The 72,089-nt window shown below is 37.7% G+C and overlaps 3 protein-coding genes across 3 annotated transcripts; 1 reads left to right on the top strand and 2 right to left on the bottom strand.

Moving 5' to 3' along the window:
- Positions 1-4,390: 4,390 nt before the first annotated feature.
- LOC103957977 (loricrin-like) lies at positions 4,391-4,807 on the bottom strand. Its single transcript, XM_009370198.2, has one exon. The coding sequence runs from the start codon at positions 4,805-4,807 to the stop codon at positions 4,391-4,393; it is 417 nt and encodes a 138-aa protein (XP_009368473.2).
- An 8,223-nt stretch (positions 4,808-13,030) lies between these two features.
- LOC125474084 lies at positions 13,031-13,615 on the top strand. Its single transcript, XM_048577514.1, has one exon. The coding sequence runs from the start codon at positions 13,031-13,033 to the stop codon at positions 13,613-13,615; it is 585 nt and encodes a 194-aa protein (XP_048433471.1).
- A 32,094-nt stretch (positions 13,616-45,709) lies between these two features.
- LOC125474080 (preprotein translocase subunit SCY1, chloroplastic) lies at positions 45,710-53,139 on the bottom strand. Its single transcript, XM_048577510.1, has 8 exons — positions 52,819-53,139; positions 52,215-52,372; positions 51,719-52,104; positions 50,754-51,053; positions 50,582-50,674; positions 49,036-49,159; positions 48,315-48,478; positions 45,710-46,177 (listed from the first exon to the last, which is right to left on the bottom strand). Exons 1-8 carry the CDS (start codon positions 53,028-53,030, stop codon positions 45,947-45,949), a joined length of 1,668 nt encoding a protein of 555 aa, XP_048433467.1. The 5' UTR covers positions 53,031-53,139; the 3' UTR covers positions 45,710-45,946.
- Between the last annotated feature and the right edge of the window lie 18,950 nt (positions 53,140-72,089).

Below are 72,089 nucleotides of genomic sequence, written 5' to 3'. Positions count from 1 at the left end.
CTTATCATTAAATAAAATTATTAGATGACTTTTGGTTAAAATTCAAAGTTTTGAAGCCATTTTCATTAGTTTTCCATTTTATGTTTTCTCTTTTTGCAAATTTTATTTTTAAAATTTAATAAGCACATGTATAGCATGTGTACAATTGCTAGTATAATGAAAATTACACAATATATTGTGTAGTACCTATTTTATATTGATATTTAGCACAAGCGTAGCCACTGGCGGAGCCAGGTTAAGGGCTGTCATGGGCTATAGCCTAGGTAGCTTCCGGAGAAAAATAAAATTTTACATGTAATTTTGATTGATTTTCGAATGTAGCACACCATATATTTAGTCACTAATTCGAATTCTCTAGGTTTAACTATATAAAATTATATAATACAGTTTACAAACCATTTTTTTTCTTAAATCATTTTTCTCATTGCTTCTTGTACATGTACAAGTTTGGATTTGTTTAATTACAAAATTTTTTGGCTCATCTTGTGAATTTTTTTTAAGTTAGCTGATACTATGAAAAATACGGTATCAAATTTCTTTATTTATAAAGATTTAAATTTTTAAGTTAGCCTACCCAGTACAAAATTTCTAGCTCCGTCATTGAGTGTAGCCTATAAAGACAAGCCTAAACACTTAAATAAGCTCACTCCTTTATATTTTAATTTGTTTACCCAAACTTCATCCCAACTGTTTCATGGGTTTCATTTTTTTTCCCTTCCAGTTACTGTAAAGGTAAAGAATCAGCATATACCTTTAGACCATATCACATGTAAATGTCTTGAGAATCCTTGACCAAAGAAAACAAAAGGTCTTATAAATTGTTTACTAAATCAACCGTCGAAGAGCCTTTTTACCAAGTCTTTTCTTTAGCTTTTCGGAGTTTGGAATTTGGGAACGCATTAATACATTTCATTCTCTAGGTAGGCTACTTGATTGTGCACAACGCGTTTTCTCGTTGGACCTTCGGCTGAGAGCGATTGTGTGTGCATTTGAGATATTTTTTTTCCGCTGACCCTACACAATGTCAAATATTGCAACTTGTCCTAATACTCCATCTCAAATGCATGCATGCATGCACGCATGTTAGAAATGGGTAGCTATTAAGTAAAGTAGGTCAAAAATGAATGAATCAGAAACGGTCAGCAGCGACTCAGCAGGTACTTTTCTAGGGCAAAGAGATCATCTCCTCACTTTTCCCTTCAAAAGTCAGGAATTAAGCAATCTGGATCTTTAAAATTTGATCAAACGATTAAAAAGAGAAATTAGTAAAAACTTTTAAAAACTATAATAATTTTTTATCGTTAGATCAAATTTTAAAAATTCGGATCACTTGCTTCATGAATTTTGAAGAGAAAGATCAGAAGATCATCTCTTTCCCTTTTCTAGAAGGGGCGAGGCCAATACCCTGTCGGCGGGTCATTGCCAGACTGTAGAGGCATCCAGGAATGGATATGGAACTTGTCCACATCACTCCGACTCTTTGAGATTAGTTTTGAATCTTTGGATTAGTGATTCGACTAGTACCCTTTTTTCTAGGTCAAGATACATAACGATTTTAAGATCTTAAATTCTCTTTGTAAATTATACAGGATAATAGCTTCTTTCTATTTTTGTTGTTTTTGTGTTGAAGATAAAAGAAAGTCTGAGGAATTAAGAGAAATAGAGACAAACTGATCATTATTATGATTCATCTCTCGTTTCTTCCATATATTTTGATTATATTTTTAAGCTCAAAAATTAAAAATCTAATACTAAAATGAACTGATGATTATCACGTGAGTCCGCAATTTTTCTCTTGTTTTTCATTTTCTTAAAAGATCAAATGAATCGATTGGACCCTCAACAACCCAAATTTCCATAACACCCAACCTTTCAATAGGCCGGTGCTTAACTTTATTCTTTCCCACGAAATTCCCATGCTTTTGCTTTACACCTTAAAAGTTCTTTTTTTCAAAAGCCAAACAAAGAGGTATCATTAAAGTCTTGTTTGTTTGTTTGATTTTTTTTTTTTTTTTGTAATCACAAAATATTGCGTAACTTTAAATTTTAGTAATATAAAATATTTAGTAGAAGTAAAATATCCTACATATTTTAAAAGCAATAGCTGACACACCCCGACTGAAATCAAGGTGTGCTGGCCATCACGTGAGGATGACGTAACCATGCGCACAGTGCGGAAGCTAAGAATAATAATAAAAGTACGAACAAATAAAAATCAAACTACACACAGAGTAGTTAACATACATGTGCAAACGTAAGTGTGAAAAATAATATTCAGAGCATAGAAAACCTAGTGCAATCCAAAGGAACAAATACTAACTAAACACACCCAGAGGGGGTCTTGCACTGGTGATAATCTGTCAAATATGCCGTGGATTCCTCATGAGCCACCAAAAGAGCAATCCAAACTAGAACCTGGAAGGGCGCAAAATAGAAAGTGTGAGTGGGCAAAAACAAAGCTTTTCAAAATCATTTCATTATCAAAAGTTCTAACCCTTCGCCGTAAAACCTGTATAGTTTCCCAAAAAATAGAATATACACATATATAGAAAACATGCTTAGAAATATGCCATGTCAAATGCCTCCACATAAAATGTAAGTAACCTAGGTAATGTCAAACAATGCAAATAACATGTCAGCCAGAGTCACCTAACATGACCTGTACGGCTGAATCTAAAGCTCAAATCTCCAACTCACTAACTATACCTGCACACGAGTCGGAACCACCTATAATGGTCTGGTCTGTACGACAGGATTGGGTGTAAATAAATACGCTTAAGTGCTACGATCACGTAAAGACTGGGCGAATAATTGCAAGTCACCTACGAGTCGGAACCACCTATAATGGTCTGTACGACAGGACTGTGCACCTAACTTGGATCCAAGATGAGTGTGTGGTGTAGGAGGTGAACATCATGTGAAGGACTATACCCTACTCTGAGCGAGAGCACTAACACCGAGGATGCAGGTTATGAGCTCTCTACGTATCTCACATAACTACAAATCATCATCATAAACCATAACTTACTTGACACTTACCTATGCGTCCGCAGCACCAAACATACATATATATAACTACGAATGCATAAATCAATAGGCAAACGTAATGCATGGCATTTAAAACATATAAACATTCCATTTCATTTTCTGGGAAAAACCACAGTATATAGGTATATACGAAAACCAAAAGCCCACTCACTGGTATGTGGAAGGGTCGTAACCCGCTTGTCTCGAGTGACTGCGCTCGTCCTTGGGATAGGTCTCACCTATATGCGAAACAACTATAAAAACGTCAATTTAAAGCACATAACCAAAACTAGGTAATAACTTCTCATACAATTCTCAAATGGGGTGTGTGAATACACCAACGTGATCTACTCAACCTCACTAACATCACCATATTTTTAAAATAATTTTCTGACCTTCCACGCGCCGCCACGCGCCGGCCACGTGCCTAGCACACTGACTGCGTCAGTTAACGTCGTCAGGAATATTCCGTCCAAACTGACGAAATATTCCGTCTTCTTCTCCAGTACACCTTCGGTGCCGTTGCCGTCGTTGGAAAACCGGAAAATTTTCAAACCTTCGTTTCTCACTCATTTGTCAACCAAATTCCATGAAATTGGTACCAAAATGAAGCTTACAACAAGTAGAACAAAGTCTTACCATTTTCAAGCCCTGAAATTCACGAAATCAAGCTGGAGAAACTTCACAAAATCCGGCCAAACCTGCAACTCATGATGCCGACGTCCAAATCCTTCCAACGAACCACCCTAAGCTTCCTAAAGACCTCACTAAGCTTCCTACAAGCTTCAAATTCCCTGAAAAACAACATCTCACGTGTGCATAAATAGTAGCCATAATTGGGGTTCCATGGGTCAACGTGAAAACGAAGGATTTCCTACCTGAAATGGGTATTGTTGAGCTTGTATGATCGTCACGAACACAAAGATATAGTTTTCCACCTCGATCTACAACGTTTTCACGGGTCTTGGTACTTGTCCGTACGAAGAAGAAGAAAAAGGAGAGAGAGACACGAGACAAGGAAAGTATACGGGAAAGGGATAGGGATGAGAGTGTGTGTGTGGTCCAGATGCAGCCAACAAGCCCACAAAACAAACACCCCAAAATGAAACATAACCACTAGGGGCGAAAATCGTCATTTCACACCTACGATACGAATAATTTGGGACGGGCTGTCACAATAGTCATTTGATAGCATTTTTTAAAAGCAACATGTAGGTTGCTTTTAAAAACTACTAAAAAAAAAATAGAGTTAAACCTTTAATGAATATTTTGAATTGTTATAATACGTTCATTAATTTTTTTTCAATGGCATTATTTAGCCTTCCACACACATTTTATCCCATAGAGATTGAAGTGACTACTATCACCTATCACCAACACTGTTACCACCACCACCACCACCATCACCATAACCACAACTTTCACCACTGTCACCACATTCACATACACAACCGCTACTACCACTATTGTCACCACCATCACTGCCATCACCACCACCATAACTGCAATCGCCACCGCTGCCACCACAACCATAATCACCACTACCACGATTGTTGCCACCATCATTACCACCACCGTCACCACCACCACCAAACTGAAATTGCCACCACTGCAACCACATCCACCACCACCACTGCAACCATATCCACCACCACTGCCAACGCAACCGCTGCCCTACCACCATTGTTAACTCTGCACCCCAACCACCACATCCCTCTATTAGCACCACCATTATAAGTCCACCATTGCTGCCACCATCACCACCATCACCATTCACCATTGTCCTCGCCACTGCTCTCGTTGCCACCACTCCTATTACTATGTGCATTTGTCATTGTATATAATTATATCAGTTTACATTAAAATTTATCAAACGCTTTTACACTGCTTTTTATACTCACAACACTTTTAAAATACATTTAAATAAGTACTCGTTTACTTTACTTTACAACTGATTATTCTTAAAGTACATCATAATTTATTTAAAAAAAAAAAAACATAGCAATTCCAGTAGCCGAAAGTTCCTTTTTTCATAAGCCACGGTTCATGGTAAGCATGTAAACACGCATGATATTTGGTAATTTAATGAATGAAAAGTACTACAAAGAGCGTGGCCTAGTCTTCTATATACATTAAGTATTAATTCTTGGGATAATTTTCTTGAGATTAACATAAGACAAAAGTACAATACAAATAGGGATGGAATATACTTTAAATGGGGTTAGTTAAGCTTTGCTTTTAACCTAATTTAGTTATCCTTCTGCTTTTGTCATCTCCGAGAAAGTAGGAGATAAAAATCTACAACAAAAGCTCTACCCATGCATTTTGTTTCTAGGTAAGATACGCAAACTAAATTTGTAGATCAAATTTATAAAATATTTATTAACATGTTTATTTTTTATTATTAACACATCATATGACATATAAATATAATCTCAAATTTTATTCTACCTAGCATTATATGTGTCACGCTCTCTAAAACTTCAAGAAAAACAAAAGTGTAATATATATTTTTTATTGTAGTGCGTATAGGTCCATGGTTTACCTAAACCCCTAAAAAAGAAAAAGATTGTCTTGGAAGAAACATTGAATGAATCAACTTTCTGATCGCGCACATACCTTTACAAAGAAGATGCTGACATCTCGTGTTTTCTTTTGTCCTCCTAATTATTCTACAAAAGAGAATTAAAAAGATAAGGAGCTCTGTAAAGGACAAGCAAGTGAATATATCTACTTATTCTTAGATCCCTTAAAATATTAATTATTTTAGGATAAACTAGTACAACATATGTGAATATATTAATTAAACTTGGTTAGTTTATAATATAGATGGAATGTTACTATTGTAGCCTTAGGTAAAGGACAAGCATATGATAAAGTGGAACATGCCCTTTTTCCCTGTTCGTCTTTTTGTAGATATATCATATATGCAGGCTTTTTGAGCAACCATGCATATGCTAACTTGTTGCGTCTCAACAACTTTAAATTAATTATTCAATAAACAAATTTTATGTCACTTTTACTTCACGATTGTTTGACGGGACAAAGTAATATGCCCACCTTTTTACTAATTAAATGCCTATCATGACAAAAATTGCATCGTACATATATTCTTTTTTATTTTTTATAAAAAATTATAGCAATAATCTTTGAACTTTAATTCAATTAGAGCAATGTTTTCTCAATTAAAAATTTATGATCATTGACTACTTAACTCATCAAAATGTATAACTATGGTCATTTTCGTCAACTTTGTTAAAACTTCCGTCAAAATAAGTCACGTGGTCAGAATCAAGGGGAAAATATTGGAAACCAAATGAAAAAATTGTAGAAGTGGTCCCTCAACTTTAACTCAATTGAAGAAATGATCCCTCAACTTTAAACCATTGGATCAATGATTCTTCCAACATGACTCGTTTTGACGGAAGTTCTGAAGGAGTTAACGAAAAAGTTCATAGTTACACCTTTTGAGGAGTTAAAGGATCATTGGTTATGAATTTTTAGTTAAGAGACTTGCTTTAATTGGGTTAAAGTTGAGGAATCAATACTACAATTTTCTTTTATTTTTTTTTCCTAAAGGAATATAAATGCAATAAAAGGTTTGACCTTTCACAAAAGAATTTTTTTTTTTTTTTTGTTAAACTAAATTACTTTCATTAAGTAAAAAAAAGTAGTACAAGGAAAAGAGAGCCCAAAAGGTAAACCATAACCAAAATACAGCCCAATAGCAAATAAGAAAATACAATAGAAAGGCCCAAAAGTGGCTAGTCAAACAACAAAAAAAAAAAAAATAAATAAACCCTAAGATTGGAATTGAAACCAGCAGCCACTAGATGTGCCTCCATCGCAAGGCCACCATCACCACCAAGAGAACAAACCAATGAAACACCTAGATCAATAGAAAATGGGGGTGAGCAAGTCACCCGCGTAGTGAGCGCTCCTATCATTCTACCAAACAATGCTAAAAGCACTTTAACAACTACTCAACACCTAAGGAGAAGCACACGAGACGAGTAGCAGAGACCGATGCATTAAGAATAAGCGTGCTCAAGTTTAGCAAGTTAGGTCTTCATTCGAAGGTTCCTTGTACGAGTTGCTGTTGGAAGTATGCCCACAAAGCCACTCATTTGATGTAATAGCTTTTTGGAATACTTATTGTGTTAAACTTTTATATGTTTAATAGAGGGCAAAGCTTATTGTTAATCACTATTTATAGTATCTTGTGTTTAAGCAATAAGGGAATCCAAGGAATGTATTTGATCTAAGAGACAAGTGATTTAAGTTAGTTAAATTAACGAGACCTTTCTCTTATGTTCATTCCTAAAACGTTCCTAGCCATAGGATTGCCAATTGGGCATTGACAATCCGCTAAGGTTAGTATGTGTTATGTCGACTCAAGCGTGAGTATGAACTAGTCTCAAGTCATTTGGTGTTGGACACTAAGGCAAACACATAGGTGCTCGAAAGAGTAATCGAGTACACTGAACAACGATCAAACAAGAGTTCGAACATACATGTCATGTGAGAACTCAATAGTTGCAATATGCAAAGTAGTCCTTTGACCTGAGGCATCATTGATGTCTAATGGTTAGGTCCTTGATCTTTGATTATGTCAACGGCATTCCATTGGAGTGTCCACGGCATTGTTGGGGTCAAGCTATCTAGTCATGTAGGCATATGAATGCACAACAAGGGATCTCTAACCTTCCATGATGGAAGGAGAATACTCTAAGATATGATTCGAGAGTCTTTGGCCAAAGCATATGAATATGACTAAGGAAGATGTTCCAAATCTTATTCAATTGAATCATATAGAGAAGTATCACATTGGATAGTAGACATGAAACAAACTATCACTTAAACAATGTGATTAAGAGTATTGTATTAGAGAAGGACCGTATTGCATTGTAGTTGTAACTGGATAGGTTCTCCAACCACTTCTACTTAGCTTGGGTAACCATGACATGCTGCTAGGCGTCACCCATGGTTTGTGGAAGCCCTAAAGATTAGCAAACACTAATTTAAGGGAGAATTGAAATGTGGTTTCAATTCACAATCGATCGTTAAGAGTAACATCGCCCACTACCTCGCTAATTGGAACCTAACGGATCGTACACCGAGTAAAGATATAAGTGAAGAAATTATATGAAATGGATAAGCAATTAAATGGTTTAATTGAAGAATGGTCAAGATTAATTAAATAGTTAATTAATTATACGAAACGTTCGTATTGGGCGTTTAAGTTAGTTTTGGGCTTCGGGGCACAAAAACGTTTTGGTCCACAAGGCCCATTATGTTTAAGTTGTATGACAACTAAAACAAAATGGGCAATTAAGCCCAATAACAACATATGGCCGGCCATAAGCTTCAAGGGTAGTGAACTTGGCTTAATTGCAAGTTTGCCACTCCATTGTGAGGTGGTATAAAGACATCTTTATAGCCATTTCACCCTAAGGGTTTCTAATTGAATTTGGGTGAAACAAACTCTCTCATTTTCTTTGAGAACAAATTACCTTAGGTGAGGAACATCTAGCAATCTTTCTTCCCTAAGTCATCCATTTCATCTTCACACAAAATCTTTGGTGTGGAGACTTAGAGACACCAAACTTTTGGTGTTTTGGAGAACAAATCCTCAAATCCTCAAAGAAGAAAAGGAGCACTAAAAGGGAGGAAATCACAAGGAAGATTCAAGGAGCAAGGAGGTGACTTGAAGGCCCTCCACTTGGGTGAATCCCTTGTGCAATCAAGGATGAGCTTCAAGGGTAAAGAATCTCTAAATTCTTATTCTCTTTAATTTTGTTAAAGAGTCTTATGGTTCACCATATACTAGGCTTTGAAAGTCATGGGTTTTATGAATTATTTTTGAATGCATGCCTACTTTAAAGTGTTATTAGTTTGCATATGTATTCAAATGTTCTTACATGTTCTTAGCTAGGACAAAATTTTTCCTTCAGTTGCGACTCCAGAGGGAGGAGGTTGAGGAGGCTACGAGCAAAGTGCAGGCGGACTTGGATTCAGCTAGAGCAGCTGTGGCAAGCCACAATGAGACTTATGGTGGCCCGAATTGCGCAGTTAGAGGAGGAACTCATCATCAAGACTGCCAAATTTAGTCGAATGGAAGAGTTTCTGAGACAATCGGTGGTGGAGAGCAGAAGAGTCTGCGAGGAGGAGGCTTGCGATGTCATTCATGACTTGAAGGAAAGACTAGGCCAATAAAAGGAAGTTTCTGGTTTCTCTTCCGCGAGTCCCCAGGGATCTCCTTCTCATGATTCTATTGTGTTTGCTCGCTCTGCTGCTTCTCTGTCATGAATGTTGAAGTATCATGCTGTGAATCTATGCTGGTTTATTATTTGTCTTTATGTTCACTTTTTTGTTTTCAGTAACTACAAACATCCTATTTTTTTGTAAGTCAGGGTTCAGCTTTTGCCTACGGTTTCCCTGTGACTCTTAGTAATATTTTGATTTTTTGTTGAAGTAATATAGCTTTGCTTAACTTTGTGCTGTCCATTTTGCATTTTTCTTCTTGTAGAATTTCGATTATATCTCTTTGCGCCCATATATTCGGAGTGAATAATTTTAGTTGACTCCGGATAGATAGTTCGGATTGCCATAATTCGGACTCGTGTTTCATGCGAAATGCGTTGACTCTAAGTAGATTGGTTAGATCGCTATAATTCGGACTTGTGTTTTTGCTCACTAAGGGGAGTGGTTTTAATTACACCCGATAGGTTGCACAACGACTCTCACCCTTAAATGGTTCGACTTGCAACTTTTTGCCCTCTTTTGTAATATTTGTTTTGTTTGCACGACGGCTAGGAGTGGATATTTTGTTTTTGAGGTGGATTTCGAATTCGAGAGGCCCCGTCACTAGTTGGACTCTGAGCAATATCGTAATGGACCTAAACTTCAGTGAGGTCATTAGGTATGTCCACCCTAAAGTTTTCTAACTTTTAAGGTTATGGGGATTCTTCATTGCCTGCACCCCCTTTGAACTTGCCGCTCAAGTAGGCAAGTGCCATTGAGAGTTTCGCATGGTGGTTTGGGATAGAATTCTACATGGAGGACTAGGTTGGTCCAACCACATTCGCCTAACGTCGGAGAAGTTCCCTCTATATATAGGTGTGTCCACCAAATGCCCCATAAGGAGTGCATTCACCAAGGTTGGGAACGAATCCTCCCTGTTGGTGATTGCCCGCCTCAGGAAGTTTTGAACCTTGGCAAGGATCCAACCCGCTTTCCGTAGGGGAGTATTTGAATTAAAACACATTTTCTTAATAAAACTTGACATATATGTTAAACAAAGTTTTTCAGGATAACTTGCCGTAGCTAAGTCACAATTACACAAGCTCTTGGGCTGGCACGGAGTGCACGCTATTATTACAGACTGGCCCGAAATGCACCTCGTAGCTATGCGAGTTCATACAAAAGAGGGGGTCTTCTTAGTAGTAGCATTTCAGCTTGGAGATATTCCAGCGTTTCTGTATAGGTGAATCGTCTAGAGTAGCAAGGTTATAGGTTCCTTTGCCTCTCACTCCGACAATTTGGTAAGGATCTTCACAATTCGCACCTAACTTTCCTTCGCCTGGGATTTGTGTGTTTTGAAACACTTCTCGTAGGACTAGGTCTCCGACTTGGAACCTTCAGGGTTCGACTCCCTTGTTATAGTACGATCGTACTTAATGTTGATAGGCGGATCTGAGCCATTTCTCTTCGCTCATCAAGAAAATGTTAGAAATGTGCCCTAAAACTAATCTAGTTTAATATAAAGGGCAAAGATTATTGTTTTAAGCCGTCTCATATAAATGTTATATGCTTAAACGATAAGTCCAAGGAATATGTAATTGGGAGAATGTGATCTAAAGAAGTTAGATTCATAAGACCATTATCTTTTGTATACATATCCTAAACGTTCCTGATCATAGGATTGCCAATTGGGCATTGACAGCCTGTTAAGATCAGTACGTGCTATGTCTTCTCTTAGGGAGAGTGACTGGTCTCGAGTCCTTGGTGTGACTAACACCAATACAAGCATGTAGGTGCTCAATAGAGAATGAGTCCACTGAACACGATCAACAAGGAGTTCTCATATTCATGTCACATGAGAACTCATGGTTAGGATAATGCAAAGTAGTCATTTAACCTGAGGCATCATAGTTGTCTTATGGTTAGGTCCTTGATCTATGACTATGTCAAAGTCACTCCATCAAAGGGTGTCCACGACATAGTTGGGGTTAAGCCACTTAGCCATGGAGGCAAGTGAATGCACAACAAGGGATCTCTACCCTTCAAACCGTTTAAGGGAGAATACTCTATGATATGATTAAGAATCTTTGGCCAGAGTATGAATGAGATTTAGGAAGTCGGTCCAAATCACATACAAGGTAATCATATAAGTAAGAGAATCACATTGGATAATACACATGAATAAACTATCAAACCAAACAATGTGGTCAATAGTATTGTATTAGAGAAAGACCATATTGCATTGTAATCCTAAACTGAATAGGTCCTCCACCTCTTCTGATTAGCTTGTGTAGCCATGACATACTGCTAGGTATCACTCATGGTTTGTGGAAGCCCTAAAAGTGTATAATCACTAAAGGGAGAATTGAACGTAAGTTTCAATTCACAATCGATTTGAAGAGTTCTAATCGCTAACTGCCTCACTAAAAAGAACCTAATGGATCGTACACCAAGTAAGGTAGAGATTGAAGAAACAACGGAGACGAGTAAGGATAGTTAAATGGTTTAATTATTTATGGCTAGGATTAATTAATATGTTAATTAATCAAACGAATATGTTCGTTATAGACCTCGGGTTAGTTTTGGGCCACAAGGCCCAATGAGATTTAAATGTTAAGCCTATTAACTCAAGTAGTATGACAACTTGAAACACAAAGGGCCTCAAAGCCCAAAGAACCCAATATGGCCGGCCATAAGAGTGAGGGGTAGTAAACTTGGCTTAATTGCAAGTTTGCCACTCTATTATGAGGTGGTATAAAGGCAACTTTATAGCCATTTCATCCTTAGGGTTTCTTTTGGAGAAAAAGATGAGAACACAAGCTCTCATTTTCTCTCTAGGAGGCCGGCCACCTTGGAAAAATTACTAGCATCTATTTCATCCAAGGTCACTCATTTCTTCATCAATGCTCTCCTTGGTGTGGAAACTTAGAGGTTCTCTATTTTGGGAACTTGGAGAATCCATTCTACCATCCTCCTCCAAGAAATCCATGGAGCTAAGAAGAAAGGAATGAAGGCCCTCTCTCTTGGGTGATTAGCCTTTACTTATGCAAAGAGAAATCAACAAAAGTATAAGATTTCTCAACTCACTTTGTTTTGAGTTGAGTCTTGGTTCACTATAACTACTTGGCTTTGAATTTCATAGGTTAAGTTTTGTTTTTGAGTGCATACAAGCATGATTCCACCTTTTAATTGTTAATAGCATGCATAGATATTGCTCAAATGAACTTGTTTTCACAAATATTTCCTCCATAAAACCCAATTCCCTTTTAATGATATAAGCATTTTCCATCTTAGTTCTCTCAATGGTTGGCATTTTTCGTTGGATGAGGATTATAGCCTTGGTTTTGAAAGGTAGTGAGAAAGGCGTTTCACATGTGACATTTCGATTGTAAGAGACCCTAAACCTACAAATGATGCTTTTCCATACAAAGGCTTTTATGGCCACTTTGGTGATAAGGGAAAGTGGCTCCGCCTCAATCCACTTAGTGAAGTAATCCATTGCGATCACTAGATATTATTTGTTGCCTTTGGCTCATTTGAATGAGATCGAATCCCCATTGCATGAAATGCCATGTGCTAGCCATCAGATTCATCTCTTCCGCTAATTGTTGAAGTTTTGATCAGTGTATAACATCATATTGATTAGGCCATATACTTGTCCAAAGACTTGATATAATTGCATGAAAAGATCCTGTAATGGTGGGTGTACAATAAAGAATGAATGGATGCTTATAGTTTTACCTAAAGGTATGATATACGCATGCGTTTGAACGATTTTAATGTTTACATGTCTTCTTCAGTGAATACCTTGGCTATGAACCTGTCCTCCATTGAACATTTGAATGGAGGGAATTTCAAGAAATGGAAGCAAGACATTGAGATCGTGCTGGGACTGATGGATCTCGATTTGGATTTGAGAGATGATGAACCAACACCATTGGATGAAAACTCAACTGCTGATCAAAGGTTTGAGAAATGGGAGAAAGCCAACAGAATGTCCTTGATGGTGATGAAGACAATGGGTGAGACAGTCAGGGTTGAAATCACAGCCAGTGACAAAGCAAAAGACTTTCTGGATGCAGTGAGAGCCAAGTTCAGAGAGTTCAAGAAGGCAGAAATGGGTGATTTGATGACTACACTCACCACTATCAAACTTGATGAGAATAAGAGTGTGAGGGAGCATATTCTCAAGCTGGAGGACACTGTTACAAAGCTGAAAGATCTGGAAGTTCCAGTTAATGATGCCTTCACTGTTCGGATGGCGCTCAATTTTCTGCCCCCAAAATTTGATCAGTTGAAGACATCTACAACACACATAAGGAAAAGTGGACACTCGATGAGTTGATCTCCATTTGTGCTCAAGAGGAAGCAAGAATCAGGAGGAATAAGATTTATGGCTTCGTAAACTTGGTGCATGCTGACAAGGGAAAAAGTGCTGCATATTATCCTAGTAAGGTCTTTAAGCCTGACCCTAATTATACTACTGTTGCCATGTATGCCACCTCCTCAAAGGGACCTGTGACACATAAGGACATGGACAATATTAAGTGCTATCTTTGCAAGAAACTTGGTCACATGAAGAGGGACTGTGAGAAAAGAAAGATTTGGAAAAATAAGAGAGGTAAAACTTTGGTAAAAATTTTAGTTTTGTTTTGAAACTAATTTTATTGAAATCCCTCTAAATTCTTGGTGGTTTGACACTGGTTGTTCGGTTCATATTACCAATTCATTGCAGGGGTTTACAAGAAGAAATACTACAAGAAGTGAAGATTTTCAAGTTTATGTGGGCAATGGGAATAAAGTTGAAATGGAAGCAGTAGGCGACCTCAAACTTAGGCTTTCTAGTGGTTTTATTTTGGAATTATGTAATGTTCTTTATGTACCTTCTATAAGAAGGAGTTTAATTTCTTCTTCTCAACTTGTGAAATTTGGCTTTGCTTTTGTTGGTGACAAAGAAAATCTTAAAATTTTCTTGAAGCTCCCAACCTTTACATGGATTTGAAGCTCCCAACAAGGAGAACACAATCTTACCTATCACAATCCCAAAATCCAATTTGAAATGGTTGAAAAAATCCTTGGAAACAGGCTAACCCTGCAATCCCACTATCAAGTTTACTCCAACGTCCAAAGTTCTCTAAAACTAGTCTGGCATGCTAAGGAAGTTGACTAATTACCTTACTAAGCCTCAAAACCAAGTGAATCACCCTTGATTAAGTCGAAGCTACTTTAGCTCCTCGCCGAAGTTCCTGAATCTCAGGTTTTCGAAACCAACACACTTAACAAATGGCACCACAAGGTTCTAGAGCTCGAGAGAAGTATGATTGTAGAAATCTTAAGTTTGATCCATGAGGTTTTGATAGTGTTTAAAAGTTGCAGTACTCGGGCTGTAAAGACAAGAGAGAGTTCAAGAAAGAAGGAAAGGGTAAGGGAGGTTTGGTATGTGTGCATATGTGTGATTGGTCATGGGTTGGCTAGAAATAAAAGGATACCAAGCCCTAATTGGGCTAGAACGTTTAGGGCTTAAGAAAATGAGTCCAACTAAGAATAAAACCAACCCAAACTCATCTATTCCTTCGTAACATTTTCATTACGAACCCGATTCGGCCCTAATTCACATCAACACTCTCGTAACGCCGCATATGATTTAATTACGTCAACAAGAAAAAAATAATTTAAAACTATATACGTACATCCACGTCACTAAGCCTCAAGGGCAGTATCGTCACTTACATACTCGGGGATAAAATATATACAATAAATTGGGACGGGTCGTTGCAGGTACTGCAACGGTTCAACATGCAAGATTGCTCAAGTGGTGAAGTGCCTATGGGAAAGGGAGATAGACTGAACAAGTCTCAATGTTGTAAAAATGACTTGGAAAAACTTAGTATGACATCAAAGCCTTGTGCATCATTGATTGGAAGTATAATGTATGCTCAGGTTTGCATGAGGCGTGACCTAGCCTTTGCAATAAGTGTATTGAGTAGATACAAAACAAATCCAAGAGAACAACAATGGATTGCAGCAAGGAAGATGTTCATGTATTTACAGGGGACCAAGTCATTCATGTTGACATACAGAAGAGTACAGGACTTGGAACTTAAGGGATATGTTGATTCAGACTTTGTGGGTTGCTTGGATGATAAACAATCAACTAGTGGGCACATATTCTTTCTTGCTGGTGTAGCTGTTTCGTGGAGAAGTGCCAAACAAAAGGCATTAGCTACTTTAACTATGGAAGCTAAGTTCATAGCCCTATTTGAAGCAACTAAGAAGAGAATATGGCGGACAAATCTCATATCATTTATGAGAATAGTGGACACTATTTCAAGACCACTAACTGTGTATTGTGACAACAAAACATACTTATCAATAAAGTAACATGTAAAGAAAGGATAAATCTCTGTAGAACACATTGATACAAAGCTGACGTTGGCAGATCCTTTGACTAAGCCGTTGGCTGTGAGAGTGTTTAAAGAACATGTTTCAAGCATAGGAGTGCATGACAACTTGGCAGTAACAACCTCATATATGTTTTACTTTTATTCAGTTTACTTGCACTAAGTTTGTCATTGACTGAATGTATGTGGTTTTAATTTATGACTTGCAATAAAATGTTTGACCTTTGTCCCAAAGAACATTTGATTGAGTTTTGTTATGCATGAAAATGGAAAAGAAATCCAGTGATTGAAGATGGCAAACCACTTTTAATCAATAAAGGTAAATTGAATAAATAGGGGAATGAAATGGGGTATGCATCAAGAACCATGTTTAGAATGTGTATAAATGTATGTCTTCATTAGCAATATACGGTATGAATTTATGGATTGTGGTTTTCAGGGTGAATCCTACATTATTGTATGTATTATTTCTTGAGATTCAAACTCTAAATGATTACTGGTCAATGTGTATAAGATGCTAGTTGCGTAAAACTCAAGTGATCACTAAGGAATGAAGTTATGTAGTAAATGAAATTTCGAAACCACAACTAGTTAGCGTCTATGTGGGAGAATGTAGCAATCCTATGTTGACTTAACTTGTAATAAAGGTTGAATTACATATGGATAATACAACTTCAATAAGAGTTTGATACGTGGAAAAATAACATCTTATAATTATGGAAACACATTCAAAGTGTTTGGCATGCAACCGCCCTCCCCTAACCTTTTTCCACTGAACTTGATACAACGAGATAATAACCAACTCACCCACGATAGATGGGAGTTGGTAACCATTGTTTCTTTATGTATAAGAGTTCCCTGCTCACCAAGAGCAGATTCTGCGAACATAGGGTTCTATCACCATAAGAATATAAAGGTCTTGAGTGAGTAGAAAGATTCCTTGTGCAACTAACCATGTCTTTTTCAGGTATCACTCTAATGCTTTCATGATAGTGATTAGGTCTTTCATTTAAGTATATAGAGTTAAATCTTACAAGTTGGCAACTCCAAATATAGACCTACAACTGTTGTGCATCACTTATCCAAATGCACAAGGAGTATTTGAATTCAAGTCCGGCATGATTCACTACATGCCTAAGTTCCATGGCTTCTCAACAGAGGATGCCAACAAGCATCTCACAGAGTTTCACGTGGTATACTCAGGAATGAGACCAATAAATGTTGATGAGGAGCAAGTTAAGTTGTGGGCATTCCCATTTACATTGGAAGCTAAGGCTAAAGAGTGGCTTTACAATTTACCTCCCGAATTAATGAACACATAGAACCAGGTGAAGCAAACATTCTTGGAGCAATATTTTACGGCCACAAAAGCTGCAAGCATAAGGAAAGATATATGTGCAATCCGGCAACAACATAGAGAGCCTTTTGGAGATTACTATGAATGCTTCACTTACTTGGTTGCATCTTATCCTACTCATCAGATTTCAGAGCATCTTCTCATACAATACTTTTATGAGAGATTGTGTGGCGCAGATCGTGTAATGCTTGATGCAACAATTGGAAGAGCATTCATGGATAAGACACCAACTAATGCTAAAGAACATAGCTGGCAACACACGACAATTTGGAGGGAGAGATAAACTCTCTCTTAAAAAAGTCAGCGAGGCAAGTTCTAATTCTATTCTAGTATTGAATTACAATTAGCTAACCTAATTAATCTTGTGTAACAAGTTGTGGTGCCTCCAAAACAAGTGTGTGGTGTATGTTCAATGATAAGACATGCGCCCTTCGTTGATGGATCAAGGTGGTTTTGAGCAAGCTAATGCATTAGGAAGATTTCAAGGGCAACAAGGGCAAAAGTATGATCTATACTCCAACACCTATAATGCGGAGTGGCGCGATCATCCACACTTGGAAGTGGAACAATCAAGACAACAGGCAACAATCTACTCCCAACAAATATAATCATCTACCTGGCTTATTTCAAGCAAGACCGCAAGCACTATATCAGCCTTAACAATAACAACCTCCAAGTAAGTGTCTTGACGATTTAATTGCTTATTTAGCTAACTCTACTTAATCTCATCAACAAAAAATGGACAAAGCAATTGAAAACATTGAGCAACAAATGAGTCAACTAGCAAGTTTGATGGGGCATCAACACCAACCAGGAAGGTTGCCTAGCCAAACCGTGGTGTATCCAAATACGAAGCATATGAATGTTATGAATTTAAGGAGTGGAAAAGAATTTTTTGAGCAGCCTAGGATGCAAAAAAGAACTAGGAAAGATACAGATGAGTAGGAGGAATAGCCCAATTTTTGTTAAAATCATATGTTATAATTGAAAAATCATATGTGCAAGGGGAACAACCCAATTTCTGCAAGAAAAACTCTTATTTTCATATGCTATAATTGAAAAATCCTAGTGGGAATAAGGAAAATAAATAAGACATTTGTGTGCTACTTTGTGGTGTGCTTTTAATCCTATCACAATCCCCAACATATATTATGCCGAGTAGATTATCTCGTTAAAATCTTGTAAGAAGCTCTTTCTCCTACGCCGAGAGCTTTGCTTCGATTTTGGCCATGAGCTTTGGCATTTCCAGATCGAGAATTATATACTCGGTGTCCTAATCCTCCTTAGACTCCGGCTTACACTCATCCTAGGGGTCGAGATCAATGTTAAATTACTTGATGTTCCTTAAAGGACCCCCAGATTTTAATTTCTATGCGAAATTGATGGTCAAAGGCACCTCTATCCGATTGGGCTTGCAGATGAGTTAAAACTTAAAAGTTGATCATGGGACTATAAGGATCAACGACGACCGGCAATTTAAGAGTCCTAGGGTTTGGGCAAGTGTTCTTTCAGAAGCCATGAGGATTGATTGAGTCTTTGTGAATCATTGAGTACTCCTATGTGCAAGTGTTCTTTCGAAAGCCATCAACCAACATGCGACTCACCTTCGCATGCGCAATCTACAAAGTGATGAAAAAGGCATCGTCATGCAAAGTGCACACTTGCTCCAAGTCTGGATCCGAGAACATTATTATGTTGCCATCAATGAGGAGTGGCTTGTTGATGGAGGCCACCATCTTTGGCTTCTTGTAGGCGATCATTTGTTCTTTATGCGAAGTCCCTACATATTCATGTGCCCTATAAATGTAATTAATATGAAGTGTAGGCCTCTTTACAAGTCTTTCTTCTCCATCATTTTTGTCCATCAGGGCTATTTCTTAAGTGTTGCCTTGTTTACCCTCCTTTGCCTCCTCAACCACAAATTCCCATCAATGATCGCGATTGAACAAATCCTCAATGAACTCTTTGAGGTTTATTTAGTTCCTCGTTGTGTGACTACAGGCCTTGTGATGGTTGCAATACTCCTTGGAGTTTGGATTCGAATTCACCATTAGGTGCGGCTTCTTAAAGAATGGTTTGTCCCTAATCCCGTCCAAAGACATTGTTGAGAGAAGTATTCAGTAGAGTGGAGGAAGAAAAAGCCGTATAAGGCTAGTTCTTGATTTTTGGCTCCACTATGCTCTTACCAAGGCTTATTCGTCTTCTTGTCTGGCAACCACAGTACTGGAAAGGGGACCAAACTTGGATGGTTTTCCATTATGCCAATACTCCTCGTCCCAAGCAACTATTTCTTCTACCTTGTTGAAGAACTCTGTGAGGGTGATGTACTCATACTTGGGTTTGTGGAGCTTGAGATTAAGCTCGAACTCAATGGGGAATCCCTTCTTGAACACAATTGTTGAAGTTCCTTTCGAGTGCAAATATAAGGATAGTATAGTGGCACAAGTAAAGGTGTCGAACCATAGGGACTAAGAAACAACTTAGTAAATCTTTTGACTCTTTCAAATTAGCATTAGTTAAAGACTCCTATGACTTAATATAGGGGTTTTGAGTAATTTTGGAAAAGAAATAAAAACAGCAAGAAAAGGGAAAAATTAGAACTATCTAAAAACAAACCTAAGCCATGGAATAGGTTAAAAACGTTTTAGGACATAAATCTGACTTCAAATAAACAAAGGCCTTCCCCTAAACATTCCTGAATCACTAATATGATCTTTTAACTAATCCCTTTCAAATGCACAACTACGATGTTCACATATCTAGCATGGCATATAACTAGATTGTATGAATCCTCTCTTACTTTGCATGTTAGATGCATGGCATATACATAAAACTTATATTTGCAGGTGCAACCTAGCATGGCATATACTCAGATTTAGCACCTAGAAACTTTTTAAGAATGAAGAGGATTATGAACATCACATGAACCCTAGAACATGACATTTATCCTAGAACTTCATGGAATCAATTAACATGATTAGTTCTGAACCTAACCACATGTTGCTAATGAATGAAAGAAGATATGGCAGTCATCCTTATCATTCTCAATAGAAAGCAAACAAAAACAAGGTAGCTAAGCTAGAAAATATGTGCTTGAAATGATTGAAATAGAAAACTGATTCTAGCTTGCAAATGAAATTGATAAACTAAAACTGCATCATAACATTAATTCAATCATGCCTAGGGCTTCAAAGCAGTCCTAAGTATCCACAAAAACAAAATACATAAAAAGTCAGGAAAGCTAGAACTTAGAAACTACTCAAGGCCGAAGACTCATACTCTCTCTCTCCAGATTCTCCTCCTTCTGTTGAGTATTTATCTCCTATTAAAAGGCTTAGGACTTATCTAACATCTAACACATTTACATCCTTGAATTGACTCGCATTTATGGCCCATTTTGTAATTCGTTCTGAGCACTTCGGGGCAAAGTTCGCAAGTTAGCTGTTCTGCAAGGGCCTTTTCTGGCGGATCTTAGGCCACTTATTACAATATTCAAAATAAGATGATTTCTTCAAGACCTTACTTTGATCTTGAAATACAATACAAGCAACAAAATACTTTCTGATGCATAGAGATTTTAAGTCAAAAACCTAAGTAAAAGAGGGCATATAAATATAACTTTATGCACTCAACAACGATGGTGGCCATGTGATCATTGAGTTTGTCTACCTCCATGAACTCAATATGCATTGTTTAATGGTCTGTGAGGCTCTCATCATCCCTTTGATGAATAAAAAATAACGTGTTCATCCCACACTTCACCTTCTTGTATGCGGAGAAGGCTTTCATGAACTCGTTACTCAGAGTTTTGAAGTTTGTGATGGATCCAAATAGGAGTCCTGCATACCACTTCATGGAATTTCCTTCAAGTGTGGCAGGGAACATTTTGCACATTAAGGAGTCAAGATGGTTGTATGAAACCATAGTGTTTCAGTATGACATTATGTGGCTTGAAGGTTTGGAGTCCCTTTTGAAGTACCTCACTCTCGGTTGCATGAATTGTTCTGGTGGTGCATCCCAGGCCAAAACGTTGAAGAGAGGATCATCTTCGTAACATGATTGCATGCTACCCTCTGATTGTGCTTGCCTTGGGCCATTGAGGTCGAACTTCAGCCGCCTTAGGTTAATAAAGGGGACCTAGGTTTTTAGACTCCATACGCCTTGGGATTACATGACTAGGAGTGTCTCCATAGGGGCTTTCCTCGCCCTTAGAGGGGTTTCAACAGTTGTTGAGGCATAGACAATAGTTGGGAATGATGCCAGGGTCGAACCTTCCAAGGTGTTTAATACCTCATCCAAGTGACTAGGATACCAATAGTGTCGTGATTTAGGGTAAATTCCAGTTGCAATAATCACCTTTCAATATCACAAACGGAGGACACATGGTTAGGTTGAAGGTTCTTCACCTCTGAGCTAATCTTTTTGAGCATGCTTCACTATAGTGGTGATGTGAAAATTAACTTGACACACAAATTAAACCCTATTTGTGACAATTGTAGTATATATGTAAGTAGGGATCGTTCTAGACCGGGGATTAACTAGGGATGCTAATCAACACAAATAAGACTCAAAAACACTAAACTAGACTCCATAAACTCAAAACTAACTTTAAACACTCAAAACAGCAACAAACAATCAAAAAGACTCAATTTTAGACGTAACAAGTGATTTTGACGAAAATAAAACTTAACTTGACTCAAAAGAGTAAATGAAAACAAATTTTGACTCAAATAACAAGACTAAATGAAAGGGGGATTGTTTTTGATGAAATTAAAACTTAAAACAGAAACTTTGTATAAAACACTTTATAAAAACGAATTTGGGTGAATTAAATGGGTGAAAGGATAGTTAGAGGGTCCTTCTCCACACATGATATATGCATATAAACCAATTTCTAGTTATTATTCTTTTAGACTACGAATGACAATGCCCCAAGTTAATTGTATCACACAATCAACCATTAGATTTTCCTTATTTCATTGAATTGGATGGAATACGCATCGCAACCACATTATCTTTCTCAAGTTCTCTATATGAAATGCATAATAAAGATACATATCAAAAGTCATTAAGTTCTTTGAAAATCATAAACATTGACAAGGCATTCATCACTATGAAACGCATGAGACTCATACCAAGGATTTACTTAACACGATTGTGACTAGCAACCTCCATTACTTGTGAATATAAGTGAATAACTATTACGTGAAACTCCCTTATACTCTAGCATCAAATTCATGCGTGCAAATTAAGTGTCAACCCTCAACCAACATACATAAACAAGTTTTGATAACTTAGATAAACAAATCACATTCAAGACTTAAGAAACAATAACTGGATATAATCAATTCATATAAAACATATAATCATGGCTTCGAATTCACCTCCAACTAAAAAGAAATTAGTTCCACATGTTCATCATAATTGAAAACCAAATTAATATAAACATTGAACTAAAACTAAGGATAGAATACACCTAGAAACACTCCACACTCCAATGGCAGATTTCGAACCTTCCTTGGATGGCAGATTGCACAAGTCTTCTTCTCCTTCCTTCCTTGCTTACGACACTAGGGTGATGTGGTGTGAATTGTGGTGTTGTATGGCTGAATGTATGAATGAATGAATGAGTGAATGGATGGTTTAAATGGTCCGGCATAAGCTTGAATTTATAGGCTAGGTTTTGCACAATTTCTGAAGGAAAAGGATTGCACAATCCTAAGGGAAAAAGGTTAAGGTTTGGCAGAAACCAAAGGGGAAAGGGATAGGGAATTTCGCCAGAAATTAGGGCTTCTAGAAACTAGGTATTTTGTGGCAGAAATTAGACTTCTAGAAGGGATAAAAGGCAGATTTCTAGAAGAACTTAGGCTAAGGGGTGCGGCACCTTTGTAGGAGAGGGATTACAACTCCTAAATCTTCAAGGAATGGCATATATGCGGCACATAAAGGATTAGGCTTCTAGAATCTGAGTTATGTGTTTAAATGTATATCTAATCTCTTCTAAATAGCTAGAATTAATGCACAAACTGATTTAGATAAGATAAGATAGGATAGGATAAGGTTGGTTAAGATAGGATAAGATAAGGTTGGATAATGTTCCTTATTTCTTTCTCTTTCCTTATCTTCTTTGTATTTAAAATTCTTTCTCCATATTTGTAGCATGTCCTAGCCTCTCTTGACTTCAATTTTGTCCATCCACTTTGCTCCGTAGTTAAGCTATCCAATCCATGCCCAAAACTGCTCCAAATGGCTCCAAAATGCACTTTCTTGCTCCTTTTGCCATTAGGACCTACAAACATACGAAAATAGCTTAAAAGACTATAATAAGTAGTAATTAACTAACTAAATGCAAGGAAACAATATAACTAAGTAGCATAAATATGCTCCTATCAAGTGGCTGAGGGAATGTGGACACAAGGCATATTCTGCCGTCGACGCTGAAGGCACGTGGTCAGTAGGCAAGGGCTCAATCACGAGGGTGATGATCTGCACTTCAAAGAGGCGAGGAAGGAATCGGCCATAAGGGGATAGCACTAATTGCGAGGGAATATGAATGTAAACTCTTAATGGAAGCACCTAACTGTTGGAGCCAATTTCCAACAATCGAGGAATGAAACTTACGTAAGCCAAAAATAAGTAAACACTGTGAGTACAAGTGTTGGGGAAGATGGTTCCCGGCATGAAGGCTCCAATGCTTAAGTTACCAGTGGTAGAGAGAAATAGATGGAATGTATTTTTGGGCTATAAATGTCTTACCTTTGCTGAGGAGTCATCATATGTATTTATAGGCTCTGCGGAGTCGGTCCACGTTACTCGACATTCTTAAGTGGCAGGGAATAAAAGAGGCCAGCGAAGAAACCATTTTGACATACGGATGCCACATCAAAGAATGACTGTTTTTCTTTTCTCCATTGTTGGGGGTGAAGCGGGTATGCAAGGCTATGCGGCCTAACACTTCACCGAGCTAGAAGGTATTGTATAGTTTAGCACCTAGATGGAGAACAGTTAGCCAAGTCTATATTTCAGAGTGGACTGACACACTCAGAAGGTTAAGTCGATGATATTCGATCAAACCGTGAACCACCTGATTAGATCAATCCCTCTTAAGGGGGTAGGCTTGGCCTTCTACTCACTCTGGGTTTTGCTCCAAGGAGTGAGCATATATTCTCTTCACTTTGAGGAGGTGGTATTTTGGGCTTTACACGTACTATTTTATTTCTTTAGACACGTGGGATCTCAGCTTCATTTCTTGTGAGCTTCTTAAACATTGAGGCGTTCCGTATTCAAGCGCATTACCTTGTGAATCGTGCATTCAATATCACAACAATGAGGATTATCTCAGTTATTATGTATGTGTAGAAAATAAAGTTTTGTCTGCTGCTTTCTCTAGTTAAATTCAGTCGCCTGATTTACTGATCTCGAGGTGTGACTATTCATTTTCAATGGCAAGGTGTTTCAGAAATATCTTCCTTAAATACCCTCAAATCTCTTCATTTGATTCTTTAGAAATTCCAAAATCTTTCAGAAAGTGTTAAACGTTTCACTAAAAACCTTGCAACCCTTCCTCACTGTCTTGCTCAATTTCTTCAACTTTTCTCGGGAACAACCTTCTCTAATTTCTGCCTTTTCTTCTTCATCTCAGCCTCAGGGGCATCTTTTGTATCCTTAGATGCACCCTGGAAATTTTAGCCTCAACCCACTTCAGATCTGGATGTCGTCTCTCCCATGCAGTCTTTCTCTCTCCTAAGTGCAATGAGCCACTTCCAACTCTAATGTACAGCGAGGATGATACGGAAGGCTCTATTAAATGAACTCAGGGTAGCACAGGCCAAGGTCCTTGATGTTGATTTTGCAGTCAACATTGATACTCAGTTTGTTAGGGACCCTCGTCCCAGATATGTCTCCTTCTTAATTTTTGTCAACAATAAGGATACCTCTGTACCAATCTTTGTCTTGCCCAAGAAATTCAATAATGTAAGAAGGCTACCAGAGATTAAATCAAGATTGGAAATAGTATCGATTGTTAGCACTCCTTCACATTGTATAAAGGATGAGATATTCTAATAGATCCAATTCGACTTTGTACCAATCGTTTAGGCCATCAAAGCAAGAAAGAATGTGTATCAATAAAGGTGTAAGGTTGCAAAGGCAAATCTAGAAGAAAATGAAAATTTCCTTGAATAACAATGATAGAAGGAATTTTAGTCCCAAATATATCGTAGTAAGGATGGATTCTGGTGTTAAGGACGATTGGGGTCTAAAGGCTTGAGGAGGTTGCTAGTCACGTAATCGTTATTTTTCCACCAAACCTTGCGTCTGTTTAGTAGGTGGTTACAATTTGCGAGGAATGCTGCCTCCTCTTCTTTATTGCAATCCCTGACCATAGCAAGTTTAGAAAATTTATATGGGGAGCAAGATAAATAAATGAAGTAGCAGTCATGTTTCTGTTAAAAATGAGAAATTTTTAGAGAGTGTGGAGGAAATAAGTGCAGGTTAAAGGTCAAATGATCAATATGATTATGGATAAATGAAGAAACTAAAGGATCTGGTGAAGGAATATGGATAACGATGCAATAGATATTTAAGAAGGTATTTCAAATCGAATAGTTGTTGAATATAGACCAACTTACTTTGGGATCAGTGAATCTGACAGTTAAAACATCAATACAAAATATCAAAGAATATTTCTTGTTTTTCATTTACACGCCACAAATGCAAAATCTCACCATTACCAACTTTATCCTAAACGTCTCCATTTTAGCACCAAGAGTCGGATCAACACATGAAATAGAAGACTGAACAATGTGTGTTCCAGCTTACACCAAAAGGCATGGTTTTTGGGTAACAATCCAAGGGAAACAAGTTGCCTCTTAGATGCATAGTTAGGTGCAATTATGGGACCATGATTTTCCAGGTTCGAAGTACAGCTGATCCGAATACTGCTACCTCGTAAGTTTGTTCATGGACTTACCAGCTCCAAGCAAAGCTGTATCACACGAAAAGCGATGCCACAATCATCATGACCTAGGGCAATAGGCAGAGTCCTAGTGACGTCACTAAATGACCATGCTTGTTCCGCAAGATGTGCAACCTAATCCAGATATGAACACATCAAAGTCTTAGAGTTCCTACAATCTAGGAACTGGCGTGCGCTGCAATAGCTACTCTTAGATACCCTTTAGGATTCTCTTGGTTTAGGATAAGAATGAAGTTTGCTGGAGTTATCCAGGGCCTTCATCATCTTTTATACGTCCATGAAATTTACACGGTTCTCCGCTCGAAAGGCAGTATAGGAATGGTGCAACTTATCACCATTAGAGTTGTTTTTTAACAAAGTATCCCATACATGATCCAGAGTAGTAGGGGGCTTTGCAGACAGAGTCTCTATGCTCCCTAAGGTGGTTGCAGCATCAAGGCTCAAATTACTTGCTCCTAGAGTAGTGGTAATGTCAGGGACAAGGTTATCCTTGACCTGTGTAATGGAAACATCAGAGGTCGGGCTGTTGTCAGATGTATGGCTAACATTGGCGTTGACAGACCTTTCTTTTGTGTTAATGTTTGTGGTAGGGTAATTTGGTCAAGAGGAATATAAGATCACTCTCAATGAAAGCAACAATTGTTGGAACCAAATTTATGCACCGCCGTAAGAAGTAGTGGTGCTTAAGCTCGTTTACCTGTAATAGAGCACACAACCATGAGTAAGCCAAATATGGAGGGTGTGTGTGCCGGTTAAAGGCTTTTCTATGATTAAGTTAGTAAGCAATATTGAGACTTAATCAGTAGGCAAGAGAATAGGTGGTAAAGATTGCGGTACCAGAGATGAACCCAAGAAGGGTGTACTTATACCAGTCGAGGATATGACCTTTTAGGATGGTAGAATCCTTATTAAACCGAGAGAATCCTAGAAAATATCTAGGAAGTAGATATTGCATCCTCTTATGAGTGTGATTAATTGCGACACATAATAACCTTTAGATTGTATGAACTCCAAGATTATAAGAAACCTGCTGATTTCTTGCGGATCAGGTTCTCAAATCTTGCGTAACAAGCATAGTTAATCTCAGCGAAGTTGTTTGACTTCACCTACTGATTCTAGAATAGGATGATGTTAGCATCACTAACCCATTTAGTCAGCTCTGCATCAGAGGTTGTCAAGTCCATGACAAGACTTCTGAGGTATGCACATTTCGATCTGCCTTACTCCGAACTTGAAAAATCGTGGTCCCACAAATGCCCAAGTCAATTTCTTTTAAAAGATAGAGTTTAAGGCTTAAGTGCACAGCAAAAGCTTTCCAAAAACTAGTGGAAATGATGTATTTCTAGGGAAGTAAGTGTAGGGTTTCGCCCTACACATGGCAACATCTCATTGGCCAAGGTGAGTCCCATGAAGATGGATGAGGAAAGAATAACCCCAATGATATTAATTGTTACATACTACCTTGGGATTATCATAGAAATATCCTTGATTGGATATGATTGGAAATCCTTTATTGTTAAAGTTGATCTTCAATCAAGAGAATATTAAAGATAATATTTAGTAGTTAATCATATCTTTAATGTCGTTGACATTCATTTCCATGGGTAGGAGAGCTTGCTGATGTCGTAGTCAGGAAAAAGTCCACATAACTCCAGGATTTTTTAGATTATTTTTTGCTCCACAAATACCCTCACACCTGTTGTACTACACGTAAAAATACTGAAGGTGTAGAAGTCAAAATTGGTAAGCCAAAAGTTGTTTCCTAATTCGCCTTAGATTATGAGCTTTGACTTAGATTTGAAGTCTTCTAGGAAAACAAAACCAACCGCCTTTAGAACTTATTTAAGTCTACCTTAAGTAAAGAGTGAAATAAATTTAGACAAGAAATTTCATCCCAGCAAGAAAGAGAAAACCAAAGGAATTGTACCATCTCCCCTAGTTTTTTTTCTTATCTTACCCTTGCAAATAGTCGATCGTCGTCGTTGTCTTCTTCTCCGTGCCGCACCAATGTAAGAAAAATTAAAAACTTTCCTTCATCTTTTCTTCGGGGAGCCGCAATGGGCTTGACTTCGTGGTGGTCGCTTGGCTCATCTTTGTGGAAGGTTAGCTCGGCAGTCAGCGAAAAAGATCAAGTGATGCAATAAAGATTAGCTCAGTTGAGGCCACAGTGCTGCAGGCATGAGACCTAGGCTCAGTATGCAGCTGGATGGGGCCAGGTGCACAGCTAGTAGGGGCTAGGAGATCTAGCCCCTTTGTGACATGGGTCAGGCATTGGCCAGACATGGGAGGAAAAAGAGAGTGACCTGGGGCCACTAGGTTTACAAAAGAAAAAGGTAGGTTGTAAGCCTACCTTGTTGGTCCAGAGGGAGAGGCAGAGAGAGTGGCCTGGGACCACTTGGTTCACAAGAGAATAAGGTGTTGTAAGCTTACCTTGTTGGTCTAGAGGAAGAGGCAAAAAGAGAGTTGTGGGCTTGTGCCCGTTGTGCTGTTGCTCTGAGTGTGAGAGAGGAAGTGCTAAAAGGGCACAGACCTGGGCCTACAAGGTGTCTAACTGAAGCAGGTCGTGGGGCCTAGGGCTTGGGTGTTGGGCTTTTACAATCCTGGGTTTGAAGAATGAAGGAAGAAGGCTGAGTCATCTGCTAATCTAGCCAAGATGAAGAGGGTGCAGGCTGCGCCTTAACTGCCATTCATCTTGGGCTGTGGGCCAAACGCTGGGTTCCTTCGGCCATAAATATAAATTTTCTTCTCTTTCCTTAAGAAATTTCATGAATATTTTTTCTTGAACCTTTTGTCTAGGATTTCTTCAAGATGTCTCCCTTTGGCTACAAAATTGATAGTATCTTCATGCCTAAGCATCGTCAAGGTGAATCTTCTAGCGAAATGGGCTACTTCAAGGCTGCCCATGTTAAGATAGGCTCTAAGGAGTTGACTTGGGGCTTTCTTAAGGTATACAGGCATGTCCTTTTGAAGTCAGTATAAAATGAGTGAAGTAAGGAAGTAGTCACGACCAGCGTTTGGTTTATTTTTCCCATGTCACGCTTCTTTCAAGAGGTGATCTACTCCATGAAATGCGTTTTTTCTCAATGCTTCCTGAATGCAATTCATGTAATGGTGGTGTTCTCGAACCTAAGCAAATTCTTTGATTTAAGCTTGACCATCAATGAGTTTTGGTACTTCTTTTAGATTGATCCAAAGAATGGTGTAGGCAACTGAGATCTCGACACAAGTTGTTCGACTCCTCAAGCAAAAGTAACCATGATTGGGTCAGGGATACCTTGGAGATAAGTGGAGAGCAGGAGTCCGACTCTTCGCCTGAGCTGCGCACCCCAACTGAATTTATTGATGGTAAGTGAACTACTCCATTCTTGGTCTGCTTAGAATTCTTGTTGTGTTTCTCTTAACTTCAAATTATTGAATATTTTATTTTCCTTATGTAGATTCAGAATTCAGCTGAAGTAAAAAAACCATGCCTGATATGAAGAAGGTTCACATCACCCTAGGTATTCCTGCTGAGTATTACGAATAGCGCAGGCTGCTTACTCTTATTCTCTTGAAGATCAAGGAAGATGCATTCACCCATCTGATCAAGCAGATCAAGTAGATCAAGGAAGACGCATTTACCCATCCAATCGCCACTATCGAGCCTGTTTCCAGTTGGGGTGAAAACTGAGGCCTTTGCTACCTCTTTATGAATCGCCAGTAAAGAATAAGCCAAAGTCTTGTTCGGCATCCGAGAAGCTCACCACTATGAGGAACGAAAATGTGGATTTGTTTGCTAAAAAGATGTCTAAGTCTGTTTCTCCTTCCGTTGATGTGCCTGCTCCGCTTACTGGGAATAAGGAAACTGCTCCCAGAGCAATTGTAAAGAATCCTCCAATATTATTCTTGGAGAGTTCCTTAAGGTTATGCGTTATTCTAAACTGACCTACCTAAGGACCATACTGCTTGCGCCATGTTTGTTAAAGTGTTAAGAAGGTGGTATGCTCAGGTTCCTTTACAAAGCATCATGCTAAATAGATGAGAGTCTCCCTGCTTGCCACTATGCATAAGACTTTGATCTTGGTTGCTGAGGCGATGTGTCTTAACCACATGCTGCAAAATAGGTTGAGGTGATAATGATAGTCAAAGCTTGTTTAGTTGCAACAAAAATTGAAAACTAGAGTTTAAGCTTGTCGGTCTTATAGGGTCCAATGTTTCTGCCCCCACTTCTGCGCAGTTAGAAGCAATTCTTCAACAGGTTGAAAATATGAAGGCTAAGCTCGCCGTGTCTAAAGAGCTGCTGGAAGTTACACAGAAAGATGTCCACCTTAATTTGCTAAAGATTAGGAGTCCAATTGGAGCTTTGTTCTTCTAAGCTTAGTCGAGGATCCAGAACTCATCCTTTTTTCCAACTAGTTCAGTTGTCTCTAGAAGGTTTCTAGTGAGCTTAATTCCAAGGAAATTGAGCTACTAGGTGTGCTGTCTACTAGCGATAACCTGAAAAAAGAGTTTGAGGAGCTGTGGAATACCCATATTGGCTTGGTTAGAGAGAACGATCAGCTAAAGCAGAAGAAGGTAGGTCATAAAGTGCTTTGTCTCAGCCGCAAGCCAACTTGGATAAGTTGGTTACATTGGTCATCTCTAGTGTTGGTCGTCGGACTATAAGTGTACTGAAAAGGACTTCATGAATTTTTCCATCTCTTCTGAATACCTGCACGAGTTATCCTTCAAGCCTGTCACTAATGGAATAGTCAAGGATCGAGCTGCCACGGCTGAGGCAGCAGAAGAAAAGTCTAGGAGTGAGGTAAGTGCAGAAGGTGAGCTAGCGGCTGCGGAGCCGGGAGTCATCCGAGCTGCTGCAATAATCTTTTTCTTTGACTTAGAAGCTTTTCTTTTTCATTTAGACTTTTCTCATTTTGTTTAGCTTTTGTTGGACTTCAACATCCTTCGAGCCAGTTTATCAATTTACTGGAAATTTAATAAACTGCTTTCTTCGCTTTACTTTATCTTCGTAACTTTGTTTTTTTGAAGCCTCTTGCAAAATTTTCAGTCGTAGGACCCTTGGCTAGGCATGCTACTTCGAAAGAAGCAAATGATCGCAAGAAGTCAGTTTAGGCGTGCGTTTTGGTTAAATGTTCTAGTAACTTTTCTTGGGCGCACTGCTTCGACTTAAGGAGACAATCCCAAGAAGTCACTTTTATGCCTTTGAGTTTCAACTTAGAAACTTGCAAAGCTCTTAGCTATAGGGTCAGCTGAAGGAAAATTTTTATCCTAGCTAAGAACATGTGAGAACATTTGAACACATATGCAAACTAATAACACTTTCAAAGCCTAGTGAATGGTGAAACACAAGACTCTTTAACAACATTAAAGAGAATAAAGGATTTTGAGATTCATTACCCTTAAAGTTTATCCTTGTTTATAATAGGAACATATTTATGCGACTTTGTTAGCTTGTTTCTTTGCATTTAGTGAGTTAATTTCTATTTATTATAGTGATTTAAGCTATTTTTGTGTGTTTGTAGGTCCAATTAGCAAATGTGACAAGAAATGGCAACTTGGATTGGATAGCATGCCTATGGAGCAAGGTGGATGGATGTTTTTGAAGTTCAAATGAGGCTAGGAATGTGCCAAAGAGATGGAGAAACTAATTCAAAGCATAGAAGATAAGGAATCAGCTAAAAGGAAGGAACATTATCCAAAACCTTATCCAAACTTACCTTATCTTATCCTATCCAAATCTTATCCTACCTTAACTCTAGTTTCAAAGGGGAATCAATTTCACATTAAATCACCCAAATATCTGGTTCTAGAAGCCCTATTCTCTGCCCTAGATTTGTGCCACACAAGCTAACCGTTTTCCCCTAAGAATCTGCCGCAGCACCCTAGTCCTTTTCCTTCTTGGTTTGTGCCATGTAATCCTTCTCCTTTATAGCCTTTTCCATGCCCCCTAGCTCTATAAAGACACCACACATATGCCGCATAAAGAGAGCCTTAGAGAGAAATTCAGAGAAATTAAACACTTTGTGCCGCAACTTTGTAAGGAAGGAAAGCTTACAGCCGTGCCTGCCATCCAAAGCTTTTCGATTGTTGGAGCGTTTCTAGATGTATTCTATCCTTAGTTTTAGTTCAATGTTTATTTTAATTTGGTTTTCAATTATGATGAACATGTGGAACTAATTTCGTTTTAGCTAGAGGTGAATTCAAAGCCATGAACATATATGTGATATGAATTGATTACATCCAGTTATTGTTTCATAAATCGTGAATGCAATTTACTTATCTGTTTAATTGATAACTTATTCTTGTATGTTGAGTAAGGAGGCCAACTTAGTTTGCATGCATGAATTTGATGCTAAAATATAAGGGAGTTTCACCTAATAGTTATGAACTTATATGTACAAGTAATGGAGGTTGCTAGTCACGATCGCGTTAAGTAAATTCCTGGCAAGAGTATCATGCAGTTCATAGTTACGAATGCCATGTCAATGCTTATGATTTTCACAGAACTTAATGATCTTTGATATGTATCTCTATTATGCAGTTCATGTAGGGAACTTGATAAGAATAATTTGGTTGCGTCGCTGAGTCCAATTCAATGAATTTAGGAAAATCTGATGGTTAATTTGTGCAGTTCATGGTTAACTTGGGGCATTGTCATTCATGGTTTATAGGAATAATAACTGGAAATCGATTTGTATGCACATGTGTCATGTGTGGAGAAGGACCCTCTAGCTAGCCTTTCACCCCTTAAGTCACCTTACTTTCGTGCAACCTTTACTTAGTTCTGCAACTTATTAGTTTTAAGTACCCTTTCATATTTTGAGTGAACTTAGTTAGATTTTCGTCCAAATCACCCCTTAGTGCTCGTTTTGAGTTATTTGAGTCAGTTTAGTTTGTTTTGAGTCAGTTTAGCTTAGTTTTATGTTTTTGAGTCTAATTAGTGTAGATTAGCATCCCTCCTAATCCCCGGCCTAAAACGTTCCCTGCTTACGCATACTACAATTGTCTAAAAGACGGTTTAATTTGTGTGTTAGTTTCTACCACATCAAATTTTGGCGCCGTTGCCGGGGATTAGTAAAATTGCTAATCCCTCTTTTTTTTTTGTTTATTTTACTTTTGATATTTGATTTAGTTTTTATTTCTTTGATTTCAGGCACTAGAGAAGCAAGACATGGCAATTGCTAATCTTCAAGCTCAAATGCAAAATCTTACTTCTCTTATGTTGCAGTATATCGAAAGGTCCACAATGCAAAGTCTCCCTACATTTGGTGTGTCCTATAGGCAAGGATATCAAATTAATCAACATCCTCAATTAATTGAGAATGGAGGTTGGAAAGTGTCAATGCTTGGGGTTATCAAGGCCATAATCAATCAAGGAACGACTTGTTTTCCAACACTTACAATCCAGGTGGGAGAGATCATTCAAATTTTATGTGGAGAGAAATTCAACAAGTTCAACAAGAAGGATATTGGCAGCCATTTGAGGAGTTCTGTTCAAGACCTATGCATCCACCACAACCTCCCCCATAACAATCCCAACCAAATTCAGGTTCGTCAATGGATTACGATAAAATTCTTCAAATACTAACTTCTTTGACTCAAGGTTTACAATACCAAGCTAAAGAGATGGGGGACGTGAAGAATCAAATTGGACAGATCGCAGAATTCATGGGACAAATTCGAGAACAAAGCGAACTCTCCAGCTTAACTATTGTCAATTCGATGGGAGAATTTGAAATCGCTGAAGCTATCACTTTGGGAAGTGGTATGGAGGTTAGAGTTGAACCAGAGATATCCAACATAGCCTAGAAGTGGTCAAAAAGTTGTTGTCCGAAAAGGAGGAGGAAGACTCAGCCACGGCAAGCTTAGAAGAAGCTTTGCCTCAGCACCCAATCATCTCTAATCCTAGTGTCGCAGCCACCCTAGCTCCACCACCACCCAATTCAGGTAAGGTTGTTCCAAATTCAATTCTTTCTAACCCGATTCCACGAAATGTACGTTTTCCTTACAGGTTTTTGCAATCCAAGAAAGAAGAAGGAAAGAATAACATCTTTGAAACCCTTTCAAAAATTCAAGAGAAAGAAGTGGGTAAGGAGTATCTAGAATTCATCAAAGAGGATGTACTTGAGACAACCATCCCCAAAGAAGGATTTTATGACAAAGGACAAGTCACTGCTCTCGCACCATATTTAGCCAAGTGCAACATTCCTGAAACTTTTGAAGTAGTCTTTGTCCTTGAGTTCTTGTCACAGCATAGAGGTAAGCCACCTCCTCAAATTTCAATTTCATTTTCTACTAACATGTTGTTGGTTTCAATGATTCAAGCACCCAATCTAGAATTTAAACCATTACCGGATCATTTCAGGTATCACCTTCCATTCAAAGATCAACTCCATGTCGTTGGTCCTAGTGCAACTTAAATGGAGGTATCGTCTGGCTGGAAGACGTTAAAGAAAGCGCTTCGTGGGAGGCAACCCATGTGTTCAAATAAAGAGACATTGGAATTTCCGGCTCCAAAACCAGATTTGCGTTCCTTAACCCTACTCTTTATTGCTTTTACTTTGCCATAATTGTCATGTTTGTTAGTTGTGTTGTTTGATTGCTTGTGTGTGACTCTATGTTTGAAACATTGAGGACAATGTTTGGTTTAAGTGTGGGAGGGTAAACAGAATGCTTTTCATGACTTATTTTCGAATTTTATCACTTATCACTTCTAAAGTTGTTACTCACTGTTTGTAAGTGTTTTTATTGTGTTTTGAAGTGTTTTAATGTGTCCTATAACAGAAAATTCGAAAATCTTGAAAAAAAAAAAATCGAAAAATCTTGAAAAAATACCAAAAAGAGTTGTTTTTGTTGATTGTTTGTGTCTTAGGGTACCTTCCAACACAATGATGAGGATTTGGTTTTTAATTGCATGACTGTTAAAGAAAGTTACAAACATGGGTGGAAGTTTGATATGCTCTTTGGTTTATGCTTAGTTGTAGTTGTCATTTACGAATTCACATGTAATCGCAAAAAGAAAAAATCAGTTTTTGTAACATGCTTGAAGGAAGAAACTCAAACTAACGCTACAACCCTGAGAGACTTAAGCCTATTCTTTGTTTGAAGAGTTATTAATCTGTGATGTTTTTGTTTTCTAAAATCGTTGCATGATCTCATTATATCTTCGTTTGGTTGCTACTTAGAATGCGTTTTCATCATTTTAGTTCCAAATACTAGAACTCATGCCCATTTCATTCAAAGCATAAAATTGGTTGCATAACAAATAACAAGATGAAGTTGTTTAGTTTAACCAGAGCCAAAAAGAGAGCCTTATTTAGCCTATTTTCTTTGTTAGCCTGCATTATTCCTACGTAGCCTAGTGTAGGACTATCCATACCCTTATTCTTAAAGAATAGTGGAGCATGACTTGTTGGGATTCCTTTTGATCTACAATATGCAGAAAAACAAGTGTGGGGGAAGAATTTGTCTATGTCAATTGGTGAAGGAGTACGTTTTGTGTTTCAAAAGAAGGAAAAAAGAAAAGAAAGAAAGAAAAAAAAACATGGAAAAAGAAAGAGAAAAGAAAAAGTTGTGCAAAAAAAAGAAAAGCAAAGGTTGAAAAGAAGTAAGATGGAGTTCAAAAGTGTTGGTTGTTGAAGAAGGGTCCAAAAAAGTTGAATCTGGCCCTAAGTGTTGTGTGAATCTCCCATGGGTGTTTAAAGTTGATTTCTGCAATTAAAAGTTGAATTCTAAGTGTTGCTTTCATTATGTTACTTACTATTACTTTAAGAACCTTTGTTTATCTTTAACCTTTCTTTGTTAGCCAATACCTTAGCCTCGTTACAACCCTTAGACTTCTATCTTGATTGTTATGTGTTTCAATATGTTGAGTTTGAAATTGGTACGAGCATATGGTATCCCTTGTGCTAGCTTCTGAGTAGTGGCATTCCATTCATGAGATCATATACATGTTGTATTAATAATTCCAAAAAGTGCCTTCTTTGTTATAACATATGTGAGTGCTAGTCTACATGTTTACATCAATCTTCTCACATATACCTAGTGTAGGGAGTGTAGTCAGAAAACCTATGTGAAAATAGAGAGTATATCCGGTGAGGAATTGAGTGAATTCTCTAAGGCATGTTACTATATTCAAAATGTTGTTTTCATTGATTAAATGAAAGCTAGTGAGTGGTTACTGCGATTAAGTGTATACTCAAGAGTAAGGATGGCTAAAATCTATGTGAGTAGTGATTTTAACGTGTCATGTTTCATTGGAAATCCCTGAGGCAGTTGTTGGAAGGTTTAGATTTTATTTTGTTTTCTTTGTTTTGCTCAGGGACAAGCAGAAGCTAAGTGTGGGGGAATTTGATAGGAGTGTATATATATATATATATATATATATATATATATATATATATATGTGACTTTGTTAACCTGTTTCTTTGCATTTAATGAGTTAGTTTCTATTTATTATAGTGATTTAAGCTATTTTCGTGTGTTTGTAGGTCCAATTGGCAAAGGTAACAAGAAATGGCAATTTGGAGCATTTTGGAGCAGTTTTGGGCTTGGATTGGATAGCATGCATATGGAGCAAGGTGGATGGACGTTTTTGAAGTTCAAATGAAGCTAGGATTGTGCTAAAGAGATGGAGAAACTAATTCAAGACATAGAAGATAAGGAATCAATCAACTAACAGGAAGGAACATTATCCAAAACCTTATCAAAACCTTATCCAAACTTACCTTATCTTATCTTATCCTATCCTAATCTTATCCTACCTTAATTCGAGCTGCAAGGGGGAATCAATTTCACACTAAATCACCTAAATATCTAGTTCTAGAAGCCCTATCCTCTACCCTAGATTTTTGCCACACAAGCTAACCATTTTCCCTTAGAAATCTGCCGCATCACCCTAGTCCTTTTCCTTCTTGGTTTGTGTCGTGTAATCCTTCTCCTTTACATCCTTCGCTATGCCCCCTAGCCCTATAAATACACCACACATCTGGTGCATAATGAGAGCCTTAGAGAGAAATTCAGAGAAATTAAACACTTTGTGCTGCAGCTTTGTAAGGAAGAAGAGCTTGGAGCCGTGCCTGCCATCCAAAACCTTTGGATTGCTAGAGCGTTTCTATGTGTATTCTATCCTTAGTTTTAGTTCAATGTTTATTTTAATTTGATTTTCAATTATGATGAACATGTGGAACTAATTTTGTTGTAGCTAGAGGTGAATTCAAAGCCATGAACATATATGTGATATGAATTGATTACATCTAGTTATTATTTCATAAATCATGAATGCAATTTACTTATCTGTTTGATTGATAACTTATTCTTGTATGTTGATTAAGGAGGCATACTTAGTTTGCATGCATGAATTTGATGCTAAAATATGCTAAAATATAAGGGAGTTTCACCTAATAGTTATAAACTTATATTTACAAGTAGTGGAGGTTGCTAGTCACGATCACGTTATGTAAATTCCTGGCAGGAGTATCATGCAGTTTATAGTTACGAATGTCATGTCAATGCTTATGATTTTCATAGAATTTAATGATCTTTGATATGTATCTCTATTATGCAGTTCATGTAGGGAACTTGATAAAAATAATTTGGTTGTGTCGCTGAGTCCAATTCAATGAATTTAGGAAAATCTAATGGTTAATTTGTGCAGTTCACGATTAACTTGGGGTATTGTCATTCATGGTTTATAGGAATAATAACTGGAAATCGATTTGTATGCACATGTGTCATGTGTGGAGAAGGACCCTCTAGCTAGCTTTTCACCCCTTAAGTCACCTTAATTTCTTGCAACCTTTACTTAGTTCTACAACTTATTAGTTTTAAGTCAATTTTCGTCCAAACAAACCCCCTTTTCATGTTTTGAGTGAATTTAGTTAGATTTTCGTCCAAATCACCCCTTAGTGCTCGTTTTGAGTTATTTGAGTCAGTTTAGTTTGTTTTGAGTCAGTTTAGCTTAGTTTTATGTTTTTGAGTCTAATTAGTGTAGATTAGCATCCCTCCTAATCCCTGGACTAGAACGATCCCTACTTACGCATACTATAATTGTCTAAAAGAGGGTTTAATTTGTGTGTTAGTTTCTACTACATCAGTTTACACAAGGGATTCACCCAAGTGGAGGGCCTTCAAGTCACCTCCTAACTCCTTAGATCTTCCTTGTGATTTTCTTCCCTTTTGATTCTCCTTTGCTCCTTGAGGATGTGAGGAAAGGAACTCCAAAAATACCAAAAGTTTGGTACCTCTAACTCTCCACACCAAGGATGATGGTGTGAAGATGATATGGATTACCTAGAGGAAGTTGGATGCTAGTGAACTCCCCTAGGAAGGCCGGCCTCTATAGAGAAAAAGGAGAAAAAGTTTCTCTTCTTTGCCTTAAGAAAACCCTGGTGAGAGAATGGCTATAAAGATGCCTTTATACCACCTCACATGTGAGTGGTAAACTTGCAATTAACCCAAGTTTGCTACCACTCACCCTGTGTCCGGTTTTGACTTTATATTTGGGTTAATTTCCATCTAGTTTTAGTTGTCACACAACTTAAACTTAATGGGCCTTGTGGACCAAAACCCTTTTGGGCCCCGACACCCGAAACTAACTTAAAAGCCCAATACAAACCTTTCGTATAATTAATTAACTAATTAATTAATCTTGACCATTCCCAATTAAACCATTTAATTGCTTATTTATCTCATTTATATTTATTCACCTTCATCCTTACTCGGTGTATGATCCATTATGTTCCAATTAGCAAGGCAGTGAGCGATTGTTACTCTTAACAATCAATTGTGAATTGAAACTACATTTCAATTTTCCCTTTGATGAAGATTAATGTTTGCTAATCTTCAGGGCTTCCACAAACCATGAGTGACACCTAGCAATATGTCATGGCTACCCAAGCTAAGTAGAAGTGGTTGGAGAACCTATCCAGTTACAATTACAATGCAATTTGGTCCTTCTCTAATACAATATTCTTAATCACATTGTCTGAGTGATAGTTTGTTTCATGTCTACTATCCAATGTGATACTTCTCTATATGATTCAATTGAATATGATTTGGAACAAACTTCCTAGGTCATATTCGTATGTTTTGGCCAAAGACTCCCGAATCATATCTCAGAGTATTCTCCCTCCACCATGGAAGGTTAGAGATCCCTTGTTGTGCATTCATATGCCTACATGACTAGATAGCTTGACCCGAACAATGTCGTGGACACTCTCGATGGAATGCCTTTGACTTGATCAAAGATCAAGGACCTAACCATTAGACATCTATGATGCCTCAAATCAAAGGACTACTTTGCATATTGCAACTTATGAGTTTTTACATGACATGTATGTTCGAACTCTCTTTTGATCGTAGTTCAGTGTACTCAATTACCTTTTGAGCACGTATGTGTTTGTCTCAGTGTCCAACACCAAATGACTTGAGACTAGTCATACTCACGCTTGAGTTAACATAACACATACTAACCTTAGCGGATTGTCAATGCCCAATTGACAATCCTATGGCTAGGAACGTTTTAGGAATGAAGAGAAATGTCTCGTTAATCTAACTTACTGGGATCACTTCTCTCTTAAATTAAATACATTCCTTGGATTCCCTTATTTCTTAAACACATAATACAATAAATGGTGATTAACAATAAGCTTTGCCCTTCATTAAACATATAATAGTTTAACACAATAAGTATTCCAAAACATGTTACATCAAATGAGTGGCTTTGTGGGCATACTTCTAACATCAACGGCTAGACATGCTACTTCTAAAGTGAGCAGATGAGTCCACGTAGACTTTATGGCTGTGAGCTCCAGCTTAGAAACTTGTGGAACTTTTAACCGTAGGACCAGCAACTACGCACGGTACTTTTGAAGTAAGTAAACGAGTCCACGTAGTCTCTATTGTCGTGACCTCCAACTTAAAAACTTGCAAACTTTTAGCAATAGGACTAGCGACTAGGCACAATACTTTCGAAGTAAGCAAACGAGTCCATGCAACCTCTATGGTCGTGAGTCTTGGCTTCTCAAGGCGTTAAGCAGCTGAGCTTGTTGTGAGCGATTGCCCCCTGACCATATGCTGCTTAGTTGGTCTCCAAGTATACGATCCTTTAAGCTGGGTGGCCTAATCACAACATAATAAAGATCATTTGGACACAAAATTCGCTAACTAATCACATCAGAAGTATGTACTTGTACGGAATTTTATGGGAAATAATTCAAGGAATGCAATGCACTTTATCTAACCAATCCAGTGGGTTGTGAGCTAGTAGCACGTGTTAAAGACCAGTGTAAACATGAAAATCACTAACTGGCCACAATAGAATTGTGCATTGTTTAGAAATTCTTAAGCAGTTACTGAGGGAGTTGTCCTGCATTTTGTAGTACATATGACCTGTAGGTTTTGTAACATGTCGGCAACTAATAAATTCTTATATGAACATGAAGATTGCTAACTAGTCACAACAAAAGTGTGCAGTTGTATGAATCTTTATAGGTAGTTACTTGAGGGAGTTTTCTAAAATGGTGTCTAGATCCCCTAGGTTGTGTAGCATGTTAGCAGCTAATAAAGTTTTGTATGGATGGGAAGATTGTTAACTGTTCACAACAGAAGTACACAGTTGTATGAGTCTTTGTAAACAGTTACCCCATGAGTGTTTTACACTTAAAGAGTTTACATAACCCATACGAAGCGTAGCACGTCGGCAGCTTATAAAGTTTCGTAAGAACACGAATGGTCACTTAACTAGTCACATCAAAGGCATGTAGTTGTATGGATCTTCGTGAGCAGAGGTTCAGGAATACATTATGCCTCTTCTGATAGACAGACCCGAGTTTCCACAAATTAAGCCACGGGCTTGAAATTCTTCAATTAGCCAAGTCTTGATGAAGACTATTATGGTTAACTATGGGAATATCGGCGCAGGTCTTTGTGCACCCAATTACACCAAGGCAACCAGGCCCATCCCTGCCTGGATATTCAGGCAGCTTACCCTCTCTAGGGTGTCCGAGAATTAGTTTACCCTCTCACACTAAAGATCATGGGGACTGTTGCGAGCATGCAATTGAGCCAAGCTATAGATAACTCTTCAAACCTTCATCGAAAATAGAAGCATATCAAACTCTACTAAAAGGTAGGAACTGCAAAATAAATTGAATAATCCTCGATCTGCTTGGGACATCGAACTTCAATCGGTCTGCACGAGTCCAGGTTGTGACAAAATGCGGGATTCGTTTTTTTGGAGCCTTCCCTAGGGGCAAAGATGAAGGCTTTTCTGGGACTAGATCTCTTGGCTGGAACAACTGGATTTTCGCCCTTTTGTTGTAGCTAGAGAGGAGTTGTTGTTGGTAAACTGCGATGTGGGTGGCAAACTTCACGTGTTCTTCCTCTGCTAGGTCTAGGTTGGCGGCCATTTTCTTCTTATTCTGCTCTAAACTTGGTAGTATAATGCTGATACTTAGGGCGATGACATTGGGAGAAATTATCGCCTCTGAACTGAATGCCAAGGAGATTGGAGTTTCACTAGTTGGTCATCGTTTGGTAGTGAGGTATTGCCCATAGAACACTGGGGAGTTCGTCTAGCCATTTCAACAATCTAAAATATTGATTGTGCTCATTTTCGTTTTAATTTCCCCCCAATTCGAGAATGGGATTGAGATTTTGCCAATAAAAAAGAACGGGGGCGGGTGTCAAATTAAATGTTTGCCCAATTTTTTTCACGCATTCAGTCGCTCACCATCAGCATCACAGACCACTGCATCTATTTCTCTTCATCGGTCCCTTTCTCTCCAACGTCACACCATCGACCACCACCGGCCACCACCGACGTCTTTCTCTCTCCCATGCCATTAGTCTTTCTTTCTTTCTTTCATTTGGAATCTTGAATAATTTGTTTTTAAAATGTTATCTAAATTGCCAAATTTTATAAAGAAAACCATAATAAGCTAGGGCTGGTTCGATATGGGATACCAAACCAAAAACACTATCTCGAATCTCAAACCAAAATTTTTTGGGACGGGAATTTGAAGACCGATCCCAAACCAAATTTTCGGGAATCTTGAAATATTTTCAGGATTTCGGGACAAATCAGGATTAAATTTTAAATTTGGGCTTTTGGGCTATTAGGTTGAAACTTGACATATTCGGCTTTTGGGCTTTTAATCAGTTACATCTTTTGGTGGGTTTTAAAGCTAATCTTCTGATGCGAAAATAATTAAGCACACAAATTAACCCTCTTGTTGTCAAATTGTAGTAAGGATGCAAGTAGGGATCGTTCTAGACCGGGGATTAGGAGGGCTTGCTAAAACCTCTAAACTGACTCAAAAACATAAAAACAAAGTTAAAAACGTTCACAAAGACTCAAAGGACTCAAAACAAGTTCAAAAGACTCAAAACTGCCTAAAAACACTAACTAAGCAGTTTCTGACCTTAAACACAATTTTGGATGAATTTAAGATTATAGGTTGATTCAAAACACTTTAAAACACAAACTAAACAGATTCTAAACACTATAGAACAAGAAAGTAAAAGGGGGTTTTGATTTGACGAAAATTGAAATAACAAAACAAGTTATAAAACTAGGCAGATTGTAAAACGAATTTTGGAAACAAGATGATGGATGGATTAGTTAGAGGTCCATTCTCCACACATGACACATTTGTATATGAATCGATTCTCCAATTGCTTTTCACTAACTATGATGCTCAACACCCCAAGTTAACCGTGATGCACTAATTAACCCTCAAACTTTCCTTATGTCATTGAATTGGATGATGCATGCGACAATTCAAATTATTCTCCAACGGTCCTCAACATGAATGCATAGAAGAGATACAGTGAGAGATCATTATGCTCTATGAAAATCATAAGTGTTGACAAGGCAATTGTAACTATGAATGCATGATACTCTTGCCAAGAATTCAATTAACGCGGTTGTGACTAGCAACCTTCACTACTCATGTTTATAAACTTGTGACGATTAGGTGAAACTCGTTTATAAACTAGCATCAAGTTCATGAATGAAAACTAAGTATGCATCCTTAATCAACATACAAGAACAAGTTTTGAATAAAACAGATAATTGAATTGCAATCACAACTTAACAAATCACAATTGGAAGAAATCAATTCATATCTCAAACATGTTCATGGCTTCAAACTTTCCCCTAACTAATTAGGGGTTTAGCCACTCATAATTACAGCAAACTTAGAAGATAATAACAAAGTAAACATTGAAAACAAGAACGAAGTACACCTAAGAACGCTCCAATCTACAAGCATGAAACGTTCAAGGCTTCCTTCCTCTCCTAATTGCTGCGGCACAAGGGATTATGGTGAGTTTAGGGATTATGGATGATGTAGAATGATGGATTTAGGGTTGGGATGGATGTAGGGGACGGCAAGGCTTGGTTTTGGGCAAAAAATATGAAGAATGGTGAAGTATGGATGTGTTAGAGGGATGGGATGAATTTCTGGCGTGAATGGTGAATGAATGGAGAGTTTTGTCGCTACAACAAGGATGTTTATTTATAGGATTTCAGGAATTAAAACCCTAGGTTATTTAGGTAATCAGGATTTAAGTCAAAAGCTTTTAGAAATAGGAAATCAAATTAGAAATTTAAAGGAACCTACCTAAAAGTTGCGGTAATAGCATAACACACAAAAGGAATGTGTTTTAATGCAAGGAAATAGGAAAGAACCCTCTCCCTTGCACGACAAGAAAGAGGAAGGGTCAAGGGAGGTGCGGCTAAGGCTTTTAAGAAAAGGATTGTGACATAATCTTGCAGATTTTGGGAGAGAAAAGGAAGCTAACTCACGGCAAGAAAGGGAAAGGACTTTAAGGCCAGAAATTTGGAGAGAAAAGGAAGGTAAGGTGCGGCACAATTTAGGGCATGTCTAGGGCTTCTAGAACATGTGATTTAGGCAACCAACATTATTTGGAAACTTGCACAATTGGAAACCTTTCAAGAATAGAAACTCCCCATAATGGAAACTGGTTTCCAATTCTTGATTCCTCCTTCTTCCTTCGATTCCAGGCTCACTTGGTCTTTAATTTCGTCCAACACTTTGGCTCCAAGCATAAGCTATCCATCTTTAGCCCAAAAGTGTTCCAAAATGCACTTCTTTGCTCCTTTAGCCCTTAGAACCTGAAAACATACGAAAATGGCTTAAAAGACTTAAAGAACTAAGAAATAACAACGTAAATGCACAAGAACAAGCCAACTAAGTCGCCTAAATATGCTCCTATCATCTTCCACAAACCAAACTACAACTAACTCAAATTGGTTTCAAATCAAAATTCCTATTTGTAAGTGTTAACCAAATGAAAAAAACCTTAGAAAACAAAATCCAGATTACCAAATATGAACCAAATGATAGATGTAATCTAAATAAAAAGAAAAAGAGTTCTAAATTTATGTTCACCTATAAGTTAAACTCAAATCCTTTAACTAAGAGTTAGGTTTATAAGTCACACACATGCATTGTTCAAAGATACATTGCTTCACAGCTAAGGCTTTCGGAGATCGGTGAACAACTTGCAAGGATGAAACCTTCTAGGAGAGGTCCTGCAAATACAAATACTGCAATCTTAGAAACGAGGAAAAAAATTAACAAATTTACCTCACAAAGCCCCAAAAATTGAAGGCAAAAACCATCAAAACATGTATTTTTACTTTCTGGTTTTCCATTTCCTGAAATCAAAAATTAGATGATGCAAAGCCAAAAGAAGCAACAAAAATTATTATGAAAAATATACAGAACTTTCATGAAAAATAAACAAACTAGAGCAGAAAACACATCAAAATGTGGAGCTGCAAAACCCTTGGATTAAAAAATGAAAATCTAGATATTATCCATAAGAGATTTACAACCCACCAATTGAACAAAACCCACATTAATGTATTAAAGAATTAGACTTTCTAAGACCCTTTTGGAGCAACAAAGTAAAAACCCAGAAAACTTTACCTTGCAAATTCCAGTAATAGCCTCATTCCTAAATCGAAAAAGAAAATAAAATCATAAACGTTTACCTGATGGTAAACATAAATATAGAAATTAAATTAGGGTTGGAATCATGAACATCCAATCCAAAACATGAACAAATTTCACAAACCCTATTCTAGAATTCAAACCCTAAATTAATTCCCAAATTTACCTGATTTGGGGGAGAATCGGTGCACAGTGAGGGATGAGAAGGAAGGCTCCACAGTGAGGGATGAGAAGTCGAGGGAGAGAGATCATAGAGGTGATAGGTCAGTCCAGAGAAAGGTGAGTCACTTGTGTGATGTGGGTGTGGCCGGATTCGAAGACGGCGAATAAGGAGGAGGAGAGAGATCGAGAGAAATCGGCGACAAGGGTGAGGAGGTGAGGTCATGAGAGAGTGACTGAGTGAGGGTGAGGTCGAGGAGGGTGAGGTGAGGTCGAGAAAGAGAGTGATGGAGTGAGGGTGAGTTGAGGACGATGAGGAGGGTGAGGTGAGGTTGAGACTCTGAGTGAGGGTTTATTTAGATTCAACAATTGAGAATAAATCTCAACCAAATCAGATGACTGTTCCAATTCCAAATATATATTTAAAATTAAATAATAATTTTTTTTTAATTTCAGTTTGGTTTGGGATTTTTTCGGTTCGATTTCGAGATTTTTTCGATTCGGTTTGGAATTTTAGGTTTCTTTTCCACCTCTAAATCAGCCGTGCTTTTAAGTTTTGACGGTAAGAACCTGAGCATTACAAATTCATTTCTGCTTCCCTTTGAATTTCCAAACGTCTTTTTCAAATATTACAAGAAAATTGGTGGATGCAGTGCAGCATACGTACAAGCCTCAATCGATCTTTAGTATCTCAACTCGTACATGTCTAACAGATGAAACTCTATTCATGCCAAACCACATCCCCTCGTCCCTACTAGTTTCCTTTGCATACACATCCTTTGTACAGCAGACTAAGTTTTTAATCTGTCATGCATTACGGGCCATACTTATCAATGTTATAGAACTCTATGTTCTTGTACTTCTGAGATATTATTTCTGCTTCAACTTTTCTTGCTGTGTCAGTTGCACAACCAACAAGGATGAGAACAGATGTGCCTGCGAATCCACGAAATGCAGTGAGGTGCGTCACTTGTTCAATCACTGAAGGACCAGCAGCCAGGATTGCCAGGAAGGCTGAACCAAGCACTGATATTCGACTTAGAACCTGCATCCAACCATCAAAAGACATTAATAATTCATTTCATTTCTAAGACGACAAGATCTAACATTTAATACGAAGTTCAAGCTTTCTGACGGAGATCCACAGAAGAAGAAAAAGTAAGAAAATGGCATATGATAGAGAGAACTTAAAAACAAAATGCTATGTTGTGAATCAATCCTTGAAGTCATAAATATATGAGAGGGTAACCAGAAATACGTATCAAGGACTCCCATGTCTAATGAATATCAAGAATACCATCCATATACGGAAAAAAGCGATACAATGGAGAGAACTTGGAAGCAATATACTATTTTGCAATACTCTTCAATGGAAAGTTGGATTGCAACCCGATAAAAGTAAAAGGAAGTTCACTGGATCAGCATGATGCACATAAAAATGCTTTGTGAATCAACCTTGAAAGCCATGAATATACAAGTTGGCATTACCGTGAATAAAATCAAATGCATAGTATCAAATGTCTTTCTTATACTAAATAAGAGAGGGGTAACCCCAAATATCTTAAGTTCCGTCAGTTGAAATTAAGCTTTTTTTTTTTTCCACATCTTCACCGCTCAAGACATAAATTGAAGTTACTGGAAAGGGGAAAAAAACAGATGCACCAATCAACCTCATTTAGTTTTTTTTTATTTTTGGTAATATGGACCTGTTTGGACCCCAGCACGCACTCGGTCCATATACTCTAAGTTGTTGTATGAGAAAAATATTGAGGATCATGATTTGTTTCCAGATAAAGGTTCAAATCAATCGCATGATCAATCTAGCTTCAATGTCCCGGTCGAAGATGACAAGACTTGGAGGCAATAGAGTTTCAGCCAAGAATAATTATGTGTATATTCAGCAAATATGCCAACGAATCAGAATATCATCATAATTACGTCATCCGGTAGACTTGGCCATCACAAAATTCATCCCTATAAATACAAGAGGTTTTGCAACGTAGAGAGCCCCTTCTCACATCCTTGAGAAAAACACTATCCTAACCCTCCCGCCAATACATCTTCAGTTTGGATAAGTAAATAGCACTGTGTTTGCAACCGGTGACATCTTTAGTTCAGATAAGTGAATAGCACTAGAGTGGTAGAACTAGGCGCTTTAGGAGCACCTTCAGTTCGGACAAGTGAACAGCACAGCTTCTGGTTAGTTGGTTATCTATCCAAGTCTCAACCAATAGAGTTTCGAACTTTTTCATCGAAAGAGGTCACTTCATCAGCTTCCCAACGAAGTGAAGTGTTCTCTGATTGGTTACTCTCCGGTGCACTTTCGCAATTCAACATTCAGATAGCCAAACTACATTCACCATAAAATGCTCATCTCTTTTGAGTACTTGTGTCCTTACAGCCTGATACCGATTCGGCGCACCTATATTTTCACGAATATAGTTGAGGTGACCGAAGATGGTGTAGGCCATCTTGAGCTTCACAATGATCTAGGAAACCTTGTCTTTAGGTTCTAGAACCCAAGGTCAAGATGTGTTCCTTTGCTATAATTGCTCAAGTACAGAAGTCAGCATCGCATTCAACACCACCACCGCCACATCTATTCTACTTGCGCGACCGAGCTCAGCTGAGAGTTGGCATGCCCTCATTCACAAGAATTACGTAGCTAGCTCATAATTACTCAGCATTGGGCGCCACGTAGGCTTTGTAATTTCTAGGGTCAACAGAACCAACTCCAATCTATTCTCGTTGGACATTCAAGAAAACTCACGAAGGTAAATAGCTAAGACATTTAAGCGATAACTTAGTACGGGATACTTCTATTTGAAAATCATAACCAATCTATGAAAAAGTAAAACCAATATAAAGAAAGCTGCATGAGTCATTCATAATAACCTTTTCAAACTTGATACAGTAGGCAACTAATTGGACACTTAAGACAGGAAGATGTTATTAATATTCACTCTTAGCATCACAGGTTGATTGTTCGATGGCAATTCACTAGTTATTAAATTTGATGCTACTTGAAAAACCAAGGAAACATGCCAATTTATGCACCCATCACAATTAACTCTACAAAAGAGTTTTATGGCTAATTGAGCATCAAGCTGACTGATTAGACACATCCATGGTAGTAATGCAAATAATCAACCACATATTTCTTTGACAAAGAAGAAACTTACTGTCTTAAGAAATGCAGCCGTACTTTTGCCCGGTCGTACAAGTGGTATTGATGCACCTTGGCGCTTCAACTGTTCACTTACATCATCAGGATCCAACTGTAGGAAAGTGTAGTAGTAGTTGAAGAAGGCTATTAAAAGGATGTTGGTGGGGAGATAGAAAGAACCTACAAAAAGTTAACTGGAAACTTTTAGCATATCAGATGTTCCAAATGCTAAAAATGGAATATAAGTGCTAATTAGACGATGGAACTATTCCTCTTCTGTCATTCAATTTATTAACCTACATCCGTAATGGATGCTATCATTACAACTTCCCCAAGGAAATTAATGAAAATTCAAATGACAAAAAAATCTAATTTCATCTCAAAACTCCATAGGATCTCTAGATAACCATAATAAAACCAAAACCAAAAAGCAAAATAACTAAAAGCCCAAGTCCAGTCATCACTTAATATTGACAACGAACAAGAAATCTGTAGTTAATTATCAAGAAGATTGTCAAATTCAAAGCAGAAGACTTTGACGATAAAATATGTTTGATGATGCACTAGATGTATATACAGGTGAATAATGGAAAAAATGTAGCAGGTTTTCAAGCTCAATCATGCAGGTTGAAATGAAGATAGTGTATAAGTATATAAGCCAATACATAGTTGTTATTCTTATCAACTTTTATGTCCAACTCCAACACCTATTACCACTAAAAATTGCAGCTTCTTACCCCCTGGATTTAAAGCCACTGCAGCGTTCTTCAATGCAGCTAAACCGGTGAAGCGTGCTATAGTACCAGGAAGAGCTAATGATGATGTAGAAAATATTATTGGCATAACTCCAGAACTATTCACCTGCTTAGTTGAATTATTTAGATAAACTACATATTAGGGAAAAAAATGATTGGGCATAAGGACGGAAAAAGTGTATCTATAAATTAGCGTCAATATAAGCAGTATTCAAAATAAATCATCATTAACATAAGCCGAACAAAAGAAAGGAGAGCACTTTTGAGAAGCAACCATAGCACTGGTTGGTGATGTTTATAAAATGGAAAGGGAATTTTGTTACTGGCAAAGATCTTACATATAGAATACTTGAAACTAGGGTGCTGGAAAAGAAATGGAAATATCAGAAAGAGAAGAATATGATGTATTCAGTAACACTAGAAGCCAAGGGTAACAACAATTATCTACAGAATGTCACTTGACCTGATATCAAGGATACTAAAGGATAGTGAGTACACCAGAGGCAGGCTGAGTTCATCATAAAGGTTATAACAATGCAGAATGCACGATGATAATATAAAACATATGAAATAAACCTAGATATTGCAGATTAGTAAAATGAAACTTTTCTAATCACCTTCCTATACTTTTGTTTCCTGAGTTGAGGTGTGCACCTACTATCTTCATAAGCACGACATACGTCTATTCATGCAATACTGCATGAGTAAGCAGAAAATAAAATAAAAACAGAAGAAAAGGCAGAACCTACAAAGGTGTGGAAAGAGATTTTTAGTTTTTTTGCTAGAAAAAGGTTATTCAATCACAAAACACACATTTACATGCAAATGAGTATGTACTATGTACACATCTTAATGATCAGAAAATAATTAGTGAATTGGCCAGAACATGCATAAAGTGGCAATTTCATAGAAAGGATACTCCTACAGGGAGAAAAGTTGTGATAAAAGAACCTACTGCTGAGACTGGAGATTTGGTGATAGTGGAATAACACCACTAAAGCACAAGAACATGGATACGGTATCATTCCAGTTGTTCTATTTCCATCTTTTGACAAGAAACATCACATTGAGGAATGCTTGTAAGGCAGTGAAAGGTTTATATAAATATTATTTCTCTTTCTGTATGACGGGAACCCTCATCAACTAGAGGGGAATAAAATAGAAAAAAATGGTAGTAGTCTTACTTGCAAGACAGGCATTCCCAATTTCTTGGCACTCTAACCAAGTAGGAATTGAGAAGACTCTCCAACAGAGTACACTTATGTGTAAGCAAGAACCAGTAATGGAACATATAAATTTGCTGAATGGTGACATAGTTAAAACGTCTCTCTGCTGACCTTTGTGGGCGAACGAAGAGATTCTATCCCATAAGGGGGTCTAAGTGATCAAAACCACTCTGAATTGGCAGGGAAAGAATTACACATATTTCCAAGTATGTCCACATTAGTATTTTCTAATCATTAGCATTATGACCATAAATCCTCTGAAATTCTACCACTTCAGAAAATTAAGAAGCAAGAATACAAACCTTAAAGGGTAGGTAAGCAGATCTTTGAAGCCCTCCACCTCTGTTGGTGTTATACCTTGAGGCATAGTTAAGTGGAATTTTCCTTTCTGCTTCCTGAAACCCTTTGTTTAGATCATTGCGAATGTTTCTCAACATCCAGAAAGCAGATATTTGTATTAAAAGAAGCATTTACCTGAACGTATACAATACCAAGGACCAATACAAAGAAGGAGACAACTATGGTGGCAAGTCCAACATAGTTACCATCCTGAAATGCCTGTGCAACAGTCCTACCGACGGATGCTGGAAAGTACGAGATGATGCTTGTGAATATCAAAAGAGATGTGCCATTTCCGAGTTTTAGGTCTGTGATTCGTTCGCCAATGTAAGTTGTCAATACTGAGCCAAGTGTCAATAAGGTAACAGAAGAGATAACCCACTCTGTACTGAAGTCATTGACATATGGACGAAGGTAGAATACTTGGCCAATTGCCTTCCATTAAAAAAGAGGCAGATATAAGCACATTGCAAGAATATCTCAAGAAATAATAATTTTTTAAAAAGTCATGCACAGACAGCATATTCAAAAGTTATATTTTGATGTACATAAAGGAATTTTCAGAACTGGGTGCACATATTAACCTCCCAGACTGCCCCAATATCTTACAGTGAACTGCATACTTAGATTCCAGATTCATCTAGAGTATTCACCACTTTTCCTAATAAAAACTACCCAAAACCATCAGACATCAGAACTACCCTCAGTTTACATTACTTTTACTTTGAGTTCTGACGATACCATATTTTCATGAATACCAACGTTTCATCCTAACATTTATGTACTATTGTCATTTGTCACTATCACTGGAATGATATCAACACCACCATCATGCCACTTGTATCACCACATCATTCTAGCTTGAGTGTCCTTGACTATCAGTACCTCCTGTGTTGCCACCATAACTAGCAATTACTATTGTTGTAGTGCTTATCAATACAACTCTTTCCCTAGATATTTAACTGAATCCTCAATTACTTCTAGCAAAACAATGATATGTATGCAAATAGATTGCAAGTTCCAAATGTTGTCATCAAAACATATATTGTCATTTTGATTAATGAGTGCAGCAATTGAAAAGAAAGGCCTAACTCCCTAACCTGGACTATGGCAAACCCAACTGAAGCATATTGAGTATACCGAACAATTTTCTTTCTTCCTGCTTCTCCTTCTCTTTTCTGAAGATCCTGCAACTTGGGATAAATTTGTGCAAGAAGCTGGAAGACAATCGAGGCATTGATGAATGGAACAATACCAAGTGAACATATCCCAAGTCTTCCGATGCCTCCTCCAGAGAAAGAATCCAAGGTGCTCAATAAACTATTACCGTCCAAATTTCCAACAAAAGCCTCACGGTTAACCCCACCAAGAGGTATATATATCCCAAGTCGAGACAAGGCCAGATATGCCAACAGCTTGAGGAACTTTCCGGGTAATGGGCCTTTAAAGAAGTCTCCAAAATCAATGGAACTGTCCTCTATTGCAGCTGTGAATGTCAAAGTATCCTAATCAACTGCTGTAAACTACAAATTTTAACTGCAACTTGAAAATATCTAAGGATCTTAAGCTATATTACTTATTCTTTATGAAACAAACCTGCCAAGCCTCTAGCTGAAGTGGGTTTCTCCTTCTTCGAACTTGAGGCACTCTCAAACGTTTGTGATAATATGCCTACAAAACTTTCCCAGGTAGCATTTACACCAGAATTGACATCTGAATTTATACCCAAGGGATCAAAAACCGAGGCTTCTGAGCTGCAAAATAACTTAAATCAGCTCGATAACTTTCATATCTGTATAATTCAGCTTTATAGTTCTAGGAAATACTTCAAGCCGTCTTTTTTTCTTCTTTTCTTTTAAATTGGACACAAAACAAATTGAATTCATACAGTATCGCGTAGCTTTCACTTTGATTGAATGCATTGCAAGATTCAATGGTCAAATATGCACTTGAGGTTGCAAATTGAGAGGGAATGCTATCAATATTTTCGAATCTCGACTCTATCTAATCCAAACCATCAATTTAAATTTCTTGCTATTCGAACTGCTGCACTTGTGAATGGAAAAGTGTAAACAAACAAAGAAACAAACAGAGACTATGAAATCGTCACTGAAAACATGCGTTACAAACCAAAATCCAAAAACCCAAGTGGGAGAAAACTCCAGAATTCCGTCAAAAGAAGAAGAAAATGAGAAATTACCGGCTGGAGAGAACGCCAAGCTTCCAAGATGTAGTGGTGGAGTTGGGTTTTCTCTGAACGGAGAAGCTGGGTTTGCAGACCGATCTTTTCAGTGCTGGAGAGGGTGAGGGAGTAAGATGAGAGAAGCTGTGGTTATGGCTACGGCTACGGCTATGGGGTGTGTTGAAGCAAAGCGGGGAGGAAGAAAAGGCTCCTCTGAGCGTTATCAACATTATTATCTTTTGCTGCTCTCAACTCTCTCCCGCTCTTTCCCTCTCTTTCCCTCTCCGTGTTTGCTCCTTCGCTGGTCGCAGTCGCTCTCACACTCACTAGTCAGTGGCTAAGGCTTGGGTGTTTATCACACTTTATTCCACCTTACTCTCCTTTTTTCTTTTTCTTTTTTAATTAAAAAATGATATTATTTTAATTAACCATAATAATGAACTAATTATAATAATATGATTCAAATTTATCTTTAACGAGAATTAAATTTAAAACCTTTCAGTTACGAGTGAAGAACAATACACTAGACCATAGTACAAAGTGATTTTTACATCTTATTCTTTACTTATAATTTTTATTCTTTCTTTCTTATTTAAATTTTTATTTATTTAAAAATTAGAGATATAGAGGAAAGTTAACTACCCACTAATTTCTTAGATTATAAATGATTTACCTTTTATCTTCTACTTTACATACAAAATTATTAAGAAAAATAATAAGAATATACACTTATTTGTACACGTGCTTTCACTTCTGTACAACTTTGCTTTCCTAATTAAATCTCAATCGCTCATTCGTGAAAAATCATGTACGTAACCTCTATAATAAGAGAAGAATTTATATAACAATGTACATCGTCATGTGGTATCCCCCGTGCCAATGAAACAAGGATATGCAAATAAAAATTTACACATATCTTTATTTTATTAGGACGGAATCTCAGTGTGTCAAATAAGTCATCTTCCTATAATAAAGGTATGATAATATGGTATGATCATGTTAATGATGGCACCAACAACACTACCAACTCCACAATTGGAAACATTCAATTTGAATATAATTGTAAGAAGGGGATTCCAATGACTTTCAATTGATTCTTCCTTGTTGGTTTGTATGAATTCAGCAAGGAGTTATTTTAGCCTTCCAAATAATTTGTTCACCCCTTCACACTTGTTAAATACTAGACAAACATCTCCAATTCAACTTTTGACAACGAGTGAAAAGCCCTGTTTCATAATTCCTCAAACTACGCATTAGGAGATCATTTTAAAGCATCCTTAAAATTAGGTTTTCTCCACACATATAGCGCAAAATAGCAAATCCTAACTACAATGATACAGTGACTACAATCATGTTGTTGTTTGCCTACAAACCACTATACAAATCACGAACAAGAATGTTACCAAAAGGAGGATTCGGTTGCATCTAGCCCAACTAGATTGCCTACATACCTTGTACCAATGCACACGGATCAAACCACCATAGTTTTTAGTAGACTCCTAATCCTAAGATCAAAGGCGATACCCTAGAGCCGAAACTAAGAGAGCAACAGATTATTGGAAGAGTAGAGAGCTATGCTTCTACTCTCCAAAGCTAAGAGAATTGTTTCTCAAGTCATTGTTAGTCCGAATCACCAGACTACCATCCCTAATGATTATCTTGGTATTACAAACATTTCAGGATTTGTTTTTTGACAACTTTCATTTCTTCGTAAAACTATTTGTAAGTGAAAAATCTATAGACATCCAAAATTTCGGTAAAACTAATGTTCACCAACAAATTAAATTTTAACTTGCTTGAGCTTAAGTGGTGACACGCCCTGACCTGGAATATCCACTAGGACTCTGAATCGAGCTGTGCTGGCCAACACCTAGAAGGTAACGAAGCCATAAAGTATAATGTTGTGGACAATATGAATAAATTTAATCCTAAAAGTGCCTAAGGACTAGAGTGCACTGCGAGCGGGAACGAGCCCATTTCACAAGCAACGTCAAAGCGTAAGTAAAGTACAGTAGTATGGGTAAGGATCATACCCTCAAAGGTAGCCACCTATACTAAGATTCGCCACAAATCCTTGTTGATATGAACTTCCAACAACTAAAACCTGGAGGGGCGCAAAAACAAGGGTGAGTGGGCCTGAAAATAAAGTTTTTAATAAAAACCTTTTGAAAACATTATAACCTCTCGCCGTAAAACCCGTATAATTTCCCAAAAAATAATAATACATATGTATATAGAAATCATGCTTAAGAGTAATGAAAACCAAGTATATGCCAAGTCAAGTATCTCAGCAATGAAATAAGCCAAGTGAAATAAATCAATGTAAAATGATATGCCAACTGGAGTCAACTAACATGACTTGTACGGCTCTAAACATGCACACGAGTCAGAACCACCTAATGTGGTTTGTACAACAGGTTGGGTGTAAATAAATTCGCTTAAGTGCTATGATCACGTGAAGGCTGTGCGAAGTATCGCAAGTCACCTACGAGTCGGAACCACCTAATGTGGTATGTACGACAGGCTGGCACCTGCCTTGGATCCAAGGTGAGTGTACGGTTTAGGAGGTGAACGATCACATGAAGGCTAGCCTTGACCTCGGGCAAAACACTAACACCGGGGTGTAGGATAATGAGTACCAAATGCATCCAGGCATAAACATATACATCACAACCACTAACATCATAATGTACTCACCAATAGCTTACCTAGGCTCCGCAGCATCATGCAACATTATACATGAATACACCAATGCATATACTAAAATATAACGCAAGTATGACATGGTATTTCAATCACATTTCATTTAAAACAATTTCTAGGAAAAACGTAAAGTATACATACGTATATATAGAAAACCAAAAGCCCACTCACTTGGAGTCTGCGCTACAACTCCCTAGTACAATCTCAAGGCGTCACGAATGATCGGCACCTAGAACAATTATCAAATCATGTCTTAGAATTCTTATCAATAGAACATATAATTTACATGTCCTAATTGGAAAGATCCATACTTCGGATTCCCGATCCGTAAGTTTCTAATATCCTCAAATATTACGTATTATAACGTATCAAAGTTTAGTGACGATCCAACGATCGGATCGTCAATTGCTATAATAATCAAGTAACGCACCTTAATCAAACTAGATTCACAATACTCAAATCCACGTCATATGGATATCAAATATGAGATTAGGATATCAATTTAGTGCAAAATAGCATCAGCGACCACGCGCCACCGCTGGTGGCGGTCGGCCGCCTAGTCTCACCGGAAAATTCAATTATTTCTAAAAATTCTCAAACGTTAAAAAAATGAAGATCTCAATGAGTGAAGCAACTTTCAGACCTATGACTAAGGCCAATTTGGTTAGGAAAAGCCTCAATTTCATAAAAACCCGCCTACACCCTAGAAATGGGTGGTTCTTGATTCGACTCCATACAAGCTCCGATGCCTCCAAGGTTGATTGGGCTTTGTTTCTAGGTTCATGGAGAGTCTATTTGTGGTGTTAATTGAAGGAAAACATTTCAAGTTTGGTGAATCTTGGCCAAGGGTCCTCACGCCCATGGTTCCGTCGGGATATTTTCCTCAAAATACAACCAAATCCATTATAATTTTAGGTGGAAAAGGAAGAGGGAGGGTAGTGGAATGTTTTCTAGGTGATGAATGGTGGCGATTCGCTGGAAAAATCGCCTGTAAAGGCGTCGGAAGGTGTGGAGAAGCTGGGTTGGGCATAGGTCAAGGAAAACCCGGCAGGTTCCTCTCCTTCCTCTCCTCCCTCCTTTCCCTCCTTTTTCTCTTTTCCCATTGGTTACTCTCTCTTTCTCTTCTTTCTCATTGGTCTGGTTCCCCCTCCTTTCTCTCTTTTATATTTCATCTCCACCGCCCAACACTCTTACCTTTTAATGTGGGCCAAACACGTGGCATTTCCAGATTTTGCTCCAAAAATCTGGAGCATTCCAGAAGTAAACCAATTTACTAAAATGCCCCCAACTTTAAACTTTAGTAACTCCAAACTACGTTCCGTTTGCCCCCACGTGTTCGCAACGATGAGTCCTACGAGGATACGCTAAGAAAATCAATCTTACGTGACACGACACCGCAGTCAACAAAAGTCAACACTTTGTCTTGAAGGGCATTTTGTAAATTCACTTTTTAAAATTATAAAAATTGTAATAATTGGGGACGGGTTGTTACAAGTGGCACTGTGAAATCCCGTTCCTGGATTTCAGTGTCATAATCTACGCATTTGTATTATTGAGATTTTATATTATTTTTCGAGAATTTATATTGATTTATTTGAAATTAGATTTCAATTAAACTAGTTACGAAGAGTGAAGTTTGGAAAATTATTATTTACTCGTTGACCTTTTGAGGTCACAAGTAACGTTTTTGATTAGGTCTTGAACCCACGAACGCATAGGCAAAAGCCGTTTACGAGTCCGAATTATAACGGTATAGTTACAGACGTTTGAAGTTGTGAACTTTAGATTGTGGAAATTATTTAATTCCCACATGTGGGTTAAAGGTTAAGGGGAAGGGGGACCAATCAGATTAGGAGTAGGGCAAAAAAAAAAAAGAAGGAATGAGGAGGAAGAGGAAACGGGAGGGAAAAGAAGAATGAAAAGAAAGGGGATATTTCCCCTCCATTCCCGTGGACCCATTTACCCACGCCAACCCGGAGTGGTTTTCGGCCAATTCCACCATTTTTTTCAGGTAAAATTTAACTATCCATCACCTGCAACCTCTTCCACCATCTCCCATCTTCCATTTCCACCCTAAGTTAAGGGTTTTTAGGTCCAAAACCGTGTAAAAACTGTGCAGGTGACCCATGGAGCTTTGACGGCGATTCCGCCGTTCCAGTGAGTTTCACCACCCACCACCCTTAGTCAACTCCCCGACCCAGGAACAAGACCCAATAGGCTGTAGGGGCGTTAGAACACCGAGGAAGTCGAATTGAAGAACACCCACCTGAGGGTTTCCGGCGGTTTGTGGCCAGTTTTGGATGTTTTCCAACCAAATTGGCCTTGGCCACAGGCATAAAGTTTACTCTACTTGTTGAGATCTTCATTCTTGTGAAATTTGAGAATTTTTGGAAAAAGTCGAATTTTTCTGATATGTAACATTTGATTTATGAAATGTTGTTGGTTGAGTATATTTTCGATAAGGTCCGTCACTTGAATATTCTAGCAATTGGCGATCTTACCTTTGAATTGACACCAAATTTTAGTATGCTATTGTAGATATGGTTTACGGACCTTAGGGTATTACTAGTGAAAATCTAGTGGGCCTATATTGGTTTGTTAGCGACTTGAATATATATGATATGTTTATTATCTTAATTTCTTTTATTGGTACCAATTGTGAATAAGAATTGGTCTTATGAATATGATTTCTATTGAAATGTGATTTTATATATTTAGCCATAGACCTATGTTTATTAAACATGATTTGGCTTGTGCACTGATGAGGATTGTGATATATGATTTGACTGGCATATTTGAAAGGTGGTTGATGTGCATAGATGGTATGATATGATAAAATGTGGGTGACTTTAATATATGTGATATTGGTTATTACCCATGTTTTCATAATTATGATCCGGTGGGGATATGAATTGGTTTTATGAATATGTTCTATTGAATTGTTATTTCCAATATTGATACATTGATTTAAGTTTATGAAATGAGATTTGATATGTATATATTGAAATATGGTTTGATTGGTTTGCTTGGCATGTTGTAATGAAATGTGAGGACTAGTGGTAGACCGTTAACCCATGGTGATGAGGATTTGTTGATTCGATATGGTTTTATCTCACGTTTCGTTGATTCGTTCTAAATTTAGTATTTGTGCCTTATTTCCCTTGGTTGAACTTTTGTAAATTAAGTAACTTGTGCTTGTCTCATTTCTTTGAGCCGTTGTACATATGGTTGTTGGCCTTCCGTGATTCCGTTGAGTGATGGTCCGAAATCGTATCCACTCAGATTCCATTGAGAGATGGTCCAGAATCCTTCCTACTACACGATTCCGTTGAGTGATGGTCTAGAATCGTATCCACTCGGATTCCGTTGAGAGGTGGTCCGGAATCCCTCCTACTCCCCAATTCCATTGAGTGATGGTCCAGGATCGTATCCACCTTGGGTTTCATTGAGTTTGGATTGAGATAGCTTCAAAGATGTAGGCTTCGGCTGAACTGCGTCCCTCTAGCCCTAGTTTTTAATGTACATATGAACGATGGATTTTGAGAATCTTGTGCTTTGAATTAGAAAAATCGTTGGATGTCTGGGTGACTCCTTCGAAGTTGTCAGTGACTTGATTATGATTTCATAAAGCATGATTCTATATTTGATGTTTATAGATTGTGATCGATGACACTAATTTACATACGAGAAACCGATTGATAGTTTTGGATTGCGTTGAGTGGTCTGGAATCCCTACTCTTGCTCATTTCCATAAGTTAGACTTGTACCCTGGATTCAAGTGAATGGGAATTACCCACAATAAATCTTGTGAATATACATTAGAATTATCAAGTTATTACTTGAAATCCAGGCAGGGAATTATATAGAAGTCCTTTATTAATTTTGAGCATTGAGATATGATCTAATTGACTGATTAACATAATTAAATGTTAATATTGTGCCTCCTTGATATCATGGAATGGGTTACTTGAGATGATTGTGGAAGGATGTTGAATATGATTGTTATTAAAATGATTAGATCAGTGATCAATGCGACTAAAGGATACTATTGTGCTTTATTGATTCTTTGATATATTACATGATATGAATAGCGATTTATGTTGAAACATAATGATTTATATGATGGATGAAATAGAAACCTTGACTGTCATGAGGGTTGTTATGTAGTTTGAATCGAATAATTCATGTTTGTCAAGTCGAAATGTTTGATTGAGGAATGTTATGCATTTTGGCTTGAACAGACTGTGTTATATGTCGAGTTATAGTGAAGGTGAACTACGAATGGCTTGATCTCTAATGAGGGTACGTAGGCAGTCTAACGAGGAGGTTAGATGTAGCCATAAAGTATATGAAAAAAATTACTATGAGATTTGATTCTCGAGTTGTGTTTTGTCATATCTCGGAGATGGGTATGTTAGATATACGAGTACTTGGTGACGTCGCGTGTCAATTCGGGACGTATGTCAGGCTCGGGGCGTGACAGGCACATACCAAAGTCGCACAAATTGCATACATGGCATATGACTCATCAAAGTTGGATGAGTTATCAAGTGTGACAAGTGTCGACATCTGGTATCCTCATTAAACAAATCAAATGAAGTCAAAAAGAGAATTAACCTTAATTGATCAAATCCCTCAATTATTGTTTAATTCCTTAAACTACTAATTCTAATTTAATTAATGACTGAATAAATCAATTAGTCTAAACTAAATCAAATCAAATCCTATTTTGATCAAATTATATCAATTAGGGTTTAATTTCCTAATAAAAAATTCTAATATAGTTAAAAGCTAAATTAAATAATTAACTCAAATTTAAATCAAAGAAAATCACTCCCACAAATCACGGGATCCAAATTAAGAATTCTAAATTAAGACTCAATCCCTTACCTATAAATACTAGGCTCATTCTTAAGAAAGAGATGAGAGATAAAGCAAAGCAAGCTCAAGCCTTTGGAGAAATTGGAAAGCCATATGACCAAAGCAAACACCAAACATACAAACACTCTTATGGCTCGTTTACGTAACCATAATCAAAATAGGAGGAATTGGTTTGAGGAGGAATTGAATTATGGAGGAGTTAGAATAAGGAGGAATCAGAATTAGATTCTTGTTGTTTACTTAAATATTATGGAATTGGAGTAGGAATGAAATTGAGTTCAAATATGTTGTTTACTAATTCACTTGAATCGGAATAAAATTTAATGTGATTAATAAAATGCCCTTGTTCTTTTTTTCTTATATTTATTTTTAATAATATTTTTATTTGTTTGGTTAAAGTGAAGAGTTGCAATACCTTTATTATAAATAAATTAATTAGCACGATATTGTCTGTTTTGGGCCCCGACCACGCCCTCATGGTTTTGTTTTTGGAAACTCACGAGCAACTTCAAAGTGGGTCACCCATCCTGGGATTGCTCTAGCCCAAACTCGCTTAACTTTGGAGTTCCGATGGAACCCGAAGCCAGTAAGTTTCCAAAACGTCTCGTGCTACATGGAGGTAGGCATGTACATAAAAGGCACATCACCCTCTCTTCGTTGGTTGATGTAGGATGTTATAGTATAATAGGAACAAAAATTACATTCTGGATTCCCTCACGCTCCGGGAATTAAAATACCTCATCTATCCAAGGAATCCCGTTCCTCCAATTTCATGAATCGAATTCCTAGTTTCGTGTTGGCCCCACCACTATTTTGATTCCCCATTGTTAAGTAAACAACCGAGTATTTTGTAGTCGGAATTCAATTTTGCTTTTTTATTCCGATTACCCTTACGTAAACGTGCCATTATTCTCCATCAAGTTTGGGGAGAATCAACAAGCACAACAAACACGTGTCAAATCATTCACCACCAAAGCCAAAAATCACCCACCACGTGAAACTTCTCGTGATCCCATTTTATTCAAGATCAAGCATTGACGACTCTTCAAGAAACCACAAGCTCAATTCAAGATCAAGTGTTCATTACCTTTAAATCAAGTTCTACTTTGGAGTTCAAATCAGAGAAATATTTTTGTGGAATACTTGAGTACACATCCAATCCTATGACGACAATCTTGGGTTTGTGGTATGAGGTAAGGAAACTTTAGTTTTCGACTTTTCTTTGACAAGTTTTAGGTAGCATGTTTGCAAATATATCGTCTTAAGGCTGTATTAAGTCTCAAATCATCGTAGAATGGCTTCTTTTGTTTTGTTCTATGTTTTAATTACTAATAGTACTATTGTTCATGTGACATGCTTGGAATTTAATAGTATGATGTATATAAAGTTTCATATATATATATATATATATATATATTAAGCGTAAAACATGTGAAAGTTGTTTAGAAGCTTTACATTCAACTGACCTTTTGTCTGTATTGTCTCATATTGCACGATAGGTGATATCAACCTCTATTGTTTCATATTAACCATGCAATTGGCAAACAGTATTTCAGTTTCTGCATATGTGTCTGCAATTGGACGGATTTTGTAGGGCAACTTCATGTAAATAAGATATCTCATACTCAACTCAATTTTTTCATGTTAACCGTACGATTGGTAAACAATGTTTCAATTTTCGCACCTTTATATGCAATTGGACGGATTTCACAGGGCAACTTCTTGAAAACAGGACGCATTTAATATAATAATTTTGTCCTACATCCCAAATTTAGGTTAAAAATCAAAACTATAAACACATTGCAGAATATTATCATCCTTGCAAACAAACTGCCAATACCAAATGAACGTGTCTTGTTTCAATCAAAAGCATAGTTAATTCATCATTTCATGAAACAAAATCCCACATATTCCACTGTTGTACGATGTCTCAGTCAAAAGCATGATTACGTTGACCATTTCAATCATAGTCATGAAAACGAACTCTTAGCAACTCTACTATTTTGTGATCTAGAGAGAGAGAGGGGGGGGGGCGTGGGAGGCGGTGGATACAATCGTCCACTTATATTTGCTGACATTTCATACGAACTTATACAGATTGATCCGTTTGGTGTATATGTTGGAATGTCATTCGCGCAATATGTCACCATTATAATTGGATGAGTTGGATTAAGATATTATCTGGTTGTCATACATTATGTTTGAAGGGGCTACTTGTATGGATACAATCGTCCACTTATATTTGCTGACATTTCATACGAACTTATACAGATTGATCCGTTTGGTGTATATGTTGGAATGTCATTCGTGCAATATGTCACCATTATAATTGGATGAGTTGGATTAAGATATTATCTGGTTGTCATACATTATGTTTGAAGGGGCTACTTGTATGGATGCAAATTTCTTCCTCCTTGATCTTGGACAAAATTGCACCTACAAAACAAATAGCACATTACATCAAGGTCAAGAGCCTCACGCACCCACGATGAATTGGGGTGGGGGGGGGGGGGGAGGGGGTTGGCCAAAGAACCTCCGATGCCAAAGTTAGAATTTAGAGAGAAAAATGTTTGAGAGTTTTGCTGAATTTTAGTAAGAGTGAAGACCTAACTTTTTAGAGAAAAATGGGGTTCAATATATAGAGCATGGCCGGTCCCCTTTGGAGAAAAGGTGGCCGGGCCTTTGTGGTATTTTTGGTGTGTAATGGGTGATTAATTGGTATAATGGGTAATTAATTGGTATAATGAGTGATTAATGGATTAATTAGGAAATAAATCCATTAATTAACCAATTAACCTAATTTTTATGGAATGTTTTATAGGTTATGGAATGATTGCTTTGTAGAGAATATGGAATGAGGAAGGATGAAATAATTTTGAATTTGTTACCTTCTTTGGGCACTTTTGACTTGGTTGAGGGATGATTGTTCGCTGCTCGCGCGTAGGAATCCCAGTATGCCTCAAGTGTATTTTTGTCCTCCTTTATCCAAAAATTCATGTGTCGCCTTGTGATTATTTTTGGCTCCACAAATGCCCCCACACATGTTGGGTTGCTCGCAAGAAAGGGTAGCAGGTGTATAGATCTTCTTCCTTTAGAAACTTAAAGACTGCTTCCTATTTTGATGTAGATTCCCTCTTTAATAGGAAATTAGATCCTTGTAGGAAAGGGAAATAAATTTCTCTCAAAGCCTATTTAAGTCCACCTTAAGTGGGTTATTACATCAACTTTGAATAGCAATTTATTCTACTCTACAAGAGAGAGAGAGAGAGAAAGAGCTTAGAGGATATTTGTTCCCCCTCCTCTAGAAATCTTCTACATCTTGCTCGTGCAAATGACCGTTTTTCGTTGCTTTCTTTGTCTTCTCCGTGCCGCAGCGATGTAAGAAAAATTTAATTTTTCTTGTCTTCTTCTTGGATAGTGCTGTCGTGGGGCAGCCGTTGGGGTGATGCAGCACGTCGGCTGGCAAGGGCTAGGAGTTAGCTCGGCATGGGCCAAAGAGGTGGTGTGGCAGGGGCCATTTCTTGTGTTGCTTGGCTTGGCATGGGTTATGGTTTGGGCTGCCTGTCGGAAATGAGGAAACTGCTTGAGTTTGATTTCTCAGCTGCCATAAATGGAGCAGTCAAGGACGGAACTGCCAAAATCGGAGCAACTGAAGATGAAGTGTTGAATGAACGAATTGTTAAGTGCAAAAAGTTGATGCTGCCCCCTGACCATTTTACTTCCTACTCGATCTTCAAGCATTCGATCCTTTGAGCCATGTGGCTTTTTCGTACTAGAGAGCTTACCCGGATGGGTGTCGGGGAATTAGTTTACCCTCTCGCATTGGAGAGTATTTAGTTTACCCTCTCGCACTGGAGAGCAATTAGTTTACCTTCTCGCACTGGAGAGCAGACCCATATGGGTGTCGGGGAATTAGTTTACCCTCTCGCACTGGAAAGCAATTAGTTTATCCTCTCGCACTGGAGAGCAGACCCATATAGGTGTTGGGGAATTGGTTTACCCTCTCGCACTGGAGAGCAATTAGTTTATCCTCTCGCACTGAAGAGTATACCTATATGGGTGTCGGGGAATTGGTTTACCCTCTCGCACTGGAAAACAATTAGTTTATCCTCTCGCACTGGAGAGCAGACCCATATGGGTGTCGGGGAATTAGTTTACCCTCTCGCACTGGAGAGCATGGAAATCATTGTCATGAGTGTAGCTAAGGAAAGCTGGACTGCTAGGACAACCGAAATAATCCTTAGCCTGCCCTCGGTTCTTGGTAGTTGGGTTTGGTGTGTCTTTTTGGTACTCGTCTGCCCCTGCCGTGCCATTAGGCTGAGCTGCTACATTTGTCAAAACATAAATAGTCTTTATATCCAGCAATCTGTATGGGGTAGTCATGTCTGCTCGATCTTGTCATTGGAAGATGACTTACTCATATTGGTCATGTCTTATCGGAGCGCCTTGTCAATAGCTTCATTGCACGGGAAATTGCGCAATCGCTCGGTCAGAAGCCTTTTTACTTCTTCTTGAATTTGCCATAGTTGGGAGTGGTAGAGCTCTCGGCTGCCCTAGTCTTGACCTGCTGGTCTAGGCTGCTATTTTACGTGCTCGGCTCGTCTATGCCGCGGCAGCAGTGCATGTGGTAGATTCCTAGCAGGTGAGGGATTTTGCAGGCTGCTAGTTGAACTTGAGTCAGATTGAGTGACTGCTACTCTCCGCTCGTCATGCTGCCTACCCCAATGTGATATGGAAGATGCTACTTGAGGGCCTAGCTCCGATAAACACTTCGCTTGGAAGGCTGCTCATGTTGATTATCGAAGTGCGGCCCCAATCATGAATGTATGCTCGTCTGTGGGTCTAGTCGAGAGTGCACGCTCCTCCACTCGCTAAGACAGGAGTATACGCTATTTCGAGGGCCCAATCGAGAGTGTACTCTGCCCAAACGCTCTGTTCGTGGCAGGTCGAGTGGCTGCTTGTCGGGACGCTGCTGGAGAGGTTCTTCGCCTGCCCTTGTCCTTCTTCGGGACACCTCGTTTGTAACACGTTGCATCTTCGTGCATTGTAAGAGCTGGTTCACCAAGGTTGTCTGCTATGCTAGAGCGCTGGTCAACTCTATGACTTGTCTAGACAAGGGTTGTTCACCATTTGGATTGGAAGAGCTTGGAAGGAATGTTTCTCCTTGAGCAGTGGAAGTGTGGTAGACTCCAGGAGCGAGATTTGAGCTGGGAAATGTCAAATTCACAGAAAAATATGGTGAAAATGCTCCCGGTTTGATCATCGGTTTGGAAATTTGGAGCTGGGATGGTTGAACTAGTCTTAGACCAATTTGGGCTGCTTGGAAGGCCATGGGAGCTGACTATGCTGCGGGAGCAAGCTGGGCCATGGGAGCAGGCTGCTCGGTGGGAGCAGGTTGGACCACGAGAACAGGCTGGGCCACAAGAGCAGGCTGCTCGGTGGGAGCAGGCTGCTCGGTGGGAGCAGGCTGCTCGGTGGGAGCAGGTTGGGCCACGGGAGTGGGCTGCTCGGCGTATGGCACACGTAGGTGCAAGGCTAGGGCTCGGCTTGGCAATGCGTTGGGCTTGGAATGACATGGCTTGGGTCATGGCCTTGGTGCCATGAGCCTTGGATGGCACGGCTTGGGCTTGCTTTAGTGGCACGGCTCGAGCCATGGTAGTGGTGCCATGGACCTTGCCACGGGTGGCCACCACGGTGGTTCCCATGGTGGAACCTTGTGGTGGTGGTGCCGCTCCCCCTAGGATCACATTTAGTCTCGTGCATCGCCGCGGTCCCATTTCTTGAGTATTGGAAATTTCACTCATGGACTTTCTAAATTTCTAGCCATTGTATTTCTCTTTTTCATTTTATCAAAGAATCCTTGCAAATAAAAAATTCTAATAATAAGAACGTACGAAAAATACAAGTGGACTAGAAAATAGAGAAAAAAACATTTTTATGCGAGAGTCTTCTATGAGTTTGAATTTCAACTCTCAATGAAAGCACCAATTTGTGGATGCAAATTTCTTCCTCCTTGATCTTGGACAAAATTGCACCTACAAAACAAATAACACCTTAGGTCAAGGCCAAAAGCCTCACATGCCCATAATGAATGGGGGGGGCCTTTGGCGGAAGAACCTTCGATGCCAAAGTTAGAATTTAGAGAGAAAAGTGTTTGAGAGTTTTGGAGAATTTTAGCAAGAGTGAAGACCTAACTTTTTAGAGAAAAATGGGGTTCAATATATAGAGCATGGCCGGTCCCCTTTGGAGAAAAGGTGGCCGGCCCTTTGGGGTATTTTTGGTGTGCAATGGGCGATAATTTGTGTAATGGGTGATTAATTGGTATAATGGGTGATTTAATTGGTGATTAATGGATTAATTAGAAAATAAATCCATTAATTAACCAATTAACCTAATTTTTATGGAATGTTTTGAAGGTTATGAAATGATTGCTTTGTAGAGAATACGGAATGAGGAATGATGAAATAATTTTGAATTTGTTACCTTCTTTGGGCACTTTTGACTTAGTTGAGGGATGATTGCCCGCTGCTCACGCATAGGAGGAACCCAGTATGCCTCAAGAGTATTTTTGTCCTCCTATCCAAAAATCCATGTGTCGCCTTGTGATTATTTTTGGCTCCACAACTTGCTTAATGTCATTATTGCTCCCTTCGCTCGAGCTAACAACACTCTTATTTTCTTTTCTATTCCTTTGTGGCTTCCTAAGGGAACATTTATGTTTGGTGTGCCCAACTGTCTTTCATGTACCGCATGTTTGGGGTTTGTTGCCAAAATTAGATTAACCGAAATTAACCCAATTAAGTTCAAATTTTAATGCTTGCAAGTGTACAGATCATAAAGTAGTGTAGTAGGCAAGCACAAGATCGTTCCAACTAAGATTGATAATTCTAATTATCTAACTTATTTTAATTACACTTGAATTGAAATTTGTATGATTGATGATTTGCGAAAGGATTCTAAAATTGTGAAAGTAAACAAAAGGGAAATGAACTTAAAAAGTGATTGAGAATAACGAACAAGTAGAGAAAAAACAAATTATAATTTGATTGTGAAGGACACTAGAACATTCAATTCACCATAACTAATCCAACTTAATTTCAACAGTTAATTATTAGTGAGTAATCATCCAATTTGATGGTCTAATTCCCCTACTTTATATAGTATCTATGGCATCTAAATTACTACGTATACTCATATGTGCTAACAATCTATGGCATCTTGATTGCTGAATAATGACTAGCCCAATTTACTATACTAATCAGCCATTTTTTCTTCTTTGTCTTCCCCACTTTTTCTTGCTTTTTCTGCTTGTTATCTTATTCCTTCTCTTCTTCTTCACTCTTTCATTCATTTCTTCAATAATGAGCAGCCTCAATTATATCTAAATTAATGCCAATTAAACTCCAGCCGTTCCTTTTTGTTTCTTTTTCCTTTCCCCTTCAGCTTCATTCTTTGGTTCTCTGTAACTAACAAAAGTTTAAAACCACAACCATAACCTTCATATTGCCCTCTTCAATTCTCTATTTGATTCGAAATGGTAATTGTATTTCCCAAATGGATATCCTCCAATTTTATTCTAATGAGTAACTGCAAAGAGATTGAAGTAAAACAAATTTAAGCCACATGTATTTTTCTAAATCGTAATGTAAATTCATAGTCTACACTTCAATCAATGGTCATATGCATTTAAACATACCACCTGATTATATTAAAACTGAGAAATTAACAAGATTTTGATCCAATTCATTAGTCTGACTAAAAAAAATTTTAAGTCATATAATTCCTCTCATTTAAGTCCAACATATCATCATAAAATATAACCTTCAGGGTGAAATAAATAATAAAATATGCGCTAATCAAATACCCCCAACTTACCTTTTTCTATTCCTCGAGCAAAAGAAAGAAAAACATGAAAAAGTAATAGCATGGAAAACGTTAGCTTCCCTTTGTGTAACCTCAAAGAATCTCAATCCAGAATTCATAATAATTAATCATTTTCGTAAGCACAAAGTAAGTGAATCAACCATATTCCACGTGTTAACAAAAACCTTCCAATCATCGGTGAAGTGTAATGTGTGTAATAACCATGTCAATGCAATTCCAAGCTTCTTAAAATCATCATATGCAAACAAATGACCTTCTCACTGGGCATACTCATTCACACATATTTCTGGGTGAATGTGTTTCACTTAAATGGTCCATTAAACATGCCGCCATATGCTTTTATCAACCTAACTCGGTATCAATTTCAAGTATTTCCTTGGATCAAAGGGTCTTTAGTTGGGTTGTAATGGGTCCAAGGGAGATAAGCTAATAAAAGAACGGATATGGAAACCAAAACTTTTTGAGAAAGTACACATTAGAAGTTTTCCAACATCAACAACCTTAATTTGAAAGCAAACCCAACAAAGCAAGTATCACCTGCTACTCCCCCATTCAACTTCAAATCTAATATACATTTTTCATCAAAAGTTAATTCCTCCAAACAATGCAATTGCATACTCAACCCTCTCTAATTTATTACATTCTTTTAAATGAATAAATGAAACTCATACCACCCACACATAAAATAACAACTAGCTTGTAAATTTGTCGTCACTTTCTTTTTGTTTTTTTTTTTTGAAACAACCCTTAAATTTACATAGCTACAACGCCCCTCATTTTTAATTTCAATGTAGTACACACTCTCCATGTTTTCTATATAAACAAAACCCTAATAGCACAACTTCTGTAGTACTTTCTCAAAACAATAAAGGATATGTATGTGCATAAGAGCTCAACTCTAATATCAGAGCATGGTAAGGACATGTGGCTAACAAAGAAAATGTTTAATTTAAGGCTCAAAGTGCTACTAACTATAAATTAGCCCAAACGATCCCAAAATGGCCTATATCTTTTCCAAGTTATTACATGAATCGATGAATGAATCGAGAGATATAAGGCAAGTTCTAGAGATTCATGTAAGAATGACATCATACATACAAGAATAAATGTGATCGATCCATGAATGGTCAATCATATTAGGCTCACAAGGGTAACATTAGGTCACTATGTTACATATGAAATATTAAATCATGCTCTAGTTTCACATCAACAGGTACATAGCTAACAAGAGAACAAGAAAGTTCACTTAACAAGTGCTTACTACTTACTCAATCACCATGGTTCAGATTCAATTCAATCATATCATAGAGTTGGGAAATTAACAAAAAAAAAAAAAAATCTAATTCAAAACAATAAAGAAAATAAGAAAACATTTTTGGATTTTCAAAGTTACGATTTTTTTTCCTTTTTAAAATTTCCAACTTTTTTTTTTAAGTAGTAAGAACAAGACAAACTAAAATAATAAAATGAACTGACTCAATATTGACAAAGCAACATAAAGACAACGCAAATCCAATTCTTGTTGAAAGGTTTCAAAATTTTCAAATTTTTTTTTCATCTTCACCCCCCCCCCCCCACCCCACCCCACAAACAAAAAAAACTTAAACTGGACATTGTCCCTAATATCTTTTAACATATGAAATAAAGAAAAGAAAATGGACATTATGTTAAAACTAAGAAACTAGCATGATTTTGATCAAATTCATTAGTCTAACTATAAAAACTCTAAGTCATATAGTTCCTCTCATTTGAATCCAACATTTCTATCATAAAATGTAACCTTCAGGGTGAAATAAATAATAAAATATTTGCTCATCAGGGTTTAGTTACACACTCGTTGTTTCGAAAAAGTTTGGAGCCTTTGGTCTTGCAATTTGAGGATATTTTTTAACATCACTGTGCTCTTCGTGACCTCTCTAAATTAAGATTTGTCTTTCTAGTTTCTTCCGCAACTTTTCAACAACCCCTTCCATTCTATGGAAATTATTACTGAGAAACCTGAACCGTCTTCTAACTTTGATGCATATTGCATAGTAACATAATTTATTACAAAAACCATTCAAATATCCGTATGTCGTAGTTTTTACATCCAATTTCTGTGAGATTTGAGTGTTGAATTGTGAAAGCCCTAAGCTAAATCGAAGATGATTTGCATGCTAGTCCATTTTTGCTTTCTCCTTCTTGAGATAATAAGCAAATCAGAAAGTTGATGGAAATAAGGTCTAATATGGGGACAATGTCATTTTTCTGTATGTTAAGATTCAACAAGGCATGTGTAGCCTTGGAGACTAGCCATTTCAATTGGAGAAAGAGTAGGGCTTCAGCAGATTCGGCGTCGTTGAGGGCGAGGTTGACAGGGAAAGAAGTGGAGGATTGGAAGAGGGAGGAGGTGAGAGAAAGGTTGGGTAAGGTGCCTAATCACAGTGAGAGGATACTCTCCGCTGGCTTGAAAAAGGAAGGCTTTCTTCCTCCTTGGCTTGCTACTTGTATTTGATTTTCTTTCCTTTTTTTTTTTTCCTCCTTTTTATCTTATCTTATGCTTTCTCCCCTTTTTTTTCATATGGTAATTTTAAACTTTTATTCTTTTTCTCTATCAATTTTGTTGGAAGTCTTTACCGATTACCAAGTTAAAGTTGTGCTTCGTCCCCGATCGTTGGATCATTCACTATCATCTAACCTTTCATTTGCTAGTGCAATGTTTACCCTGGAGCATGCAAGAATTTTTACCGAATATGCATTCAACCATGTTAACTAGATGCTAGTTGCCTCAACTTGATTGGATATCAATTTAAAAAAAAAAAAGGGTGAGAGTTGGTCACGTGGGGTTGGAATGGGAGAGAGAAACTCATATTCTCTCTTCTTCTTTATCGAAACTCATATTTTATTCCTCCTGTCATTAGTTTGAAAACAGAAAAGAAAAAAAAAAAGAAAAAAAAAAGGCAAAACTATCGTTTAAAAAGCACACATATATTATTAATAAGAGAGGTCAATGTTCGAAACTATTACAATAATTTAGAGAAGAGAGTTTCGAATCCAGGATACATGGGTGGAAATCCATCACCTTATCTAATTATAAGATATTGGATTAGATGCAAAAACTATCATCTTAATACTCGAATTTTTACATAATTTTCAACCATAAAATAAGAGACAAGCTTTACACACCAAGGTAATTTATTTCTTGTAAATTGAAGTGTTAATGGAGTTTCTTATGAAATTGGAAAGCTAAAAATGAAACACCTAGACAGCCCTTTTTGCCTGCCTAGCCCACCCAAACTTTGCCTAGGCCACTCTAGCTCTCCCCTAAATCCTTTTTTTTTTTTTTTTTAATCAACTATGGGTTAATTTGAGCGGCTACCACCACTACCTATACTGCTTTTTAGAACACAGTTTACCATAGGCTCAAAGTCTTCAATTGAGTGTTCATATATACGTGCTTTCCTTGAGTTCATTGATTCATCAACGTCGTCATTTGACCTCTTCATCATCATCCTGCTCATTCTTAACAATTATGTTGTGAAGAATTACACAAGCCATCATAATGCTTCGAAGGGTAGTTCTAATCCACATACGAGGATCCCGTTGAATTATGATAAATTGAGCTTGTAGTTTACCAAAACATATTTCCACATCATTACGATATGCTTCTTGGAACTTGAAAAACTACTTCCCTCATTTGTGGGTTTCAAAAATATTTTCACAAAAGCTCCCCTCTTAGGCATATGCATTTGCCGTAAGTAATTCATGTTGTAGTTGTAAACACGAAATATCTTGCAACGGATAAAACAAGAACACGTGTACAAAATAAATTTATATTAATA

The sequence above is a fragment of a genome, unplaced genomic scaffold (assembly GCF_019419815.1).
Source record: "Pyrus x bretschneideri cultivar Hongxiangsu unplaced genomic scaffold, Pyrus_bretschneideri_v1 Contig119, whole genome shotgun sequence".
NCBI classification, from domain to species: Eukaryota; Viridiplantae; Streptophyta; class Magnoliopsida; order Rosales; family Rosaceae; genus Pyrus; species Pyrus x bretschneideri.
The sequence above is the reverse complement of the archived record's forward strand: the minus strand, read 5'-3'. Positions and strand labels throughout refer to the sequence as shown.

What these genes read in the sequence shown, in the direction of transcription:
- LOC103957977 (XM_009370198.2), bottom strand. Translation starts at nt 4,807, where the DNA reads ATGGTGAATGGTGATGGTGGTGATGGTGGCAGCAATGGTGGACTTATA.
- LOC125474084 (XM_048577514.1), top strand. Translation starts at nt 13,031, where the DNA reads ATGCGTTTGAACGATTTTAATGTTTACATGTCTTCTTCAGTGAATACC.
- LOC125474080 (XM_048577510.1), bottom strand. Translation starts at nt 53,030, where the DNA reads ATGTTGATAACGCTCAGAGGAGCCTTTTCTTCCTCCCCGCTTTGCTTC. An exon ending in TTGGTATTGTATACGTTCAG is followed by an intron (nt 50,675 to 50,753) that starts GTAAATGCTTCT and finishes AAAGGGTTTCAG; the next exon opens with GAAGCAGAAAGGAAAATTCC. An exon ending in CTGCTTACCTACCCTTTAAG is followed by an intron (nt 49,160 to 50,581) that starts GTTTGTATTCTT and finishes TCAACTAAGCAG; the next exon opens with GTGAATAGTTCTGGAGTTAT.